General features: G+C 38.2%; 1 protein-coding gene across 1 annotated transcript; it reads left to right on the top strand.

The window, feature by feature from the left end:
- The first annotated feature begins 17,668 nt into the window (after positions 1–17,668).
- LOC101151550 (Gilles de la Tourette syndrome chromosome region, candidate 1) lies at positions 17,669–58,055 on the top strand. Its single transcript, XM_055368056.2, has 4 exons — positions 17,669–17,722; positions 17,928–18,109; positions 45,894–46,013; positions 57,918–58,055. The coding sequence occupies exons 2-4, from the start codon at positions 18,072–18,074 to the stop codon at positions 58,045–58,047; spliced, it is 288 nt and encodes a 95-aa protein (XP_055224031.1). The 5' UTR covers positions 17,669–17,722; positions 17,928–18,071; the 3' UTR covers positions 58,048–58,055.
- Positions 58,056–72,089: the final 14,034 nt, after the last annotated feature.

The raw sequence follows: 72,089 nt of genomic DNA, 5'->3' as shown, positions 1-72,089 counted from the left end.
ATTGACTCTGGTCCATGTGTTTTGCTCTCTGTAATTCAGTAACATTAGAAAGACATCTTTAAATTATAGAAATATTTTTTGGTGTAGAAAACCACATGAAGTACAGCAAAAAAGCTTGATGCTCTTTTGGTCACGTGACTTCATCTCTTCTCCCAGATGGTATGGTGAGCATAGAGATATTAACACTTAAAATTTTAGGGGCCAGGCGCAGTGGCTCACACCTGTAATCCCAATACTTTGGGAGGCCGAGGCAGGTGGATCATGAGGTCAGGAGTTCAAGACCAGCCTGGCCAATATGGTGAAACCCCATCTCTACTAAAAATACAAAAATTAGCCAGGTGTGGTGGTGGGCACCTGTAATCCCAGCTACTTGGGAGGCTGAGGCAGGAGAATCACTTGGACCTGGGAGGTGTAGGTTGCAGTGAGCCGAGATTGCGCCACTGCACTCCAGCCTGGCTGACAGAGCACGACTTCGTCTCAAAAAAAAAAATTAAAATTTTAAGGTGATAATAGGCCACATCTACAGGTCCAGCACTTACCCAAGATGTGGCTGAGTCCCCAAAATTCCTTTCTTTTTTTCTTGCTCTGTTATGCAGCTCTCCAAAACAGTGTTATTCTAGAAGCTGACACTTCTAGACACTTCTAGAAATCAACAATCGATTATTTTAACTAAAAGGTGGCTAGGATTTCTTCAGACTTTCATGATATTTGGGTTATGTGTTTGGTATACACTGAATTATTTTAAAATAAAAGTGTTTTAAGTCTACTACTTAGTGCTAGATGATAGATCAATATGAGAAAAATCTAAATATTTTCTTTGACTATATAAATACCAATCTCAATGCACATATAATCCTCTAATTCTAGTTGGTCGGTCTTAGAGGGGCTTTTGAATAAAAAGCATAGTTAGTTACTTATTATCATTAGTATGAGTTCTTAAAGGAGTTATGGACATCACAATCCAGTTGTATTGTAACTGCTCCTCAATCCAACACACTAACAGATGCAAGTACACAATGTATATGTTAAGAAACAACAGAATATCATTCCATGCCAAAACAAGCTGGGAAGTAATCTTTAAATACACACACACACACACACACACAAAAATGGTGTTAAGGTTTTTAAATGCTTAAAAAATTCTACAACGATAAATGTAAAAGAAAGTATTTAATAGCTCTTATGAAACTGCAAAGTTTAACCAAAACATTCACTTGTCTGTGTATGTGTGTGTGCATGTGTAAACACATAACACATATATACACATATATACTTGTTATATATACACACATACACATATCTATATCTGTATATATATATACGCACACACATATATACACACACATATATATATTCAAGTATATATAACTATATAAGACATTCAAGATTTAGTCATAGTTATTTGGCATTTTGTAGACAAAACAGAAAGAAGGAGGTTTGAGACCTGGTATGGTGAGAACTCTGTCACTCTTTATTGTCCTTCCTTTTTGTCTTAGTTAGCTCAGGCTGCTATAATAAATTATCCTAGACTGGGTGGCTTAAACAACAGACATTTTTTTTCCTCACTGTTCTGAAGGCTGGAAGCCTAAGATTAAGATGCTGGCAGATTACACTCCTGATTAAGGCCCTTCTCCTGAATTATAGAATGCTGCTTCTTACTGTGTCCTCACATGGCAGAGAAACAGGGAAAGAGAATGAGAGAGAGAGAGAGACAGAGAGAGAGAGAGAGAGAGAGAGAGAGACAGAGAGAGAGAGAGAGACAGAGAGTATGTGTTCTTGTTCTTCTTATAAAGCCACCAAACTCATGATCTCATCTAACTCAAATTACCTCCCAATTTTCCCCACCTTCACATGCCATCACGTTGAGGGTTAGGGCTTTTCTGGGGGTGGGAAAGAGACACAATTCAGCCCAGGCACTTCTTATTTCTTCTTTGCCCATTACTCCTTTTATCTTTAAAAAATATTTCACAACAGATGTGAAAATCTTGTTTGACTAGAGGTGCAAACGTGTGTGTCCGATGATGCCCAGTTTAAGTATATTTAGACAGAAAGATATAAGATTCTGTGAGTGAAAAATACCATGCATTAATAGTGATTGTCTAGGGAAAGTGCTTCTCATTTTCAGTGAAAGTTGATTTTGCAATACAAATAGTGTTGTGTGTCCCATTATATGTTATACATTAAATTAGTAGAAATACATGCACGAAATGTATTAAAAACATGCACAAAATGCACATGAATGGTAGCAGTTATGAGCACACTCCAAAGCCAAACAGTCTGGGTTTGAACACTCATTCTGCTACATACTAGCTGGATGACTTTGGCCAAGTAAATTGATTTGTCTGTGCCTCAGTTTCCTCACCTATAAAATAAGAACAACAGTATCCACCCCCTCAGTTTCCTCACCTATAAAATAAGAACAACAGTATCCACCCCATTTGATGGTTGTAAAGATTAAATGTATCAAATTACATATATAAACATGTATAGACACATAGATACAGAACAATGTCTGGCTTTCAGAAAGTACTGTATGTTTATTCTCGATAAAGTACTAAACATGAAGATGAAACCCAACACATGCTTTCAGAGGAGTTCCGATTACAAATAAGACTGAAAAGAAATATAGAACTTACCACCAAGTCACGGAACAATAACCCCAGAAACACAGAGTTTCTAAATTGGTAGTCTCATGTCATTTTATACCGAGGTTAAACTTTTATGACAACCAGAGCATCCCTCAAATCAAACGGGGGATGTATGAGGACTCTTTTGGTTCATTACTGAATCCTAGAATTCAACCAATACCTGTTGAACATAGTTATAAAGAAATAATAAGTTCCAAAGGGGATAATGCATGCATGAGAAATATTCAACATAAATGGTGACAACAAATTAGGCCAGTCAGAGTTTGAAGGAAGCACACCAGATATCTGATCAAAAATAAAAAAGGGAATGTAATCTTCTCATTTGTGAAATCTGGATTCTTAGCATAAAAGAGTATAACTCAAAACCAAAACCAAACCCTGGATAAGTGTATCAAAGAACATGATACTTAAGTGCCTTGAATTCACCTACATAGAACTATCTAGAAGCCAGGTGTCAAAGATATTGTGAGAAGTCCAGGAATAGGTAATAATTAACCACACGCTCCAGCAATGCAGGCAAGAGAGCTGTTACATATATGCCTGCTGCTTGTTTGGCTATTAAAGTCATTTCTTTTAGAAACACCATATGATTCATCCCTGAATAAAATAAAGTCTTCCAAAATTAGGGGAATCCCAGCTTGAAAAGGTATCAGACAAAAAAATCTGACCTGTGTTGGAAGCACTATAGCAAGAGGACTTCGCTCTATTAAGAACCAGCTCTGCCTTTCACTATTGCAAATCACTATCTATGACTAGCAGCCGTATGTCTGGCCTGTTTCGGTTTTTGTCACAGTGTGACTTTAATGCATAAATAGCTACAGTTCCAAAATCTACAGGTGCTTGGCCATACTATTCCAAGTCTCCAGTAGCCTTTTAAAATTCTATTCCCAGAGTAGTTAAATGATGGAAAGTTTAGTCAACATTTATGCAGATATACTTTTGGCTCTTTCAAAGTCTTCTGAATATTCATCTTCTCTAAATGTTAATACTACAAAGTTTTCCAATTTTAACGTATTTTTTAATTTTTCAAACAACATGATGACTGACTGAAAAAAATCTGTTTATTATCTCAAGAAAACTGCTAAAAAGAAATGGAAGTTCAAGTGAGCAGGTTTACTAAGGAATGAATAGGAATTGAGAAATAGAAATAGTGACAGCTGATTTAATATATCAGTTGCATTTAGAATCACTGTGTATATTAATAAAAGGAAGATTACTAATACTTATATAATTTCTACTGAATCTCAATTTCTAATCATAGAGCTAGACAAAATATGTTTTGAAGAGTCTTCACATACGGCCCCAATGTTCCTGAAACACCAGTATAGACAACACCGGCAGATGTGCTAAGGAAGGAAAAATCTAAGCAGGTTTAAAAAGAAAAACTGGAAAGAGCAAGATGACAGTGAAATAATGAAAAAAGAAATAGTGGGCTAATCAATGCAAACAAGGTCTCTCTGGGGACAGGATGAGAAAGGCAGAGAGAGGTACTAGGTTTACAGAGAAGAAAGAACCAACTTCCACATTGAAGCAGAAGACACAAAGGAAAGAAACAGCGGAGATGCAATTCAGTCCATATGTTACGTGGCATAAAGTTGACATTTCCAGACTCTTCTCAAGCCCAAGCCATCTCCTGAGAATGAGGGAAGAGGCAAGAAGTATAGAGGTTCAATGCAAGTCCAGAAAGCTTGAAGTTGCTGATTGCTTTCTAATTAAGATACTATATATGTTCTTTGTTTTAGAGAGGTAAAAGAAAGAGATACTCACTAGCAATCTCTCATTAGTGTTTCTTAGGTGCTTTAAACTGTTGTAACTACCACCAATTCAAATATAACTTCTAGGATTGATGAATTGGTCTGGGCAATTAGAATAGCAGGAAAAGCATATTGAAAGGAATTTATCAATTTCTACCAAGGCAGGTTTTTTTTTTTTTGCGACAGCCTTTGTTAATTTCAGATATCATATCATCCATGATTACCATCATCTATAATAAATCATGTGATTTCTGCATCACAGCTTATTTTTAAAACAAGAAAAGGAAGGTAAAAAATTATTGTCTCTTCATAGTCAATGCAATCTTGTTGAATCAACCCAACTTTTTTTCCTAGGTGAATTTTGGTAGAAAGAAGATGAATTTGGGACAAATGAAGAAGAATGTCAAAGAGAGGGAGGAAGGGAGAGACTCATTATCTCCCAGTGTTTATATAGTGTATTTATTGTTCCTTTCTGTTTTCTGAAAAACGCAGATGCATTTAAATTGATTTGTAAGTCAGACATCTCCATAAACCACAGGAAATTGTATGCTCAAGTCTAACTACCACCAAAATCAGAAGAACTTCTTCAGATGCCAGGAAAACACTGATCTGCTTTCTGTAACTATAGGTTTGATTTGTCCTCTCTACAGTTTCATATGATGCAATTATACAGGATGCACTCTTTCATGTCTAGCTACTTCAGCGTAGGTTTTGCGATTCTCCCATATCGTTATCTGTACTTTGCTCTTTTTATTGCTGAGCAGTGTTCCATTGTATGGATGTGCCACAATTTGTTTATCCATTTGGCATTTCATGAATATTTAGGTGTTTAAAGGTCCAAACAACAAGAAATGGGAGTTCCATTTCCTTCATAGCCTCACCTCCAATTTGGATTGTCAGTTTAAGAATTTTAGCTATTTAAGTGAGTGAATAGTGGCAAACTGTGTTTTTTTGTAAAATTTTCATTTCCCTAATGACCAGATGATAGTAAAATGTAATTACTAGCCACTTATGTGTCTTATTTAATGAACTGTTGAAATCTTTTGCTCATTTTCAATTATGCTGTTTGTCATATTATTGAATTGTATATGTGGACGTGGACATAGATAGATATAGATAAAGATATATAAATGATGTATATACAGTATAGCTATATTTTAGAACCAAGTCCTTTATCAAGTAAGTGTATTCCAAATATGTTCTTACAGTCTGTAACTTGTTTTTCCATTGCCTTAATGATGTCTTCCAAAGAGCATTTTTTCACTGTGAGAAAGACCAATAGTGTTAGTTTACTTTTGCTGTGGTAACAAATGACCAGAAACATAGTGGCTTACAACAGCATAAATGTGTCATGTGACAGTTCTATAGGTTAGACATTTGGCATGGCCTCAGTGCTCTAAAATCAAGGTGTTGGCAGGGCTGTGTTTCTTCCTGAAGGCTCTAGGGACTCTTTCTTCTTCCAGAAGTGGCCAGCATTCCTTGGTTCACGGTCCCCTTCCTCTATCTTCAAAGCCAGCAGCTTGATATCTCGCTGACTGTTCTTTTTCAGTCACATGTCCTCCTGCTTTTAAGGATTTCTATGATTACATTAAGCCCATCTGGATAATCAAAAATAATGTCTCCCATCTCAAAATTCTTAATGTAATCACATCTACAAAAGTTCCTTTTGCCATGTATGGTAACATATTTAGAAGTTCTGGGGATAAAAATGTGTACAACTTGTGGAGGGGAGGAAATTATTTTGCCCAGCATACCAGTGTGCATTCTAAGAAACCTTTACCTAAACCAAGTTTGCAAATACATTTTTTCTAGTAGGTGGTTTGTAGTTTTAGCTCTTATATTTTGATCTATCATGTATTTGAATTCAAATCTTGCCTGTGGTGTGAGGTAAGGGTTGATGTTTTATTTGTCCCATTATAATTAGTTGTTACACCATTGTAAAAATGACTATTTCCTATTTGAATTACCTTGGAACTTTGTCAAAAATCAACTTTGACTACATGTGTCTGGATATATTTCTGGATTTTATATTCTGTTCTATTGATTTGTATGTCTAATCTTACATTGATAATTCTCTTTTGATTATTGTAGCTTTTTAGCAAATCTTGAAATCTCTGGAGCTTTCTCTGGAAGCACAGCATGAATATAATAATATTCTTTTACAATTTAAAAATGAATAACAGAATTGACCTGGTAATAATAATGAATTGCTGCTTGGCACTTTGTCTCGACAGAACTATCAATATCTATGCTGTCAAAATCTCTCCATTTTGACTAAAAGGATTTTAGTTCAACATTTCAAAAATGTACAAAAATGTGCCCACTATGGTCCTGGATGTGGTAGAGTAGAAAAATAAGGCACGTGTGCAGTGTGGTGAAAAGACAGACACACGTGGTAGCACAGTGCGATTGTCTTTGCAGGGTACTTAGGCACCAAGCCCAGCTCACTCACAGGAGCAAGAGTCCCTGTCCACCTGCGGAGCCAGTGGTAGCTCCACAGAGGATGAAGACAAAAGCTGTGGGACTTTAAAGACAAGTACGACTTCCCAGCAGAGAATCATGATGAAAAGAAACATTTGAGACGTGACTTCCAGCACTTACTTTTAGGACTCAGATAAAGTTCTTCATATTCATCCTTACTAAATTTAGAATCATTTGTTTTGGATGAATCCCCAGGCTATCGAGTGTTTTTTAAAGAATTCTCGGTCGAGCGCGGTGGCTCACGCCTGTAATCCCAGCACTTTGGGAGGCCAAGACAGGTGGATCACCTGAAGTCAGGAGTTTGAGGGCAGCCTGGCCAACAGGGTGAAAACCCATCTCTACTGAAAATACAAAAATTCACCGGGTGTGGTGGCGGGCGCCTGTAATCCCAGCTATTCGGGAGGCTGAGGCAGGAGAATCGCTTGAACTCGGGAGGCAGAGGTTGCAGTAAGCTGAGATCATGCCACTGCACTCTAGCCTGGGAGCCTGGGACAGGGCAAGACTCCATCTCAAAAAAAAAAAAGAAAGAAAGAAAGAATTCTTAGTATATTACCCAAGCACATTGGTGTGAGGTCATTTGTGAAGGTGATATGCACTTGTTATATTAGATTGGACAAGCCAACGGCTATCAGGAGACCTGCCTTTGTTAAAATATGACCTCAGGAACCAAGAGGTGTTGGTTGGGTGCTGACTAGATACTGGTAACTGCTCAGGGTGTCATCGAGAAAACAAATACAAGTTTCCAGTTGCTGAGATTGCTAATTACTACCTTCTACAAATAGTTGATAGAGGGAAGAATACTGCAAATAAAATATGACTGCCACATAATAAGAGGGTGAAAGACTGCTATTATGACCTTGTTGCATGCTGTATTCATTTCCTAGAGCTGCCGTATCAAAATACCAAAAATTGAGCAGCTTAAATCAACATACATTTATTTTCTTATTAGTGCCGGTGGTTAGAAGTCCAAAATGAAGGTGCTGGCAGGGTCATGCTCTCTCCGACAGTTCTAGAGAAGCATCTTTCCTTGCCTCGTCTAGCTTCCAGTGTTTGCAGGCAATCCTTGACATTCCTCGGCATGTAGATGCTTCAGTGCAGTCACTTGGCTGACTTCTTCCTATACCTGTACATCGTTTCCCTTCTGTGCACGTCTGTATGTGCCCCCAATTTCCCCTTTCATAAGGACCATCAGTTATATTGGATTACGGCCCACCCTAACTACCTCCTTTTAACTTAATTACCTGTGTAAAGACTCTGTTTCCAAATAAGGTCACATTCTGAGGTACTGGAGGCTATGACATCAACAGATCTTTTCTGAGGCAGACACAATTCAGTCCATAACACATGCCTTACTAAAATATAAACAGAGACACTGTTTACAACCCTTCATTGATCTATATAATAAATAAGCTTAATTTGGAGAGACTACTATTGGGTAACTCCAACACACTTCAGAGTGGTCATATTTTTTTCAATAATTACACAGAAATCCTATGTTTAATAATCTGCTTAAGATCATATTTACAATCCTATATTTGATTATTCATATTCTATTTGCTGATGTAAAAACATCCTACAGTTTCCAAAGATAATCGAGTGCCTGTCAATTCCTCATTGCCACTTCCTGATAACTAATAATTTTTCTAAATTATACCTTCTGTACACCACGACACCTGGTTTTACCTAGTAGTTTTAACCTTTCTCATTTCTGTTCAAATTACTATTTCTAGGTCTCTTGATAAGGATTAGGACTCTTCATTTCTAAAGCCAGTGTTTGGAATTTTCATAGTGGGGATGTTTTTAAAAATCCGTGGTAAAATAGAATAAGTGATATTTTTAAACAAAGTAAAATAGGCTTATTTACTTTCAAACGCTTCAGCCTTTTGTATACAAGCATATATTGAAAATCATGAAGAAAAGGATGTAATAGGCAATGCTGAACATATTTATTTGCCCATGGAATACTTTTATCATATCGCACATGAGAAACACACTTAAGAAATCACAGACCTACAATAAATAAATTATAAAATCTTATTCCTTAAAATCATCTGTGTGTTCAGGTATTCACTTTTCTTGTTGTCCTTTCTGTTTGGTTTCATGACCTTCAACCCAGAAGAAGAAATTAAAATATTTTCTTTATTTTCTGTTAATACCATCTTCTACTTAGTAAAAAAAAATCACCAAAGTTTTCTGTTTCTTTCTTCCAGTTAATCAATTAAATGTTGGTATACTTAAGTAGACATGTATCTATCTACCTAAGTCACTTCCTTTGGGAAACTATCCTTTCTCTCACTCTTCAAAAATACTGCTCGGCTGATTAGGTTTGGTCAGGGCTAACCCTACACAAGAGAGAGCAAAATAAAAGTACTCCACCTCCTTAAGTCAGAATTTCACACATGAAAGTGGGAGAAGGAGAAGAAAAAGAAAGAAAAGGAAAGAGGAAAGAAGAAAGGAAAGGAAAGGGGAAAGAAAAGGAAAGGGGAAAGGAAAGGAAAGAGGAAAATAAAGAGGAAAGGAAAGGAGAAAGGGAAGGAAATGAAAAAGGGGAGGGGAGGGCAAGGAGAGGGGAGGGGAGGGGAGGCAAAGGGGAAAGAGAAGAGGAAGGGGAAGGGACTCTTGGTTTGCCTGAAACTTCAAACTGTAAAAATCACATCAGTGTTTCATTTCCAGAACCATTATGCTCATATCCCTTTTGCTTAGGGAAGTTTGAGTTAACTTTCTGTCTCAGACCACCGAGAAAGTAATAATAAATGCTTTTTCGTTGTTAACAAGTCTTCAATGACTCTCATAGTTCACACTTAGCCAAATGATACCCAATATAATTGAATGTTTCTCCATGTAGAAGCAACCCCAATTTCGCACAGAAATGAATGATAATTAACTTTCTTCTCTAGTCCCATTTGTTTCCTTTAGGAGCAGTACTTGCCATTCCAGCAAGTCTCTTTCTTCAGACAGTGGGTTGCCTAAGAGAAGAGAAGATGCATTGTCTTTTTTGCATTTTTCACAAATCTCAGCCAAGTGTTCAACAAATTTTTTAATTAAATTACTTCTTTGATATCTTAGATAATGTATCATAGAGTTTATTGATTATAATTAATTGCTCCATCTCCAATTAAAATTTGTTCACTGTAACTCAAATAGCATACCCATCTTAAGATGTTTTATATAAATTGTATTCCAAAGTGAATATCATGTTAAAGGATTTCCTCTGCCCTTGCTTCTAGCAGCCTGCTTTCCCTTAATGTGAAATATTAGCCTCTGAAGACTACTTTCCTTTGAGCAGATCATCAAGATTAACAATCATTCTGCACTTCGTATTCTACAAGGAAGGCTTTTTTGCTCAATTTCTTCAAGAAAACATATGCATTCACTACTCTTTCTGATTTATTGGGTTAGCTTATGTTATTTTGTTATTGGTGTTGCTGTTGTTGTTTTTGTTACATTGTTCAGTTTTTGGAGTTAAGCTTTCTGAATAACATTGAGAACATCCCCATAAAGCTTTGATTTTTTTTCTCGAAATACTAGTGAACAGTTTTCCTACAGAAACTATAGGATCGATCAATGGTGAAAATTTTTTAAAAAAAGAAACTCTAGGACCGAGATGACCCTTTGGTGCCTATATATTTCCACTGTATTGTAATATAAAGATCTTATTTCACCCTAAGATTCAATTAACATAAGCTTTAACAAACATTATTATTTAATGTTAAGCTATTAACATTACCATTATTTGATGTTCTATTATATTTAACATTATTTAATGTTCTATTATTCAACATTAAACTTAATAACAGAAACATGTTGTATTATTACAGGAAAAATGAGAAAATTATTGACGATAAATATTGGTCTCAACAATCAATAGAATTTATATACCCTCTTTTTTCTTTGCATTCTGACACAATCCACTGGGTACATGGTTATTAATGAGTTCCTTTTGAAATTATAAGATATTCTACCTATAACAGCAGTTTATCCTTGGTTACAGAGTAGGTCATTAGTTGTTAAGAACCATAACTTCAGATAAGGTTTTACAGTTAAATTTCCTTTAATCACTAACAAATAGCTTCTATTAAAGCCAAACTCTCTGCTGAAATTATCTTACCCAACTGCCCAGGGATTCCCAGGAGCTATGAATTTAGGTCTTTTTCTCATTAATTGAGCAGATCATCATATGGTAAGTAATCCTCAGCTTTGGAATCCAGAGGTTATAACAGACACCTATAAATTCTATGTAAAGTGTTATCTCTTCTTTTTTTCTTCCAGAAATACTTACTGTGCCTCAATGGGAAAATAGAAGAAACACAGTTGTGTGGTAACAATATAATTGTAGCCCAATTCGTTCTGCTCATTTCAATATTGCCTTTATTATTAATGCCTTCTCATTACTTTTCACTTAACAAATGATAAGACTAAAGAAAAGAAATTACTATAGGATATGATCGGGATTTTTTTCATGTACTCATACAAAGGTGATATCAAAAAGGGAGCACTTGTTCAAAAGATGTTAGGGTAGACTTTAGGGAGAGAAAGTGAAATAATTATCAGCAGCTGAGAAAAAAGAAAGATAAGAATTGTTTAATGTTCATAGGATATCCCAAATAGCAATGAAAAATCAGGATGTAAAAACTGGTTTTGCACAGTAAATGTGTTTTATGAAACAGAAGTATTGCTTTGAAATGAAGGTGCAAGGTACATCAGCTCTAAGTGCCTTATCCATCACATACAAAGCTTCCACAGTCAGGCAGCATTAATTCTATGGTTTTGTATTGCAAGTCAGGCCACAGGATACATATTATTTTAAAAGGAAATATTGGAAATGGTTGGAGGTGCTTGCAAACATATACTAGAGATGGAATAATGATGCATAGCACATTTACTGTACACACAGAATTTAGATAAGTGGAAGGAGAAGTCTTGTTCATCTTAAAGGCTCAGCTCACCATTCCTTAGGTAAGGTTTATGCCCTGGTTCAACACATTTACATTATGTAGGAGGAGAGGAAGGTACACCAAACAATTAATATAAAACCTTGAAGAACATGAGCATCCTGTTAATGGCCTATAAACAAGAAAGCCTTCTCTCACCATGGTAACCAGGAAGAGCTGTCAGAGTTTTCACAGTTGAGGCTTCCATTGTTGCTCAAGGGAATCCTGTGGATGCCTTAATTTCCTCTGCTTCTAGACATGTTTTCTAAAGGTTAAGACACTTTTTTGAGGGTCATGTTTAAGGTTCTTTTTCAGAATTAAAAATAAAATCAAATAAAGTGGGCCTAATTGAACACTCTGTGCAATGTATTAGAACTTGCTAAACAAGGTGACTTCTGCAATCTAAAGCTCTGGTGCAAGGTAGGAAAAACTGGCATGGTGCCCTAGAAGGCAAGAACAGGTATGAATATGTGAGTGTACAGGGACTCCAGGAAGCCCATAGTTGAATTTGTTATACACGTGTCATTTTCATTTTCTGGGAGAAAAGATGGCTAAGAATTGAAAGTGCTATATGATTCTAATGGAGGGGCCGTCTCAAAAAAGAATGTGCAAATGTTCAATTTCAGTCCAAATGGACAATGGAGAATCACGGACTGTCCATTAAAGAAAGGTTGGGTCATGGATATGCATGGCATATATATGGTCAGGAGATGACAATGATCACTTCTCACATGATCGACTTATGAACAAACTTTCTCAGAACGAGCTGCTCTTGTTTACACCTGCTGAACTTGCTGTCTACGCTCAATCTCAACTCACCAACTCCTTGCATTTATCTTCTCGGTATTAACCCTTAAGTCTTATATGTGATATCCATGTTCTCTGCTTGGGCAATTAATATTTTCAAGTATCTATCATGGTGACAACTGGGGCCAGTGGTCTTATATCTAAAGGGTCTGTTATTTTATGGTCAATGTTATATGTCAGTCGGACTGGGCTAAGGAATGCCCTGAGAGCTGGTAAAACATGAATTCTGGGTGTGTCCATGAAGATGCTTCTGGGAGAGATTAGCATTTGAATCAGTAGACTAGTAAAGGACTGAATGACACCTACCTACTGGGTACCAAGATGGTGGGCAGCATTCGATCCATTGAAGGCCAGCATAGAAAAATAAGGCAGAAGAAGTGTGAATTCACTCTCTCCTTATGCTGGAACATCTATCCTCCTGCCCTTGAACCTCCGAGCTCTTGGTTTCAGGCCTTCAGACTTCAGGCCTTGAAATTACACCAACAACCCCACACCCTTCCCCCATCCCTTTACACACCAACCTCCCTCCCACCCCCATTCTCAGGTTTTGGTCTCTGTCTGGGAGTGACACCATCAGCTCCCTTCCTTCTCAGCTCTTGGGACTCGGACTGAATTACGCCACAGAATTCCTAGTTCTCATGCAGATGTCATGTTGTGGGAATTCTTGGCATCCATAATTCCGTGAGCCAAGTCCCGTAATTAATTTCCTCTTATAGATCTGTATATCCTATTGGTTCTGTTTCTTTGCAGAACCGTAATGCAAAGCCCCAGGAAATATGCTCCAGAATCAAACAATGACAGATGGTTGCAGAGCCTCAAGGAAGAAGACATGCCAGCCATGCCCAGTTATCTCAGACTCCTCTCTTCAATAATCTTATAATAACTATATTTATAAGCTCAAGATTTGAACATATAGACATACTGTGTCTCAATTCCCATAGGACACGTGAAAAAGATTTTTTGTAATATACTGATTGAGCATCCCTAATCTGAAAATCTGAAATCCAAAATGCTTCAAACTTCAAAGCCTTAGAAATCTGACATGATACCACAAGCAGAAAATTCCACATGTAAGTACTTAACACAATTTTTTATGCACAAAATTAATAAAACTACTGTATAAAATTACCTTTAGACTACGTTTATAAGGTATATATGAAACATAAATGAGTTTTACGCTTAGCCATGGGTACCATCCCTAAGATACCTCATTATATATATGCAAATATTCCAGAATCTGAAATCCAAAACACTTCTGGTCCCAAGCATTTCACATAAGGGATACTCAACCTGTATTGATAAATATATACTAGAGTCAATAGAGTTACATATACACTTGGCAGGGTGTACAGCCTGCCATAAAAATCTTAATCAGTGGGTTGATATAGAAATGTTTTAAAAGAGAAAGAAAAAATGTTTTAGAAATATTTCAGAGTTTCACTCTTGGCTTATTCTGCTTAACACAGAGATACAAAAGATTTTTATCTAGAATTTGGATGTCAGATTTCAGAATAATAGGAAATTGATCAGATGTTGTAATTATCATTCAATATTATCCTTTTAAAAAGGGAGGAATAACAGCTTGAAATATGGAATATTAAGCTACCAAAATAGACATTTGACATTAGTCCATATGGAAAAGGGTCAATATAAATCAACATAGGAATACAATATATAAACAGTAAATGTGAAATAAGGCTCAAATGATGGAAACAAAGCCATAGAATCAAGAAATATTATTCACTCACTAGAATTCAAACGGCCGTTTAAGTACCTATGCACTGTGAACATGATCAAGATTTAACATGTGAATGAGGCCTAGACATCAGGAAACTTTCAGCATGACAAGTCTGGTGGGAGAGACAGACTTGTAAACACAAATGTCAAGAAGTGTGATATGCAGAGCTGACATTCAACAGTGCTGCCCAGCAACATACAGGCTTGCAACATACAGGCTTGCATTAGCTCAGACTAGCAATAGACACCATGTAACGCTGATTAAAACATATTTTTAATATCAGCTGAACTGGGTGATACAGGTTCCATAACACTGTTGTGCTTAAAGATAGGCAGAATTTCTAACAAGAAAGAAACCAGGAAATGACGCTGAAGACTGAAGGAGCATCATGGAGCCTAGAAACATAAAACTTTTGGTAGTTTTCACCAGTCAAGGTCGGTGAAAGAGCTTTGGTGGGAGACAGGCCTGGAAGAGTAGAAAGTGAGCCCAGGGATGGATTTGGGAGCCACTCATGTGGATGTGATAGTTACAGTAACAAAAATGAATACAATCTTCAAGGAAGAGAATGCAAATGAAAAAAACAGTAGAAGACCCTATTAAGTGAAAACTGGATTTATATTTCAAGAGAAGTTAAAAAAAAATCATGAAGCTCGGTAATGTAGAAAAGCTAGGCTTTCATAGAAAACTGAGGGTAAAAATCTCAGAGAGTACAGTTCTGCCCTGTCCTCTACATCTGGGTCCTGGAACACAACCATGTACAGAGGACATCATTGGATCAAGTAGAACAGAGCATAAGTAATCAGAGGATTTTCTTTGTCCTGTTAAAATCTCCAATGCTGTTCATGGTAGAATATATGACCCCATATATTCCACTGAGAAACTTCAAGATTCAGTTTGCTGTCAATGTGTCTCCAGCTAAATTAGGCTAATAAGTTAGCCTAATTTATTCTTTCTGAGGGCTTTTGTGCTTAGTAAAGACAACCTGAAAGCATAGATTTTCACTCTTTGGTGTCAGCAATCTTCTTATCCCAACATCATCCTTGGTAATCTTGATAATGTTGCAGGAGTAAGAAAATGAAGAAAAATCTGTGATAAGATTTATCTCAGAAGCACCCTAAACGATAAATTATGATTTTCATGGGCATTCACAACAGTCGTCTGATAGGAGCTTCATGCTTGGAAAATGAAAAGGTTCGTTTCTGATACATCTCCCTGGGCCGTCTTGCAGCATTCCTTGATCTTCCCTTCAATATGTTACCAGTCACGCAGTAGCACTCTGTCACCTAATTTAATGGTGCACCTGAGAGAAACTGCGTCTGCCTTCCACAGACAGAACATTAGCAATAACAGGAAACCACAAGTCTGTTAGGAGGTCACAGTCAGGCAATTTTATTGTTATTATTGAGGATGGTGATCAGAGGCTCGGGAGTGAACATCACCCTTGACAGAGATTGTTCTGGAACAACCACAATTTCATTTTATGGCTCCTTTTTCAAAAGTGCATATATTTATGAAATCGCTCTTACGAAGTTCAGCACAATCTTGATGGAACACCTCTGCATTGTTGTGTGATACAGTACAGTGGCAGAGGCTGAAAATATCTTTAAATCAAAAATAGTGATACCAGTTGCAATTTTTTAGTTAAAAAAGGAAGAAATGCTTCCCAACAATAATCCCTTATGCCAAACCAACTGTTAGAGCAGAGATTACTATCCTTACCACAGTTACCATATGCTTAGAGAATCTGCTCCAAGCACAAGTAACAGCTGTCACTCCCATATGCGGGGTTAGTGAGAGCCCAGCGGTGCTGTGCTGCTATTTCCATTGCACGTCTGGGTGTGCATGCTCATGCCTGATTCAGGTTCACATAAACTGAAGGTGTGTGCCTCACAGGTGCTGCACTTTGCTGGTGGCATATACTACGAGGCCCAGTCATGTCTGTGTGACAGCCCACAGGTTGAAAATGCAGGCTGTGGCATTTGCAGAGAGCTTATTTTAAATGGATTTGTCCTCGTCTAAAGGTATTGCTCCAGCATTATGTAAAGTCAAAAAGTCCTTCGATTCATGGGCTCAGAACCCCGGGGCTACAGAGACTCACAAAACTTTCATCAAAAACAATTCTCAGTTCTCAATTTATTAAAGAGATCACCTGTGTATAGGTTTTGACAGTTATTTATGGAATTCATGGTGGTTAAGTCTAAAGTTCTATATCTCGTTTCCAGTGGTTCTTTAAGATACCTCTCGACTAGACACTTTTATGGCATATATTGTTGGTAGTGAACAAAGAAGTGTAAAATTATATTACATTAGAGGTATAATCTGACCCAACATCCAACTTGGTTACTTCAAAGATGAAGAAACCAAGTTAATATTTTATTATTTTTGTTTATATCTTTATTAGGCCATTAGATTTTTGTTCTTCAAAACCTCACTGCCTTTTTGTGACTCCCTGTTTCCCTGGAAAATTCAAGGTTTATGTAAGGTTTGTAAAAATAAGTCAGCTTCATTCTCATGGATGTTCTTATTATGATGATCTTTTTGTATCTATTCTATCATCTGAGAAAAAGCACAAATGAAATGTTAGCTCTCCTTTCTCTCGTGCATCAAGTCATTTTAAATTGGAGAAGCTGTGCAACAGGGAGTATCACAGTATAAAATTTACATACATGTTTTTCCACTTTATATTATCTGCTAGGAGGACCTATAAAAGAGGAGGATTCATGGACAAATTTTAGAAGCATAGAGTCTTCCAGATCACTATTTTAAATTAAGGATTTTTTTAATCTCCAATTTACATACAAGTTTAGAGCTAAGCAATGAATACTAAAGGCATTGACCTCACTGGAAATGGACTTCTTAGATGGAAATGTTATAAAATACTCTAGGAATTGCACTATCAGCTTAGTACAAGGTCTGCATTAAAAACCTAAGTAGTTAGAAGCCAGGGGCCATGACCAGAATCTAATCCCAGAACAGTCAAATGAATAGAGTTGGGTCATTTAACTTTGAGAACTACCCTGTCCACTTTAAAACAAATAGAATGATACCAGGTGACTGAAAAGGGTATCTGGGGGGGTGCACAATCATCGATGTAGCTGAAGCCTCAGCAGGGACAGAGAGTCCACATGACTAAGCTGAGTTCAAAGATGGATTCTAAACACTCTTCCTGATTCAGCTGAACAGCCCTGGGTGTGGGCATTGTTTAACTGGAAATTGAGTTGAAAGCACATACGACCTTAAGTTCATGGTGCCCTTTAAGGATTCTCCTGTAATCCAAATTCTGTGATTCTAGAATACTCATTGAGAAAGATGATGTTCACCTACTGCAAGGAGTAGAGATCGCACTCCAAGGCTATGCTGAAGGTGCTTTTCCATTACATAAAAGTTCCCTCAATAGAATGAGCTCTTAGTGTGATAGCTGAATTTAGTGGTAGCCTTGATCTTATTTGTTTTTTATTTTTATGAACAATGCTGTGAACTCCACAATGCAAGTTGTGTAGAGATAGGCCAAACTGTCCTTAGCTCTGGTTCCAATGAAGTTTATTATTTTCATACTATTTCTTTTCAGAGCAATTAAGAGAGCAAAAAAATACAGACAACAAAGCCCCCACATCTTGGCATTTTTAAAGAATAGTTAACAGAGACAAAGATGGAGAAATAGGAGGTCCCCAGCCATCATCCCCCTACAGAAGCAACAATTTTCCAGCCACCCATGGACAAAAGTGCCTTTGTGGGAGCCTTGGGATCCAGGTAGGAGGTTGTGAAACCCTGATGGAGCCCAAGAATAAGAAAGCCCACTTTGAAAGGGCAGGCCCATGCCCTGGTGATAGGCCTGCTGACAGTAGTCCTGGCTATAGATTCAAAAGCAGCCCATGCCCCTGGGGACTTGGCTTCAGCCCCACTTGGGGTTCAGCCACTACACAAAACCAGGCATGCTGGCTGTGGCAGGGTAGGCAACTCCAGGTGCCAGCATGGGTGCTGGATCCCTACAAGGCTGCTGCTGGTCCAGGTGTACCACAAGCAGCTTCCACAGGTGGCACAGGGGAACTGAGTGGCACCTGGAAGCTTGGAGATGCCAGGAATGCAGGCTCTGAGAGTTCCCAGGTCTGGGCTCCCCAGAGGGCCACAGCTCTTCTCTCTTCTCTCCTTCTTGTCATCCACAACATGATGAGCAAGGGGCATGTTTCAGTTTGTATTACAACTCTTTTAGACCTGCCATGTGGTGGCTCCCAAGTTCTTGTCCTGTGTCCAGGAGGAATTAGCTGTGTAGACAAGTGAAGGGTGAGCATGGTGAAGAGGAGCTTTATTGAGTGACAGAACAGCTCAGAGGAGAACAGAATTGGGTAGCTCCTCTCTGCAAGCAGGGTGTCTCGATGAGTGTTCAGCTGTCAGCAGAAAGGAGACCATGGAATGGGTAGCTCCTCTCCACATCCAGTCATCCAATAATCTCCACAAGTCTGGCTGAGTCCAGGGTGTTTATGGGCCTCAGAGCAGGGAAGTGCACACCGATTGGTCCATGGGTTGCCATGGATGGGCCTAGAAAAAGCACCACAAGTTCCCACTCTGGTCTGCGGGACTGGCAGCCCGGGCCCCAGGCTTTAGGCCCTATCCAGCTTGAAGGTGAGGCTTCACTAAGGACTTGCCCTTTCTACTCAGGCACCTGTCTGCCTCCTGCCCCCATTCATGGAGATCAGGCTGTTCATGAAAAGGGGTCCCTGCAGGCCAGCACTGAACTGCCCTCAGTCCCTGCTTAGCCTTCCTCCTGTGCTCCTTGGTGCCCAAAGTCTGGAGGGGGCTGAGACAGCAGGGGGCTGGTGTATCAGCACTGCCCTGAGTGTGTGCACACCCAGCTAAGTTGCAACAGCACCTGGGCTCAGCCCCAAACTTGCTCTGAGATTGGAGAAGGAGTCAGGAGCCAGGAGAGGCCAAGCAGCAGAAGCAGACACCTCTGAGCCTGCAGGGGCAGCGAGGGCCCTTCCAGGACCCTGAGAGTGCAAAGATGCCTGGGTCCACAGCTGACGCTGCACCTGGGAGGGCAGGACTCCTGCCTGCTCCCAGCCCCCAAGTGCACAGGGAGGTCCAAGCCACAGCTGCAACTTGGGCAGCTGCAGATGCACCCAGGAGAGTGGGGCTCCTGCCTGCTCCATGGAGCACACAGCCCCACCATACCTCCCCTACTGCAGTTGGTGTCATGGCAGCAGCTGCTCCCAATGGGCCACCACTGCCACTAACAACGCAACCAAAGGAAACTGGTAAAGCTCCAGTAACTAACCCTAAGAAAATGAAGACCTACAAACTGAGACAAATCAAAATAGCCAGCTTAAAAAAGCTCAATGAACTACAAGATCACAACTAAATAAAGTAAGCAAAGCAATACAAGAACAAAATGTTAACAAATATTATAGCAGCATGATTTCTAGTCCTTTGGGTATATACCCAGTAATGGGATGGCTGGGTCAAATGGTATTTCTAGTTCTAGATCCCTGAGGAATCGCCACACTGTCTTCCACAATGGTTGAGCTAGTTTACAGTCCCACCAACAGTGTAAAAGTGTTCCTATTTCTCCACATCCTCTCCAGCACCTGTTGTTTCCTGACTTTTTAATGATTGCCATTCTAACTGGTGTGAGATGGTATCTCATTGTGGTTTTGATTTTCATTTCTCTGATGGCCAGTGATGGTGAGCACTTTTTCATGTGTTTTTTGGCTGCATAAATGTCTTCTTTTGAGAAGTGTCTGTTCATGTCCTTTGCCCACTTTTTGATGGGGTTGTTTGTTTTTTTCTTGTAAATTTGTTTGAGTTCATTGTAGATTCTGGATATTAGCCCTTTGTCAGATGAGTAGGTTGCGAAAATTTTCTCCCATTTTGTAGGTTGCCTGTTCACTCTGATGGTAGTTTCTTTATTGCAGCACTGTTCACAATAGCAAAGACTTGGAACCAACCCAAATGTCCAACAATGATAGACTGTATTAAGAAAACTGGCACATATACACCATGGAATACTATGCAGCCATAAAAAATGATGAGTTCATGTCCTTTGTAGGGACATGGATGAAATTGTAAATCATCATTCTCAGTAAACTACCGCAAGGACAAAAAACCAAACACCGCATGTTCTCACTCATAGGTGGGAATTGAACAATGAGAACACATGGACACAGGAAGGGGAACATCACACTGTGGAGACTGTTGTGGGGTGGGGGGAGGGGGGAGGGATAGCATTAGGAGCTATACCTAATGCTAAATGGCGAGTTAATGGGTGCAGCATACCAGCATGGCACATGTATACATATGTAACTAACCTGCACGTTGTGCACATGTACCCTAAAACTTAAAGTATAATAATAATAAAATAAAAAATATATATTAACAAAATATTTCCTAATAAAGAAATAGAAACCACAAACTAAAACTGAGCAGATATCCTGGAACTGAAAAAATCAATGGAAAAATACTGAAAGCTTCTCCTCTAAGATTTGGTGTGAAACAAGGATATCCCCTTTTGCCACTTCTATTAACGAGAGCAAATAAATAAGAAAATAATTTAAAAGTATTTAGTATTAGTAATTTAAAGTTATTTACTATTATTAGTAGTCCCAGCTACTCAGGAGGCTGAGGTGAAAGGATCACTTGAGCCCAGGAGTTTGAGTCTGAAATGAGCTATAATTGTGCCACTGAATTTCAGCCTGGGCAACAGAGCAAGACCTCATCTTTTAACAATAAGGAGGAAGGGAAGGGAAGGGAAGGGAAGGGGAGGGAAGGGGAGGGGAGGAGACGAGAGGGGAGGAGAGGGGAGGGGAGGAGAGGAGAAGGGAGGGGAGGGGAGGGGAAGGGGAAGGGAGGAGAAGGGGAAGGGAGGGGAAAGGGAAGGGAGGGGAAAGGGAAGGGAGGGGAGGGAAGGGGAGGGGAAAGGGAAAGGAGGGGAGGGAAGGGGAGGGGAAGGAAGGGAAGGGGAATGAAGGGGAGGGGAAAGGGAAAGGAGGGGAGGGAAGGGGAGGGGAAGGAAGAGGAGGGGAAGGGAGGGGAGGGAAGGAGGGAGGGAGATTTTAACAGGCAACTAGTTGGAAAGAAAAAGTAAAATTATCTCTACAGATGAGATGATATGATCATGTATAGAGAAAATTCTGAAGTCTGTAAAGACAACAAAAAATTATTGTCTTAATAAATTCAGTAAAGTTGCAGAATACAAAATCAACATACAAAAAATCAGTGGAACCTTTATGAACAGATAAAAAATTATCTGATAAGAAAAATTTTAAAATAACTCCATCTACAATAGCAACAAAATACTTAGGAATAAATTTAACCATGCAGTTAAAAGACTTGTACACTGGAAAACAGAAAATATTGATGAAGAAAATTACAGAAGAGACAATGAAATGGAAAAGTATCCCATGTTCGTGGACTGAAAGAATTAATATTATTAAAATTAATATTATTAATATTATTAAAAAGTCCATACTAACCAAAGAACTCTACAGATTTAATGAAATCCCTAGCAAAATTCCAACTGAATTTTCCTCAGAAATAAAAAAATCTATTCAAAGGTGTATGTAGAACCACAAAAGACACCCGAATAGTCAAAGAAATCCTGATAAAGAAGGACAAGGCTGAAGACATCATACTACCTTACTTCAAAATATATTATGAAGCTATAATAATCAAGACAGTATGGTATTGGCATAAAAGCAGACACATAAACAAATGGAACATAATAGAGAGCCCATAAATAAATCCATGCATTTACAACTAACTGATTTTTCAAAAGGGTGCCAAGAACACACAACGGGGAAGAACAGTCTTTTCAATAAATGCTTCTAGGAAAACTGAATATTCACACACGGAACAATGAAATTGGACCCTTTTCTCATACCATATACAAAATTGTACTGAAAATGAACTAAAGACTTAAACACAAGACCTAAAACTGTAAAACTACTAGAAGAAAACAAAGGGAAAAATCTCGATGACCGTATTTTTTAAGATATGATTAAAAGCACAGGCCACAAAAGCAAAAATAAACAAGAGTGATTGCATCAAACTAAAATTCTTCTGCAAAGCAAATGAAAAGTCAATGGAGTAAAAAGGCAACCTACAGAATAAGAATATTTCCTAATTATTGTGTGTCTATCTATGTATATAATGTGTATATAATAATGTATATATGTATATACACATACACATATGTATATACACATACATATACATATGTATTATATATCTGTATATCTGATAAGAGGCAAATATCCAAAATATATAAGAAACTTAAACAACTCTATAGCAAAAAAATAACCTGACTTAAAAATGGGCAAAAGGCCTGAATGCATATTTCTCAAAAGAAGACATAAAACAAATTAACATATGTATGAAAAGGTGCTGAACATCACTAAGTGTCAGAAAAATACAAATCAAAACCACAATAAGATATTACCTCACACTATTAGAATGGCTATTATCAAAAACACAAGACGTACCAAGTGTTGTGAAGATGTGGAGAAATGGGGAACCCTTATATACTACTGGTGGGGATGTAAATTGACACAGCCATTAATGAAAAAAAATAGTAATTCTTCAAAAAATAAAAAAGTAGAACTGCCATTTGACCCATCAATCCCACTTCTGAGTATATATCGAAAGGAAATAAAATCAGTTTATTGGAGAAACAGCTGCACTTTCATGTTCTTTGAAGCATTATTTACAATAGCCAAGATACAGAACCAACCTGTTTTCATCAAAGATGAATGGATAAAGATAATGTGGGAGATATATATATTTATAAAATAAGATGATATTATTCAGCCTTTATAAAAAGAAATTCCTGCCATTTGCAACAACATGGATGAACCTGGAGAGCATTATGCTAAGTGAAATAAGCCAGACATAGAAAGACAAATAATACATGACCTCACTCATATCTGGACTCTAACATAGTCAAACTCAAACAGAGAGTAAAATGGTGGTTGTCAGAGTTGGGGAAGGAGGAGTAGGGGAAAATGGGGAGATGTTGGTCTAAAGGTATAAAATTTCAGCTCTTCAAGATAACTGAGCTCTGAGATCTAACGGACAACATGGTGAGCATAGTTAATGCTACTGTATTGTACACTTGAAATTTGATAAGAGGGTAAATCTCAGGTGTTCTCACCACAAAAAGCAGGTAGCTATGTGAGGCGATAGATATATTAATTAGCTTGACTGTGGTAATCATTTCAAAATGAAGATGTATATTAAAACATAAAATTGTATACCTTAAATATGTACAATTTGTGTCAGTTATATCTCAATAGAGCTACAGATAGTAGTTAATAGAACAGTGATGCTTGACTGCATTCCAACTTGGAGGTAAAAAGCTTAGTATGTGTCAAAATTCTGTCAATGAATTTATTCACTGTCTCAGATCTGTAGTAGATGGGTAATTGCAGAACTGAAGAAGTGCAAATGAATGCCAGGCCCTATGCCAAGTATTTTATCAACATGATTTTACTTAACTCTTAAAACACATCTTTAAGCAAAGCTGTAAAAGAGCAACAATTTTTTCCCATCACAAACATGGTAAAAGGCAGCGTTTAAAATTCTAACTCACATTTGTCTCACTTAAAACTCTATCATCTTCTGAATATACGACTATTTTGAAATATATATTCTTAAATATTATAAAACATTGAAATATAGAGAGGTGACTAATTTAGATATCTGCTCACTATACTGGGACCACTCAACTCCATTAAGAAGGGAAGATCACACAAATCTGTCACTGTACCGAAAAGGATGAAAATCTTCCTTTGTTAAACTGGAAGTGTTGGTACTTTGGCTACAATTAAATCCACAGAACCACCCTGTTCAAATAGCAGTCAACTCTTCTATGAGTTGTCAAATATTCCCATGCATCAAGTAAGGCCCATTCTTCATATTAAACAAAATGCTGAACTAAGTAGATTAGCAGGAGTTTTATTGTTTTCACTTATTCTTTATTCATTTTGTTTCATTACATGTGAAAAAATTCTCTGCTGCAGTTTAGAAAAAAACTTTTGAAGTCAAATAACACACTATCTCAAGTGAGCCAAGAAGGTTAACGATCTATACTTTCAAAGCACTAGCTCAGTCAAAGTTCAAAATAATCCTTTGAAGACAGCAGAACTAGTTATCATTTTACCATTTTGCAGATGAGGAAACTGAGGCCTAAAAATTTTAGTTGCTTGCCCAAAGTCAGAAGGCGAGTGAGTGTAGCCAATGTTGCTTTGAGGGAGGAGAAAGTCTCCTTGCTTTGACAATCTGTGAGTCAGGATCAGTTTGACTCTGCTATAATTAAAATCAGTCCAGTGAAAATTTGTGTTAGATGGGTTAATAGTGATAATTATTTAATATATCACACTGATAGCTAGTCAATTCCCTAAACATTAGTTGGTGTATTGTCAGGTGCTATATGCTAACTTTCATCTTACCATTTTAAAAAATTCTAAAAACACCTAACAGATTCATCAAGAAACCAGATATAGATGGTTTCAGTGTAACTACTCTCAGTTGATTCTTAAGTTTTAAAACAATTGTAGATAGAGGTAAATTTGGGGTTAAACAATAAACTCTGTTGCTCAGATTTCATTAATTTGGTATATTTTTCTTTCAAGATTGAATTTAACTCATACGGCTAATTATCAAAAAAAATAAAATAAAGTATATTTGTTTATAAGTATAGGTTATTGCAAGTCTCATTTGGCTATAAAAATTACTATTTGCCAAAAATTAAGCTTGTAACTACTCTCAGTTAATTCTTAATTTCTTCTATCCAAGAAGAAAATTGAAATGATTGAATCAGATACATCACCATCTATCTTGGCAGCACATACAAAAATTATCAGACCACATCCGTTATTCTACCAGTTCTGGTTTTGTGTTGCTTTTGCTTTCTGATAACTGACTCCTTGCTTATGAAATGTTAGAGAAAGTTCTCATTAAACTTCAAAAGAAACTTTTCAGAAATAAATAAATCTGTCCAATTCACTGGGATCTTGGGAAACAGATTCCTTTACAGGCCTAGGCTGTTACACTGTGCACTAAATTTGAGAATTCGGAACAGCTATCAGAATGCATTTTGTGTAGCTATGATGCCTGTGGAGTCTAGACAGAGAGAGGCCGAGCCATACCTTCAATTGCTCCCACTTTCTCTCGGATGGATCAGCGTTCATGCAGGAAGGACACAGCATAGTCACAGGTAACTCAGAAGAGTTTTATAAAAGGAGAATTTACAACGCAGAGAGAACTAACAAACATTGGTGAAGCAAGAGTGGAAAGTCTACCATCAGGAAGACGCCTGATAGGTAAAGGAGGGAACATCATCGCTGGATCCCTGAGGGAGAGCTGTGGCCAGGAGCCCAGGTACTGGCCCCCATACTGCGTGGCATAAGACATCTGACTTGCTTGCTCCCAACTCCTGCTGACACCTCCCACTGGCCATGCCCTATCAGAAGCCAGAGGGTAGCAGCATCCCTTGCAGCCAATAAGGGTTAGACTCCTGGGGGACAGTGCAAGGCAGAGAAGGGTAGAGGGTAAGTAGGTGTAGAGGGGCCACTGGAAAATATCCAGGACCACCCCCCACCAAGAGCACCCAGCAGTCAGAAAGGTCTCCAGACAGGTTTGGGAAAGGTGTGAGGAGAAGGACAAAAACACAGCCAGTGATGACCACGTGAACATAGTGGGAAGAACAGGTTATAATTTCCTAGCTTTGCATTAAGATGATGAGTTATAGAATTCATAGAAATTATCATTCTTATTTTACAGATGAGATAACCGAGGTGCAGAAAAGTTAAATAAATTGTCAAAATTCATACAACCAGTAAGTGGCAAAATTGAGATTTAAATTAATGCTTTCTGATATCAAATCATATGCTTTTCAAGTAGAGAATCCACACCCCTAGCAATATGTGAGGAGCCATTTGATTTCCCACTGGTCTGAGAGGTAGCCCTAGTAAGAAAAATCAGATGTTGTTCAACCCTGCTTGCATTTAGATTAGAAGTAACTGGAGGTCCTTGAGACTTGAGTAACCAAGAAATGCATTAAATAACATGAAGAACAAGACTAGTCATGGAAAGTTTGCTTTTTCTTTGCCTTTCTTTGAAAGAAAATTTGCTACCAAGGCATTTTTTTTCTCTTTGCCAGAGGCATTTCTAGCACTTGAGAGAACAGACTGTCATTTATACAATCCTGAAGTGGTTAATATTTATGATCAGTTGCCTGCTACCCTCTTCCCCAGGACAACTTGAGCTAATTTTTAGACTATAATTCACAATATGCTTTCTAAAAATAAGAAAAATAATATGTGTCACCAATCTGTTTTTTATTTGGCCTCAATAAACTCCTCCCCACTAATATCTTTCAATTGTCCAACTATTCTTCAAAGAAAAGACCATTTCTTTTATCTTTCTAATCTTAAGGAAAACATTCATATTAACTGGATTTATCATTTTGTGATCAGACCATATAATCTGAATTAGGAAACTATTTTGGCAAAAAATGAAAATAATTGTTTTTTGTTGTAATTTTGATGGAAATATCGCTGTGGAAATTCCTTTCTATCTAACATACAAGGAAGATCACCTACCGAGACTCCAGTACTTACATGTCATTTGCCTGAGAGTGCACACATTAAATACTTCATTGGTCACATTAAATATCTCAATCTTAAATTTTGGGTTGATTCTATTAAGTCTTTCTATAGTCATGAAGGAGCAACATGGATATATAATACTACTTATCTCTACGATAGACTTATGTTAAAATACTGACTCTGCAATGGTCATTGGCTAGGTACTGTTGGGAGGTGAGGACAGAGAAGACATAAGGAATAAAACAATGAAATGCACGTACATGAACTCACACACATATGAATTCACATATGTGAACACATATAGAGCACACAGGCGAACACACATGCATATGAACACTTATGGCCCACGCACAAATCATCTTGGAACTAAAGTTCTTCACCATCTGGTGGGGTGAGTGAATCTCTCTTACAGGCCAGCAGACAAGTCACATACACGATCATTAGAACAACACATGCACTATTATGTTATTTCTGTAACTCACACAAAAGATAACATGTCCATTTTATGTGGGGCCATGTATATGCATATAGAAATAAAAGTGGCTGGTGGGATATTCCCACACTGAGAACAGTGGTTAATCCGAAGAGTGGTTAATCTAAAAGATAACACTGTCCATTTTATATGGGGCCAGGAAATGTGTACAGAAATAAAAGTGGCCTGGTGGGATATTCCCACACTGAGAACAAGGGTTAATCCAAAGAGCGTGGAATGGAAGAATGGAGAGTAGCGATGAGAGATTTGACCCTTATTTATGCTACTTCACCTTTTATAAGAAGAATATATTTTCTTAATTTTGGTGTATTTTAAAAAACCTTTACAATAAGCCAAGTATTCTAATAGTGGTGTATACATAGTAATGTTAGCACAGATGAAGGAAAGAGTAAATGTTTATGCATCCTTGGAAGCCATCTTAGAGGAGGTGCTATTTGAATTCAGTCTTAAAGATAAATAAGAATTTTCTTATAAGAAATATGAGGGTGGGGGCATATCCAAAGAAACGCAATAACGTATTGAAAGACAAAGAAATGGGACAAAACATGGTGTATTCACATTTTGGTGTGGCTCACAAGGAGAATGTGTATGCAGGGGAAATGAACTGGTGAAGAAGAGTTACTGTATTTGAAAGAGGCTTGTCTGTCAGATGAGACTTTAGAATCACTTTTAACCCATGACCCCTTAGATAAACAGAACTATCTCCTGCCTTCTTTTAATGTTAATTGAAATTGCACAAATAATGTGAACATTGCAAACTAAAAATGAAACAAAGGAATAGTAGCTTTAGAATCACACACACACACACAATCATATTATCTGCTTTTGCTGGCTACACATTTTCTATTCTATGCATCATAAAAGAAAGAGAGAACAGAGAGCTGACATGCAATATTGAACCATTCCTACTGCTTTATTTCCACAGGGACAATGAACACAGAGCAACTTCCCAATTACATACAAATTAAAATAACAAGACAATACCCAAAGCCCACCAGAGCACACCGTTTACCTCATAATCAAATCCTAAAAATGATTTTCTAGAAGTTAACTGTATCAAATGAATGAATAATTAATTTTTAAAAATTAAACTTCTCTGGGATAGTGACAAAAACTGGGCATCTCTGAGGAGAGTTTTGCACAAGCTTCCTTCTCGGCCAGAGCACGCGAGGTCATGGATTCATTCCCTGGATTTCACTTTCCCCACCTGAGCTGTGCTTTTGTCCCTTTGAACCACTGTAAAGCCGGGTGCTCTTTCAGATCTTCACTGAGGGATGAGACATTTGGTGTTGTGATTTTGTTAGCTGGGGCTGGAGCTTATATATGGATGCTGTAGGGCTTTTTTCCCATCAGTTTCAGTTTCAGCATATTTGAAGCTCGAATATATTTGCCAAGTTTGCTAAGTTCTTTTGAAAATTATCATTTTTGGAGGTTTGAAGCATTTGGTAATTTTCCCTGGTGTTCTGAAACCAGAGCAACTTCAGGTCGCAAATCGGGGCAAGGATATTTCTATTTGACAAGGTTGCAGCGTGTTTTCCATGAGCTAATTTCAATAATGTATAAGCAGTCTATTCCAGGTCCCCTGAGCCAAGCTTTGTGGTTCACCAAATTAAATATATATGTGTGTGTGTGCATGTCTGTGTGTGTGTGTGTGTGTATAATTTATATATATATGTATATGTATATGTGTATATATATATATATAAAACATTAGATCTTTACGAAAGAAAAAGAAGTAGTGCATAGAATGGATGAGCCTGAAGCAAGGATCCTGGAATAGTTCTGCCACCTAGTTCCCTCACAGTCTAATCCACACTCTGTCCTCACGAGCCTGGGTGAACATTTCTTCTGGAGGAATCCGTGTTAATAGCTCCTCCTAGAACAGGGCTCAGCTGTGCGGATGTCGTCTTATCAACCACAAGCAAACATGGGGGTAGGGAGCTGTGTGTCAGCGAATCTTGCTCGTGGGAAAATTGTTCTATCAGTCACAGTAGTATGTAGCAGGGCTACATTTTTTTAAAATAGTGCCTGCCCTTCTTGACTGTCTAAAAAAGCAGAACCAAATTCTCACTGAACCAGTAAACCAGCCAAGGAAAAGTGTGTCAATCACATTGATGATTTATTTCTAAGACTCTTGCTGAGTACAAACATTCTAAGTACCATTGGTTAAACTATTATCTTACTTAGAGGGAATAGCTAAATAAATCAGAATATTCTTCTTAAGGACTTGTCTTTTGATTTATAATACATTGGGACAAAATATATTCATCATCTCCATTCTAAAATGAGTAAGTTATTGGTTTCATATTTTTCCCTGCCTAGAATACGGAAAGCATCTTCAGAAGAAATTCCCAAACACAGTGGAAAAAGAGCTTCACTTTAAAAATGTTCAGGTCCAGTGGGACGATATTCATAATCTGAAGTTTTAAAATTCTGACATTCAAATAGCATCGTTGTGGAAAATAAGCAAATTCTATTTGTCATTCAGGATCCTCACATTGCAATTTGAACAACCTACTAATCAACAGTTTTTAATTAACTGCATTACTCACAGTGGACTCTCACCCTGGATCACTAAACAGGGTTTTCAAAGCTAAAATTTGGTAACAAATGATCTAATACATTCCTGAAAGAAGAACTTGTTTCCTTCGACTTTCCACCAGAAATCCCTATTACAAAGCTAGCATAGCTGGCATTTTACCAGCTCATGCTCCAATCAGCTTTTTTCTAAATTAATTCATTACATCAAAGAATTTTATTCAGCTGCAAAGCTATCATCAGCTTTATTGTAATCTTCAAGACTTGAGAAAAAATCAGATATTTTTCTACAGATTTTTTTTAACCACATATGCTATACATACACTAGTAGTTGGGAAAAAAATCCTTTGCTATAAAATTCATCACAATAAGTAACATAAGAGTAATAATGTCATTCCTGGCATATCCTACATTTTGATACGCTAAATTATTAATTCAGTGGCGGACATTGTGATGATTGATTTTATGTGTCAACTTGGCTCAGCCTTGGTACCCAAACAGTTGGTCAAAAATTATCCAAGGCCAAGCATGGCAGCTCACACCTGTAATCCCTGCACTTTGGGAGGCTGAGGTGGGAGGACTGCTTGAGTACAGGATTCAAGACCAGCCTATGCAACATGGCAAGACCCAATCTCTACAAAAAAAAAAACTTTAAAATTAGCTGGGCATAGTGGTCCATGCCTGTGATCCCAGCTACTCAAGAGGCTGAGGCAGGAGGATTGCCTGAACCCAGGAGTTTGAGACATTTAACCACTAGAAATAGAACCAATAGCGTGTGTGTGTGTGTGTGTGTGTTTGTGTCTTTGTGTGTGTGTGTGTCTGTGTGTCTATGTGTGCGTGTGTGTCTGTGTTTGTCGGTGTGCATGTGTATGTCTATATATAAATTTTGATCTTTTTCAAGAAATTGGCTTGCAATTTTGGAGGCTGGCAAGTCTGAAATATGCAGAGTAGGCTGGCAGCTGGAAGCCCAGGAAGAGTTGATAGCACAGTTTGAGCCTGAAGGCCATCTGCTGTCAGAATTCCCTCTTTTCTTTGAGGGAGGTTAGTCTTTGTTCTATTCAGGCCTTTAACTGATTATATGAGGCCTATCTACTTATAAAGAGTAATCTGCTTTACTCAAAGTCTACTGGTTTACTGTTAGCATCATCTAAAACATACCTTACAAAAATATCTAGGATTTTTTTTTCTTTGAGACAGGGTCTCTGTTGCCCAGGCTGAAGTGCAGTAATGTGATCGCGGCTCACTGCGGTCTAAAACTCTCTGACTAACACAACTATATATCCAGATAAATTCATATTCTGGAATTTCTTCTCAATTTTCACTGCAGGTAAAATTTGGAAGCCATTATAATAAATATTTTTATGAGGTTTCCTCAGAAATATGGCATTTAAAAATTATTTGTAATTAGAAGTGTAAGTTCTCAAATTATACCTTTAAATGGGGTTTGCACAAGTATGACTTGAATAGTGTTCAAGTAGTCAAGAGGGTGATGCAATATTATTGTGTAGAATTTTTAGACTAAAATATTCCCAAAACCACAATCCTTTTCTTTTCAATAATGTGAATCAATACTGGATATAAGCTTTGAAAGTTTTTGAACTGTATATTTCCATTATCAGCCACCTAAAAGAAAAAGAGGAAAATAGGAATAATGACCCATCACTCTTACAGAAGAGAAATCATGCTAGCTGTTGCCAGTGATAGGTAGAAGTCTTCCAAACATGCACTCTTTTCTGATCCATGGAAAAGAAATTTTGTATTTACTTTTCATAAATACCTAAAACCACAGTCTATTAATAACCAGCAATTGGTAATGCCCAAAATTAAATATAAATTATTTTATGTTGACAATCTTCTGGTATTTAGCTAGCAAAGCCAAGGATGAAAACTAACTCCTGGGGAAGATGGACTAAAATACAATATGCTTCTCAGGGTTCAAAGATGCTTTACATGTACCCAATTAGAATAGAAATAGTAAATTTCAATAGAAATAATTTTTTAAAAACTTGATTAATGGTGGTTATGTGCATAGGAATATTTATAATTTGCTAAAAAGAAGTCATTTGATTGGCAGTCATAGAGTTGATTCAATGGTTCAAGGCCATCAAACCTAGGCTCCTTCAACCTTCTGTTTTAGGGTGTTGGCTTTGTCCTCAGGCTTGAATCCTCACTGTCACAAGATAGCTGCCATACCTCCAGCCATCATTCCCAACACAGGAAGCAAAGGGGCAGTCAAAAGAATAGATTTTCTCATTACAGAATTACAATATTTCTCTCAAGAAGAAATATTTTTCTAGAGAAGCCCAGAGGACTTCATAGATCACTGCCCAGAACTGGGTCATATGGCCCCCTAGGACAATCACTGTCAAAGGGAACTAGAATTACTAGCATTCTCTGAGACTCACCATGATTTATCTACCAAATTCAAGCACTTTGCCACATGAACAAAACTGGAATTTTGTTAGCAAGAAAGAATTGTAGCATAGGCCGGGTGTGGTGGCTCATGACTATAATCCCAGCACTTTGGGAGGCTGAGGCAGGCGGATCACGAGGTCAGGAGATCGAGACCATCCTGGCTAACATGGTGAAACCCCGCCTCCACTAAAAATACAAAAAAAAAAAAATTAGCCGGGCGTGGTGGCGGGCGCCTGTAATCCCAGCTACTTGGGAGGCTGAGACAGGAGAATGGTGAACCCGGGAGGCGGAGCTTGCAGTAAGCCGAGATCGCGCCACTGCACTCCAGCCTGGGCAACAGAGCAAGACTCCACCTCAAAAAAAAAAACTTGTAGCATAAACATTGGGTGGGCAGCCAATGGGCCCACAGTAACTGCCTGCCTTAAATCAGTCAACTTGTAGATGCATAAGATCTTTATCCATAATTAACAAACATGACACACTCTTTGTAATAGTAGGGTTTACATCAAATATTTTCTCATTCTACACTCAGCATATTTCCACTTGCCATGAATATGTTGCCAAGCATTACTTCTTTTGTTTTGATTTAGCATTTAGTGTTTTATTTAATTTGTATAATGAAATTGTGTAAGATTTTACTTGTATAAAATATAAATTAATCCAATTGAGTAAAATTTCTCAAACCACTCTATACCTTTATTCAGACATGCGTTTTCCTTGCCAGCTAAAGAATCATTAGCTCAGAATGCACCCGAATATGATGCCATCTGAGGGTTTTGAGTGGGAAATGGCAAAAGGTGAGCTACAGACATGGAGGAAGAACCAGAGTTAGAAAGATAACTCCACCAAGGGACAGATAATGCAGGCCAAGGCAGCTGCAATAAAAATAGGGGGAAGGCCAGGTGTGGTGGCTCACACCTGTAATCCCATCACGTTGGGAGGCCGAGGCAGGCAGATCACCTGAGGTCAAAAGGTCAAGACCATCCTGGCCAACATAGTGAAACCCCGACTCTACTAAAAATACAGAAACCAGCCGGGCATGGTGGCACGTGCCTGTAGTCCCACCTACTCATGAGGCTGAGGCAGGAGAATCGCTTGAACCCGGGAGACGGAGGTTGGAGTGAGCTGAGATCATGCTACTGCACTTCAGCCTGGGCAACAGAGTGATACTCCACCAAAACATATCACTAAATATTTTTTGTGATCACTAAAAAATAAAAAATAATAGGGGGAGAAAGCCCAGAAAGATATTCAGAAGCTCAAGCGACATAAATTTTTGACCAGATAGGGAGCAATTACTGCACTATACAAAGCCTGGGCTTTGGGTGAGGTACACCTGAGTCTGAGTCGTGATCTTTCTGCTCACTAACTGAGGTTTTGAACAAGTGATTTTTCTTTCCTAAACCTGAGTTTCATCCAATATGAAATAGGAATAAATGAGAATGCTCAGTAGTTGTAAATACTAAATGACACAATATATAACATGTCTATCCCCTGTTGAGTATTGAATAAGTAAAATAGAAGCTGAATATGATGGTGATCATGATGCTTGTTTCTAGGATAGAAGACAAGTAGATGATATTCAATGAGAATATGAAATATAGTGGAAGATGAGGCTGAGAAGGAACTGTATCAAGTTCAGTTTTAGCCTGCATTGTATTTTATTTGTGTTTATTACATCCTCGTAAAATGTAGAACACAATGTTGGACACAGAGGATTCTCTGTCCAGTGCACCTCCCTGACTCTCAGAACTGCCACCCCTCCCAGCTGACATGGGTCACTTTCAAGTTCGCCCAAGTTACAACAAGAGTACTTGGGCACCCTAACCCTCAGTTTCTTCATCTGAAATGGAGAAAATATTACCCAACTGACAATATAAATAGTAAATGTATATAAAACACATAACTACCAGCTGCATAGACAATCAATTAAAAAAAATTCTTCCCTTTCTTTCATCTGAAATTCATACCCCAACATTTCCAGTGATTTTGAAGGAGTTCCAGTTGACCTAATTTACAGACCAGTAACAGTTCTAATTCCAGAAATTTAAGAATTCTAATTCCAGCTATTTACATAGGGCCTATGCAAACCAAGGTCCATATGGATTGTAATACAACTAATGCCACTTTGTTAACACAATTAATGCTTTTTCTACTACTTATTAAAATTGATATCATGGCTTTTAGCTATCCCTTACATTACATAATTTGTGGATCAGTTTTCTCACCAGGCTTGCAAAAGCAGTTTACTGTGATCAAGTTCACTCACTGTAAATATCCACCAAATTTGCTAGAAGAGGAAGTCTGCAATAACTTATCTTGCTGATAAACCAATGGGCAGGTCTCATATCTTCTTATCCATGTTTTTCCCTACCTAGTGCCTCACTTATAATAAACATTCAACAAATGCTTTGCAAATAAATGAGGCAGATAACTTTTAGAAGAAACTTCACCCCAAAAAAATTCAATTCACATGTGGAGCAATATTTCAAAGACCTAAATGCAATCTAAGATAAAGGGAATGAATACTACTATATCATTTCCAGCAAAAAGATTCACTATTATAAGACTATCCAAATGTAATTAACTAATTTAAAAAATACATGCATATTTCAAATTTTCCATTTTTTTAACCAGTAATACAAGATGGTAAATCATAACCATTGATCATTCCCAGGTAACATTTTGACTTGCTAAAACAGCAGTCCTTCATATTTTCAAAGGATAAAAATCCATTGGTGAAAGGAAATTCTTCTATACCACAAAATTTTGAAGAAAAGAATATTGAGGCTGTAAAAAAATTATATAGAATATTTCCATATCCCTTTATTCAAAATTGATATAATTAATGTTAATAGCAATAGCTAAATAAAGAAAAACAATTTAAAAAATGCTGTGGATATTCTGGGTATAGGAGTGGCATTAAAACAGTTGAAAATAATAATGAAGCATAAATGATAATAGATATTGATAATTAACATGCAAAAAAGAATATATCACTGTCTGTCCACATGAGCCTTCATTGCTGAAAGCACTGAAAGCAAGAGCCAAAGCTACCTATTGAAGAGGCTAAAAAACAATTGTCAAGTCAGGAATAACCTCCCATGTCCTACTGATGTTTAAGATTCTAAATACTAAGTAATATATTAATAATGTACTGTCTTGGTTCATCTAGTTTAGCAAATTTACTCTCTAGAATATGAAATTCTATTGATTATATCAGCACCAAAAATATATAAAAGTGATTGAGAATGAGGCTTTAAGATAACCTCCTAATAATATGTATCTGATGAGGATATGCCACATCCCACTTTCCAACCCACATATCTATAAAGACAAAATCTGAATCACATGGAAAAGCAAGCTATTAGTAAACAATTTGCAAGAGTCTGAGAAAATTTATAACTATAGAGTAGATAACACTTCAGTTTTAAACATAATCAGTGACTTATACTCAACTTGTTCTCAGAAATGTCATCTTACAAGTTGGTATAACTAACCCAGTTCAGAAATATAGAATATACAACTTACAGGAAAATGGTTAGGCATATTCAAATTTTTGCACCCAACCATGCTCTACCCTCTTAGCCACACTATGGGTACTATTTTCTGAGGCAGTCAAAATTGACTGCCACCCATTTTTCAAAATCTGTTCTATGACTGCAAGCTGTCAAAGACAGCAATGCAGAAAGGGTAGGAGATTGAGTCCTGCATATGGACTCTTCCATAAATCAATGTGATGATGGACAATATAATCTCTTATCTTGCTGAAAATTAATGAGCAAGACCCATGTCATATTCATATTGTGCCCTATTTAGTGTCTCACTCATAATAAACACAACAAATACTTTACAAATGAAGAAGATGACTTCTATAAATCAGTGTGATCAAGGGCAGAGACACTAGCCCTGGTGATTGGAATTTCCCTGGAAGAACTACAACATGACTCCAATTATTTGAAAAATGAAATAGCTCACTAATATACAGGGAAGACTGAATATTAGAAGGCCCACATTAGACAAATGCATTCTAGACCTAATTTGGGCCAGACATGTGCTCATTAGGGTATAACTCAACTTCAGATCTGGGGAAGGGGGTTGCAAGGCGGGGAAGGGCAGGGAATTCTTTTACTCACATGTCCAATCCATACAGTACTCTCAGTCATTTGAAAACATAAAATCCAGGAAGGCAAGGCCAGCTTGCCTCTCCTTACCATCTGTTCACTCTCTCAGCTTCAGGGAACTTCAGGGAGCAGTTATACCAGGTACATCACAAATGTTTGACCTCAACCACAAATGTTTGACCTCTGTGAATGCCACCAGCATCCAATAAATAGCTCAATATAGAGACCTAGGAATTATCTAAGACTCCTCCACTGCCCCAGGTTACATATCCAACCTTTATCGATCTTATCCATTTTACTTCCCAAATAGCTCTCATTTTTCTCCATTTCCATTATTCCCACAGTAGTCCAAGCTAATGTCATTTCTCCAGTAATATGCCATCACTTGCTAACTGATCAAGCAATATCCACACTGCAAACCTCCTTCATATGATCTATTCTCCCCTGCATAACCAGAGTGGCCCTTTCAAAATTCAAATCCAGTGTCACTACCCTGATATGGTTTGGCTCTGTGTCCCCACCCAAATCTCATCTCGAATTGTAACCCCCATGTGTGGAGGAAGGGACCTGTAATCCCCAAATCTCAAGGGAAGGAGGTGACTGGATCATGTAAACAGTTTCCCCCATGCTGTTCTCATGACAGTGAGTGAGTTCTCATGAGATCTGATGGTCTATAAGTGTTTGACTGTTCCTCCTTCATAGGCTCTCTCTTGCCTGCCACCAGGTAAGACATCCCTCCTTCCCCTTCTGACACGATTGTAAGTTTCCTGAGGCCTCACCAGCCATGCGGAACTGTGAGTCACCTAAATCTCTTTTCTGTACAAATGACCCAGTCTCAGGCAGTTCTTTACAGCAGTGTGAAAATGGACTAATATGCTACCCCATCTCCATCCCAATGCCATCCTCCCTAAAGCCCTACAATAGATTGCTGTTACTCTTAGAATCAAGACCAGACTGCTTCTGGGGTCTATACCACCTTCTGTGGTTTTGTCCCCAGCTAGTTTACATCACATGCCCCTCCTCTTCCTTTCTCCATCACATTTCACATTTGCCATTTACTTTTTTTTTTTTCATTTCAACCTTCCTTTGCTTTTACCCTATCATGCTCCCTCACCCCACAAAGCTTTTGTACATTCTGCATCTCCTTCCTGGAACATTCTACCTCCCTCTGCATCTAGGTCTCTGCCTGAGCTCAGGTTCCCTAAAAATCCTGGTCTGAGGCAATGACTAAAAAGGCTCCTATTTTGTTTAAGGACGTGCAAACTCATGGCAAGAAGGTGAGGAAAACAGCTACGGAGGGAAGGATGAGAAGCAATGCAAAGTGACATATACCATCCTGGCCACAGCTTCCCAAGTTGGGTCCTTTGCTGGGTGCATTCATGTGGCCATGAGGGACATCTCAGAGAGGCTGCAGAAGTAAGCAAGATCTCTTTCCTGAAACAGTTTGTTCATCAGAAAAAGGGAGAAGAGGAAATGAATCTTCCTAGCTCTTTCAAGGTCTTTTTTCCTCTTTACTCAATTCCCTCAACAGGGGGTTAATTCACTCAGTTTCAGATTGTGACTTCCAGCCTCATTATTTGGGAAGCCAGGCTGCAAACCATAGTGCATTATTTTATCCAAACCTTGAAGTAATGGGGAAAACATTAAAAAAAAAAAAAAAAAAAAAACAGAGACTCGGGTGCACAGCTGGTTAGATTGGCTGTAGGTGGCAGCCAAGGGGAGAGCCTGGCCTTCTGAGGTGCAGACTGGTCACGTTTAGGCAGGAGCATGGGTCAGCCAAGGCTGTGGCCTAATTAGAGGATACAGTGGAGCATTAAGTCAATGGCGATGCACTCTTAGAATGTGGCTACGCCCCTTGTAACCACTATGGTATTTACAACCATTCTAAGGACACAGAAAACTTGTTCATAGTATTAAGAAAAAACGGCATATAAAACTGTGTATAAAGTATGTTTCAATTATAATCTTTAATTCTGTTAGAATTCTTTTTTCCCAAGAGTATGCATTAACTTTACAGTTTTCTTAAAAAAAAAAAAAAAATGGAAGAAAACAGTTTCTCAAGAAGAATGGTCAACAGATTCCACAGTATTGACTCAGGAAAGTGCAAGCATTGCGGGGACCAGGAACACCCAGGCTGGCAAGAAGCCAAAACAGGAGGGAGCGGGGAGGGGCCCAGCCCTGAAGCAATGTTAGGAGGCTCTGACCACTTTCCGAAGAACGTTGTATCTCCAAGGCCTTCTCTTCTCTATCTGTAAATTTCAAACAAGATCCCGGTATGTGATGTTCGCCTTCCTGTGTCCATGTGTTCTCATTGTTCAATTCCCACCTAAGAGTGAGAACATGCGGTGTTTGATTTTTTGTCCTTGCAATAGTTTGCTGAGAATGATGGTTTCCAGCTTCATCCATGTCCCTAAAAAGGACATGAACTCATCATTTTTTATGGCTGCATAGTATTCCATGGTGTATATGTGCCACATTTTCTTAATCCAGTCTATCATTGTTGGACATTTGGGTTGGTTCCAAGTCTTTGCTATTGTGAATAGTGCCGCAATGTTGTGGGGTGGGGGGAGGGGGGAGGGATAGCATTAGGAGATATACCTAATGTTAAATGATGAGTTAATGGGTGCAGCACACCCACATGGCACATGAATACATATGTAACAAACCTGCACGTTGTGCACATGTACCCTAAAACTTAAAGTATAATTAAAAAAAAGTTCAAACAAGATCTTCATTTGGGTATAATGAAGAGAAAGTGAGGACATGCATCTGAAAGCTGACTCAGAAACTCTGACGCTCTTCCTACATTTCCTAACTGCTGCCAATGGAGAAATGTCCTATGTCACTTTTCCTCACAGAGACTATGGCCTTTTACGAACTTATCTTTTTTTCTGAAACTTCTCTCTAACTTTATTTGACATTGCAATACTAAATAATAGATGTGAAGCTTTTCACATCTGTACTGGAAAAAATATGTTACAAAATAAAGTTGTATAATGCCTCCAGCTATCATTATAACTGAACAGCAGAGAATATTTCAAAATATTTTGAAAAAAGATTGTTATGAAAAATTCGCACTTCAGGCCGGGTGCAGTGGCTCACACCTGTAATCCCAGTACTTTGGGAGGCCAAGGCGGGCAGATCACGAGGTCAGGAGATCGAGACCATCCTGGATAACACAGTGAAATCCCGTCTCTACTAAAAACAATACAAAAAATTAGCTGGGTGTGGTGGCGGGCGCCTGTAGTCCCAGCTACTCAGGAGGCTTGAGGCAGGAGAATGGCGTGAACCCGCGAGGAGCTTGCAGTGAGCCGAGATCTCGCCACTGCACTCCAGCCTGGGCGACAGAGCGAGACTCTGTCTCAAAAACAAATAAATTAAAAAAAAAAAAAAAGAAAAATTCGCACTTCAACAAGTGGTTTTTCTTTTACTGTTGGGATGTTTCTGCACTTTCCAAATTTTCTACAACCAGCATAAATTTCTCATATTTCAAGAAGTATCTATTCTTCTAATATCCATAATGAAATGATCTATCAATTTAAGATATATTTTTAAATGATGATGGGCAATACTAATAGCATGAGGTGGCTCGGGCATTCTCATAATTATTAGAAAGAATATCCAGTCTATTTGGGAAACAATTACATCAACTTGGGAAACAACTGGAAAAGTGCATATCACTTTTAAATGATTACATTCATTGCTGCAGGAAATTTTTTTATTTTTTGAAACTGACTCTCACTCTGTCGCCCAGGCTGGGGTGCAGTGGCACAATCTCAGCTCACTGCAACCTCCACATCCTGGGTTCAAGCCATTCTCATGCTTCAGCCTCCCAAGTAGCTGGGACTACAGGCATGTGCCACCACATCCAGCTGACTTTTGTATTTTTTAGTAGAGACAGGGTTTTCCCGTGTTAGCCAGGGCTGGTCTCGAACTCCTGGCCTCAAGTAATCTGCCCACCTTGGCCTCCAAAAGTGCTGGGATTACAGGCGTGATGCCTGTATCCCAGGCTGGCCTGGTGCAGTAATATACCCCCAAAATTCTCCCCCTAGACTAATTTTAAATGTTGGTAAAATTTCATGCACAGAGAAATGTGGATTACCATACCTTATATGATCTTGAAAAACAAAAAATATATAAAACGTCCCCAAATTGTATAATATAAATGATTACATGAATATATCCTTATTGTGACCATCATAAAGACATTAGAAATTAAATTTATAGAAACACTTTAACTTTTAATCATGAAAACGTTTAAATATATGCAAAATACAGAGAACAGTATAATAAATTCCATCATTTCCATCACCCAGATTCAACAATTATCAGCACAGTACCATACTTACTTCATTCATACTCCTACTTACTTTGCCCCTCTCGAGTACATATTTTGAAGCAAAATCCTGACATATTATTACATCTATAAATTCCTCAGCATGTGTGCTTCCAAGATAAAAACTTTCAGAATATGACATTATGACACACAAACATTAATAATTCTTAACATAAAATATCTAGTCAACATTACAAATAATTTGTATTTTTCTCTATGACAGAGGAATTTTCATTCTTCTAACGACATGGGAAATGCATAGAAGGGGAACTGCAGGTGCAAATCTGTATATACAACATTATTCAAACACGCACAAACAAGTGTGGAAAGAGATTACACACGGGATTTCTACAATTGAATATCTGTCCCTTCAGCTGTCCACGAGCCCCCTTGTCTTCTCACATTTCTGATCTGTCACATGTCCTACCAGGAGTCCTACCCCTGTGAGTTTATATGTTAGTAGGTGAACATGAGTGGGCACTCGGGGTGAACCAAGCCCATCTTCCAGCATGTGCCTTCCAGATGAGTTTTGCTGTTCTCAAAATCATTGTACGTGTACTTTATGGAAAGATATATATGTAGATTTGGGGATTTCCAAAATCTTTGTAAAATTTTCTTCTCAAATGTCATAGACCTAGTGCAGCAAAATGTTTAATAAAGTTAATCTCCTGTTAAAGAGATAATGCTTTCCAATTTACATACTGAATGCTTATTTTTCCTTCTATTTAAAAAATTAGAGGCAACATATTATTGCCACACTAAATTGTGAATCAAATTAGCCAATGCTTGCCAGTCACCTACTATCATACCTGCAGCACAGAGAACATACTAGAAATGGAGGTAATTATGAGGCCATGTTTTATGTTTATCCCTGAAGATTAAAAAAAGAATATATGGCACTAGTTTTCCATCTAAGAGAAACAGATTGAGTAAATTTTATTTATCTTCCCTACTTTACCACATATCTGAGCATTACTTTTTACACATATCAAACTATATGATCTAATGATAAGCCACATATAACCTGTTTTTTTAACAAAGCCTTTGTACTCCTTGCCTGTATTGTTTTGAGCTTAACCCTCTTAAATTCTCCATGTTTCTCAACTACTACAGGGTATTATTTCACCATTCCATATAACATCCAAGAAGGAAATCGCTGATATTATACGTATTTTCAAAATTGAATTAAAGGCAAGTATAAGTAAAGAAAATTAGTAATGAGTGACTAGAAACCTTTTTAAGCCGCAATCCAGGTTTCTACAACATGAACCTAAATGATAGATGTGTTGTCTGCAATAATTATTTTAGACGAGGATATTCTAAAGACCTATATTTACATATATCTAGCTATAATATGCACTATTAGTGAATGTAACATGAAAGACAACTTAGATTTTGAGTTTGAATTTTTAAAAAATCTACTATTATAACATAATGAAGAAATCAAAGGTCGTGTCCCAGCCTTTGCTCTCCCCGTAAGACAGAGCACTTCCCATGAGCCAGACTTCCCTTCAGCGCCTTGTGACTCAATAGTGACTGTGAAGGACATCGCCATCTATTCAATATACTATATTTGGATCATGAAGCAAGTAGTGTATGCTGTCGAATATAATTCAGAAAATGCTAGTGGTTTGTAAATATTACTTTTTAAAATAGTACAAAATAAGTATATTCTTAACAGTGCTTGTCAAGAGGAAAAAGAAATTACCAGCCTGCTGTCTTTAGAAAGCATATGTGTCATAAATAATTTAATAGAAGACAGCTCTAAAGAGGGAGGTTTCACAATGACTGTCAATAGGTGATGTGCTTATATGCACAAATGTGGTGTGTGTGTGTATACGTGTGCGAGCATGCGTGTGTGTTGTAGCAGGAGAGGAAAAGGGGTATTTAGCAGAATCATCTGGAGCCATTTCAAAATATACCTTCCTTCTTTCAATTAGGACTTCATCTAACAAAGGTTTATCAAGTGTCCATCAGGTACAGACAGCTTTCAGTATGTGCAACACCCCTATCCTTTAATATCACCCCTTCAACAAGACACATATTCGTGGATGTGTTGGCTCTGTCTCTGGAGGTGAGAGATAGTGTGTGCTCTGCTTAATCTGTTTACCTCTACAAAAGTCTTCCTTATCTTTAATTAAAGACTCTTCCATACAATATCCAAGGAGGCAATCTATTATCACATCTATTTTCGAGCTAGAAAACAAAAAAGACACCAAAAATTTGAGAAATTTCTCCAAGACTACACAGCTAGCCATTAGTAATGGTAAGATTTGGGCTCCAAAGAGCAGATGAGAATGCATGCCATGGACAGGCAGATGACCCTGGGGGAGAGAGAAAAAGGAAGCCATCAGGACTGAGCCAAGCATGGCCAGTTCCTCCTTCTCACCAGTCAGGGAAGGGACATGCCTCCTTCTCCTGGAGGAATGTCCAGGATGAGGGAAAGAGGAAAGCGGAAGTCCCAAATACAAGTCCCTCCATAGGAAACATGAGCCCATCTTTTAAGATTCTCCCTAAGAGCAAATACTTGTTCTGAGGGGAAACAAGTGCCTGGATGAGCACTAGAGCAGTGTGAGAAGCAAGGTTCAGTTTGTGGATTCTTCTTGAAAGATGGAAAGCATATTTTCTCTAGCCTCCCTGTTTAATCATGCCTTATTATGCCAAGTTTACATGATACTTAAGATAGAGAAAACTTTAGAAACCCAAATGAACACACTTAGCACAGCCTATCTAAGGAAGAAAATTCAGTGTGTCCACATGGCTGAGCTCCCAACTCCTACCTATCGATTGTATACAGTGTACATATAATCTCTCCATTTCTCTTCTCATGCCAGTGCATAGCAAAACACTCTGGCTCTCTCCCATGGGACTCTCACAGCCATGTCAAGTTCATCCTCCTTCTCTCAAGACTGCTTTTAAAATCCCAGTGTGTGTGTGTTTGTGTGCATGTGTATATTCTACTCTGCACGCATCATTACCTCCTTCTTGTTTTCTTATTCCTAATTTCCTCTTTAATTATTTTTTTCTTTTTCTTTTTCTTTTTTTTTTTTTTTGTTTTTTATGAGAGGGAGTCTCACTGTGTCACCCAGGCTGGAGCGCAGTGGTGCAATCTCAGCTCACTGCAACCTCCACCTCCTGGGTTCAAGTGATTCTTCTGCCTCAGTCTCCCAAGTATCTGGGATTACAGATGCACCCCACCACACCCGGCTAATTTTTGTATTTTTAGTAGAGATGGGGTTTCGCCATGTTGGCCAGGCTGATCTCCAACTCCTGACCTCAAGCGATTCACCTGCCTCAGCCTCCCAAAGTGCTGGGATTACAGGTGTGAGCCACCATGCCCGGCCTCCTCTTTAATTATTATCAGCATTTCCTACACCAAATTTCACACTACATATCTGTTTTCTTCTCCTTAAAAAACGTTCAAATAGGCCTATTCAGAGATTCAAAGAAAACTGAAATCTTCCACAATAGTTAATAAAATGGTTGTTATGACATATAAAAAGCATGGAGATTATCCATTGATTTTGCATAATATTCATGGCAGTTAGCTCAAGAATTCTGGAATTGGCTTCTCAATTGCTTTCAGGCTAATACTGAAGTCTAAAAAGAAGAAAAAAACCTTAATAAATAGGAAAATTAATAGAAAATTAATAGATTAATAAAATTAAATAATAAATTAAAATTAAAATTTTATTTATTTAAAAAATAATAAAATAAAATTTAAAAATTAAAACCATAATAAAAAGTTGTCCTCCAACTAAGAAAAAGCTCCAGGAGTCCCAGTGACCCCAAACACTCACTCCCATTAAGGTAATCTTCATAAAATGCACTGAATGAGTGACTTAAATGAAAAATAGTAATAATTCCACAATTACAAAATAAGGGAGATTGTATGCAAATTTTTGTAGGCTTTTTTCCCCCATATTCCAGAGCTAAATTGAGCCTCTGTCTAAACCCTCTTGTTTTTCTCCTCCCCTGAGACAATGTACAACATCACAGCATGAATTCAGCAGGGTGCAGGACATCACATACAGAGATCATTGCTTCTGAAGGGTTTTCACGTGCACAAAGACAGGCTTCAGGTGGTGCAGTAAAATTCAGAAATGCACCGGAGTTTCATGCATCCTGATTCAACCATCCCATCTGTATATATAACAAAAAAGGGATCCTCGCAAAGCATAAATTGATTCATTTCTATGCTGATTCTTATTTTATCAATGGCCTGTGGGCATATGCAAATATTTTTAGCTAGGTCAGTATTTTTAGCTAGGTGTGCATACACACCACACATGGCAGACAAAAATTGCCACCTACCAGCCTTCTTTAAATAAACAAATTCAAACAAGTCAAAACCAAAGACGGTCAAGGAAAATAAATGTGTTGTTATAATTAGGTGATGCTTTCATAATTCCATTTGGATATTTTCCACAAACTGCAAGTAGGTTAAATCCCCAAGTAAAATCTACCTTCCTCCCAAATGTATGATTCACAGGTGTAGCTGCAGCCTAAGGGAGAGGGCATCTTGCTGATGCAGCCAGTCCCCAGGAGGTCTGCATTCCACCCTGTGCCAGGTCTCCCTCCATAGCATTCCAAGAAATCCCCAGCCGACCTCAGAAAGAATCACATAGTATACTTTCTGAGAAAATAATAAGCCAAACAATTAAATTAGTTGACAGCAAATTTCTCTTCATTTCATTGCAATCTGAATGTGAATTTTCAAGTTGTCTAATAGATTAAGGTGCTCATGTTTGCATCCCTATGTTATCTCCATTGATTTTACTCTTGTCATTAGTATAATGCTTGCAGGACTGAGCCAAAACATCTGGAAAAAAGCACAAGATTAAGTATGGATCTCCTCTAAACTTTTGTTTACATCTCACAATTTTTTTTAAAAAAAGCACATTCATCAACACAAAATTTTGTAACTAAATATTACACAATAAATTAAATAGCAAACTTGGACTACTTTCAATTAGAACTATATTAATGCAACTCAGTTCACAGTCCCCATTTTACTTTGTCACATCAGAAAAACTCATCAAAATGGAGACCTGCAAATAAGAGGAGGAAGAGGGAGGACAGAGAGCACAGAAATCTTCCAAGTGGCTTCAGTGACAGAAGGGGAGGAGTCACCACCTGCCATTTGCATGTAAGTGTTTTTGTTCCTCTGGTTTATTGCTCCTATTTATGCATGTGTGTGCAGGTATGTATTAGCTATACCAGAATTTAATTTTCTATATATAATCAACACATCCCACAAAAGGTTTGAAATAGGTGCCATTCACATTAAAGAATGTATATAAGTCACTCCTAAAAGCTGAGAACTTTCTAAACACACAAAAAAGGGTACCTAGTTGCAGAAGTTGCCCAGAATGTGGTCACCAATGATTGGACAGTAAGAATCAAAGTAACTCAGGAAAGAGGGTTTATTTCTAGCCACAGAGGTCCAGAAGGCATAACAGAGAAAACGGGACTGAGAGGACCCTGACGTGATGTTAAGATAGGTGAAGAAACGTGTAGAAAGAAGACAAATGACAAATAGTTGAAACACAGGAAAAAAAAAAGTACATGATTCAAACATTTCAATGTGGTCACCATTATCTTCACTACTTCTACTACTATTTATATTATTTATGTACTTTAAGGACCTGTATTGGAACACATTCAAGGCAAAAACTTAAAGCAACAAATGAAAACATTAGTGTGATTGGAACAAATGTTTTGTGAAAGGAGTACTAATCAAAAATAAGGCTAAAAATAAAAACTGGACCCAAACTTTGGAGACTTGGAAATCCAAAATAATAATGTGTTTAGATTTTTTAACCTATAGGTAACAGGAGTCATTAAAGGGTTTTATGCTGTAACCTATGTAAAAGAGATGTTTCTGAAGTATTCAATTGGTAGTGATGTTAGGAGGAATAAAACTGAGAAAAGGAGACAACTTCAACCAAATAAAGGAGGTGTGTTCATTGCAATGCAAGACAAATAAAATTTTTATGAAATTCTCTACTTCAGTTTTGAAAAAGACAAATGGATGTTGACAAATCAAGGCATAAAACAAAGTCGGAGGCATCAGGGTCAGAAATATGTCTGTGGTATTTCTTTTAGTCAAACAGTTCAGAGGCAGGGCCCTGTTCAATAATTAAACATTTGTTCTCATTGCACTCTATTGTGTCACTCCAGAATATCCAGGAAGCAAAAAAAGATGATTGTAGGTCACTCGATTTCAATTGGAAGAAATTTTGACCAATGAAGTAAGCACACAAGTAATTTCTCCCAAAATATTGCAGAGTAGCTGGAGTCAGTGCTGTGAGTGCAGCCGAGAGCAGTGAGGGGCACACTCTGTGGTGGCAGGCGCTTTGTCCTGCATGCTGCTGCACATCAGGATTCCAAATCACACACTTGGGAGGGAGCTGACACCTTATCCTGAGACGACAACACCAGCATGTCCAAGGTTTCTCTTGCATGGCTGTGACCCAGAAGGGAAAACTGGTCAGGCACAAAGCTGAGATTTCTGCTAGGGTCGGTCAGACCAGGAAACACTGTTTTATTCCATGCTGCTCAGGGCCTCAAAGAGCCTCAAGCTTACCCAGCTCTACCAAACACCTCCCATTCTCCAAAATGATCTGGCAACACTCCCACTAATATCCCTGCCATGGCATCCTCCCCACTTCCATCTGACTATATCCCTTCAGGTATTAGAAAGGAAACAACCTATTTATTTTTAATTAATTATGAAAAATACTTAATTAGTTATTTATACCATCATCTCAGTACATGAAGGACTTGAGCCAGATTTCAGAGATATGTATAAGAAAATGAGATAATAAATAAGTCAAAAATTTGAAGAAAAAAGATGAAGGAAGGAAAATAAGATGATAGAAATAAAAGTCATAAAAAGATGATATTATAATATAAAGTACATGTTGAAAATCCACTGAGTAGGGCTCATTGGAAGAGACTGGATATTAAAGATTTAGAAACAAGTAAATATGAGATTGGTTGATAAGTCTATGGACCTGTATTCACTGCAGGTCACTGGAAGAACTGAACTGAAAGTAAAACATAAGTCAGTAAAATGCCCAGAATAGAAAGAGATACGTAGTTAAGATAAATGAGAAAAACTAAGCAAAGCCTGCTATCATGATTGTTGAGAAAGAGGAACCATGATGCCCTGCATTCCCGTGGGGACAGGGACCCAGCAGAAACAGCTCTGCCACAATTCACAAAGCAGGTGGGATGGAGTGGAATTTGAAATTTTACCAAGATGTCTATGGCTACCTTGTCCAGGACACAGGCTGGGGAATTTAAGTCTAAAATTTTGCAAATTTCTCTCTGAGCCTCTTGGCAACCAAAACAAAGTAAACAGGAAAATCATGAAACTGTAGCAGCATTTCACAAACTGGTATCTGCTTAATGCTGTTCTGTCAGATCATAATTGAAATGCCCACATACCACACACATGATGTAAGAAATATTGGCAAATTCAGGATTTAAATAAAGTTAATGTTTGTTTCTTCTTAACTGTTAAATCACACACAGCCGTTAATGTGATGATTACCATATAAAGGGGCCAGAAACTTTTTCCATGTGCCACTTACCAGTCTGCTTAGAAAAAGACTGCAGAACACAGTCTGGGGAGTAATGATTTAAAAAAATTAATGATGGAAAACCCTCAAAAAACTGTGTATAGAAGAAATATACCTCAACAAAATAAAAGTTATATATGACAGATCCACAGCTAGTATCATACTGGATGGGGGAAAACTGAAAACTTTTTCTCTAGTATCTGGAACATGACAAGGATGCCCACTTTCACCACTGTTATTCAACATAATACTAGAAATCCTAGCTAGAGTAATCAGACAAGAGAAAGAAATAAAGTGCATCCAAACCGGAAAGGAAGAAGTCAAATTATCCTTACTTGCAGATGATACAACCTTGTATTTGGAAAAACCTAAAGACTCCACCAAAAACCTATTAGAATTTATTCACAAATTCAGTAAAGTTGCAATATACAAAGTCAACATACAAAAATCAGTAACACTTCTCTGTGCCAACAGTGAACAATATGAAAAAGAAATCAAGAAAGTAATCCCATTTATGATAGCTACAAATAAAATAAAATACCTAGGCATAAATTTAACCAAATAGGTGAAAGATCTCTGCAATGAAAACTATAAAACATTAATGCAAGAAATTGAAAAGGACACACAAATATATAGAAAGATATTCCATGTTTATGGATTGGAAGAATCAATATTGTTAAAATATCCATATTATCCCTACCCCAAAAATCTACAGATTAAATGCAATTCCTATCAAAATACCAATGATATTCTTCACAGAAATAGGAAAACTATCTTAAAATTTATATGGAACCCCAGAAGACCCAGAATAGCCAAAGCCAACCTGAGCAAAAAGAACAACACTGGAGAAATCACATTACCTGACTTCAAATTATACTACAGAGTTATGATAACCAAAATAGCATGGTACTGGTATAAAAACAGACACATATATCAATGGAACAAAATAGAGATCCTAGCAGGAAATCCATACCTTTACAATGAACTCATTTTTGACAGCGGTGCCAAGAATATACATTGGGGAAAGAGTCTCTCCAATAAATAGTGCTAGGAAAATTGGATATTCATATGCCGAAGAATGAAACTAGATCCCTATCTCTATCTATATACAAAAATCAAATCAAAATCCATTAAATACTTAAATCTAAGACCTCAAACTATGAAACTACTACAAGAAAACATTGGGGAAACTCTCCAGGATAGGTCTGGACAAACATTTCTTGAGTAATACCCCACAAGCATAAGCAACCAAAGCAAAAATGAACAAATAGGATCACATCAAGTTAAAAAGCTTCTACAGTAGCAAATGAAATAATCAACAAAGTGAAGAGACAACCCGAAGTATAGGAGAAAAATATTTGCAAACTATTCATCTGACAAGGAATTAATAACCAGAATACATGAGGAGCTCAAATAACCCAACAGGAAAAAATTCAATAATCCAATTTAAAAATGGACCAAATATCTGAATACACATTTCTCAAAAGACATACAAATGGAAAACAGGTATATGAAAAGGGACTGAACATCATTGATCACCAGAGAAATGCAAATCAAAACTACAATGGGGTATCATCTCAACCCAGTTAAAATGGCTTTTATACAAAACACAGTAAATAACCAATGCTGGCGAGGGTGTAGAGAAAAGGGAACCCTTGTAGACTGCTGATGGTAATATAAATTAGTACAAGTACCTCAAAAAACTAATAATAGAACTACTATATGGGCCAGCAATTCCACTGCTAGGTGTATACCCAAAAGAAAGGAAATCAGTATATCTAAAAGATATCTGCCCTCCCATGTTTACTGCAGCACTATTCCCAATAGCCAATATTTGGAATCAACCTAAGTATCCATCAGTGAATGAATGGATCAAGAAAATGTGGTACATATACACAATGGAGTACGATTCAGCCATTAAAAAAAAATGAGATCCTGTCATTTGCAACCACATGGATGTAACTGGAGGTCATTATGTTAAATGAAATATGTTGGGCACAGAAAGACAAACTGCATGTTCTCACTCATTTGTGGGAGCTAAAAATTAAAACAATTGAACTCGTGGAGATAGAAAGTAGAATAATGGTTAACAGAGGCTGGGAAGCGTGATGGGGATGGGAGCAGGAAAGTGGGGATGGTTAATGGGTACAAAAGTATGATAGAATGATTAAAATCTAGTATTAGATAGCACAACAGGGTCTATAGTCAATAATAATTTTTTGTACATTTTTAAATAAATGTGAATAATTGGGATGTTTGTAACACAAAGACATGATACATGCTTTCGGTGATATATACCCCATTTGCCTTGATATGAATATTATATATTGGATGCCTGTATTAAAATATCTCATGTAGGCCAAGCATGGTGACTAACTTCTGTAATCCTAGCACTTTGGGAGGCCGAGGCAGGAGGATCACTTGAGGCTAGGAGTTTGAGACCAGTCTGGGCAACATGGCAAGACCCCCATCTCTATAATTTTTTTTTCATTTACCAGGCATAGTGTCTGTAGTCCCAGCTACTTGAGAGGCTGAGGCAGAAGGATTCCTTGAGCCTGACAGGTCACTATCCTGCTGTGAGCCAGGATAGCACCACTGCACTTCAGCTGGGTGACAGAGTGAGACCTTGTCAATAAATATAAATAATGTTTATATATATTATATATAATGTATCCCATAAATATGTACACCTACTATGTACCCATAAAAATTAAAAATTAAAATTAAAAAAGATGAACGGCCAAAAGAAAAAAAATATTCAGGAAAAATTTAGTTTTCCTTAGGAATCAAGAATTAGGAAACACAGCATTCTTTTATAAAAAGAATTGCACAACACATTTTCCATAGGGAATATGTTCCAAGTCCCTCAGTGAATGACTAAAACTTTGGATAACACTGAACTCTTTACACACCATTTTTTTTCAATACAATAAACAAGACAGCTACTAAGTGACTAACAGTGGGAGGTAATATGTAGATATTACATTGAGGATACACTGAACAAAAGGATGACTCATGTCCCAGGTGGGATGGAGCAGGACAGCATATTTCACCACACTACCCAAAATCAACAGGGAATTTAAAAATGTATGAATTGTTTATTTCTGGAATTTTCTACTTAATATTGTTGGACCTCAGTTGGCCTCAGGAAGCTGAAACCACAAAATGTGAAAGTGCAGATGAGAAGGGAGGACTACATTCATGCTGGGAATCCCCATGAAGGTCTCACTGTGTATATGGAACACAAAATCCACAACCTCGGCCCTACAAAAAAATGTCCTAATAGCATTTCTCTGACAACATCCCTTGACATGGTCACATGCATAACACTGAAGAAAATATGTACATGTCGTTAAAAAAAAAAACAAGATGGGTGCAGTGGCTCATGCCTGTAATCTCAGCACATTGGGGAGGCTGAGGAGGGTGGATCACCAGAGGTCAGGAGTTCGAGACCAGCTTGGCCAACATGGTGAAATCCCATCTCTACTAAAAATACAAAAATTAGCTAGGCATGGTGGTGGGCACCTGTAATCCCAGCTACTGGGGAGGCCGAGGCATGAGAATTGCTTGAACTCGGGAGGCAGAAGTTGCAGTGAGCCAAGATGGTGCTACCACACTCCAGCTGGGGGGTAGAGCGAGACTCTTGTCTCCAAAAAACAAACAAACAAACAAACAGGCCAAAACTATTGTCTGATTCTCTAAATATGTGGTTTTCTAGTAGTCTAACTTGATCCCAGAGTTCTAAAATTTAGAAAAATAAGAAGAATAGATTATCACATGCACTTCAAGTAATCTTGAAGAGATGTTCTAACCTGATATCTAAGCTAAGATATCCTACAGCTAAGAGTTAAAGCTCTTTGGAAAGCGTTTGCAGATAATCTACAGCACTAACTAAAGACAGATTGATTTATTTTGTGCACAAACAAAAAGACTAGGATTTTAATCCCTTAATAAAAGTTATGGATTTATGCTTTAATAGAAAGCTCTGAAACTTGTCCATCAGGTAGGTAAAGGAAAGGTTGGCAGAAAAGGTCAAGTATCTCAACAGCAATATCAGATCCACTAAAACCAAAAGTCTCAAAGTTTTGCATTATAGAGCTTATAAATAAGTATTTTATACTAGAGAATTTTTAAAGCAGGTATTATAAAATGCCCATTTAAACCATTTAAAACTTCTTTCCAGATTGCAGTCAAAGGACATCTAATTTTAGTGAAGATAACTTCTTGGTGTACCTCCAAGATAAATTGAATACAAAATGTAATCCCAAGTAACTAAATGAGTTAACCTGCTACATAGGATTTTAGTGATAAGCCAATTATATTTAGAGAATGCCTGCCAAAAAATAATGACTAGATTTTCAGAAAAATTGATCTTGAGCCGTTCTTACTGATGCAACTTTGAGAGCAGGGCCACATGCCTACTGAGGAAAGGCCAGTTTTTGAGAGTCACACCTTGTTGTCAGCACCAGAAGAGTCTCCCTTTTCAGTCTCATGTCAATAAAGCATCCAGCATTCAGAACAGTGTCATGTCATTGAGAAATAAGATAAAAATAGAACCCTAATATGGTTCTATTTGCCCTTTTTAAAATTGTTCTTATCAAAGAGAGTGTTCTTACTCAGCTAGACATGTGTGGGGGCTTCTATCTGAGCCTAAAGAGCTGACCAGGGCCCAGAGTGGCAGCTGTTATGAGCTCTTATACCCAAGTTCATTCTTCCCTGGTGCAGAGTCAAAGACTTACCTACCGTCTGCAAGGAACAGACCTATCTTTCTTACATTATCCTCATACTTTGTGCATTGTCTAGTATCAATATTGCTGTCCCTACTTAACAGGAAGCCCATGCTAAGCTGGAGCCAATGGCTAGAATCAGTCCACATGAGCTTCCTGCCTACCTTGGCAGAGATGATCGTGAAACTATGCCCCTGCCTCCCAGCATCACATGAGATGCTTCTTCTGACTGAGCATAACCAATTTCCCCATTCTGCTGCAACTGTCAGAGTCTTTAGGCCTCATTCTGTGATTCAGGGCCCCTGCTATTATTATACCAGGAATCAAAGAGTGACAAGAAAAATAATCAAAAATATATTTTGTTTTTTAACAAAATAAGAATAAAATTATGTAGCAAAAGACAACACACAATGATGTTAGCACTCAGAAATGGGTTTTTTGCAAGTTGATACGCCGAAATATGTCCTGAGGCTTGTCTTGGATAAGATCTACATACTGGTCTCTGGCCAAGTTGCTGTGAATCATTGCAGGAGACATTGAAATCTAGGTTCTAATCTTCCTATACTCCTCTGTAAAAGCAGCCTATCACACAGTGCTCTTGGGTTCTTTGAGCTTCTGAAACAAGTGAAAAGGAGACACTGTTGTACTGATACTCTCTAGGGAGTGAATTGCCACCCCCAACATGCTATCTTCCTTCTTATTCATCAATGCCTTCTGTACGAAATAAGCCAATGATAAACCCACATACGTTGAGCTCCTGTCAAATTCAAAGTGCTCTGCCAAGGAGGAAGGATAAGCCATTCGTCCCACACTCAGCAAGCTAAAAGGCAAAGTTGGGGTAATACATTTTATATATATATACACACACATATATATATACACACACATATTATTATGTATATTATATATAATTATATATTATATATTTAAAATATATTATAAACATATTTTATAATATATGAAAAATATTTTTAATATATAAATATATAATTATATATTTTATAATGTATATATTATATATTATGTACTATATATATTATTACCCCATATATATGATATATAAACATATAGGTTTTGGATTCAGCCTTGGGCTTAAATCTAGGCTTCATCACTTGCTGCCTTGGTCACTTTGCTTAACCTTAAAGTATGGAAGGTGATCAGCAGAGTGTTTGGCCCAAAGTAATTCCTTAAGAAACTGTAATTATTATCTATAATATATCCAGAAAGTGAGGGGACTTTGAGGATCATTGTTGGCCTAATATACATCAGTAACTATTGTAGACACATATTTTATACATTGACTCCTTGGTAAGTCTACTTAGGCTGTACGGAGGTGTGTGTGTGTGTGTGTAGTCATCCCTTGGAATGTGGCAAAATTCCCATAACTTGTAAATATTATAGCAGGACTGGGTTCAAACCCTGACTCTATCTGGCCCAAAGCCAGATACGACCACAGAACACTGGTGCTACAGTCTGAAGCTACGCCGTCCAATATGGGAGCCACTAGCCAATATGGCTATTTAATTTAAATTCAAATTAGTTAAATTAAAAATCAAGTTCCTCAGTTGCACTGGCCACACGTCCAAGGCTCAAAAGCCACACGTGGCTTATGGCCACAGTGTTGGATAATAGAGACAGTAGAACATTGCTATCAGCACCGAAAATTCTACTGAGAAGCACCAATCTAGATAAAAAGATGAACACAATAAACATTTTTCACTGGCCAGAAAAATGATGGTATCTGTTAAGTTAAAGCAATGATAGAATGAAGGAAGTGATCATTCTGTATCCCTGAGTGGGCTGTGATAGTCATAGTTAAATAAAACTCTAACCTTCACCTTTAGGTCTCTATTATGCAGGAGTTAGGAAGCAACTAAGCTCCTAGAAGTTGCTATTATCTGTCTGGTTAATATGCTTTCATCAAGCTCAGAGAAGCGTTCTGTTAATGTAAGTTTGTCTCCGTTTCTTCAGTAAACTGTTACCAGTGAAATAAAATTGTGTGGAACAGTCAAACGAGGTGTTAGGAATGTCACTGTGCACACATGCGAGTATCAACTCCTTTGCAAGTTTGTTCAAGCTGTTAGCTCTTTTCTTTGGTGCTCAGTTAGATACTTGTTTGTGCTTTTTCTACTTAAAACAATAGTAGAAATGACCAAGTGTTTGAATTAGCCTCCTTTTCAAGAGTTCAGTTTAGCCAGGTTTTTAAAAAACTAATTATAGAATAGAACTTTCATTTCATTTTTATTCATTTGCTTAATCAATAAATATTTGGAAAAAAAGAAATATTTGCTTATCACCTGCTCTGTATCTATCTGCTGCTGGGCTGGATGCTAAGGATGCAAAAATTAACCAAAATAAACTGGGCCCCTAATGCCACGGCATTTAGAGTTTTTGGTCTTCTCTCACCATAAAATATTTAGATTTTACTACAAAAGATAAAAAAATGTATAGGAAATAATTTGACTTACATAACTTAGCAAATAATGACACATCCCAAGTATGACAAATTAATCACCACTGGAATATAAATTCTTGTTCACCATTCTCTTTCCTCTTCCTTACTATGCCTCTGTCTTATACTACAAGCCCTGTAAATATTACACTTATTCTCAGAGAAAATTCGGATATAAGGTTATTAATTTTTTTTTCACAGATGGAAAGAAAGAAGTACAAAAAAAACCCCCACAATTATTGTTTCAAGTTTATACACTATGTAGAGATCCTAGAAATAGAAATCCTGCCTGGCAAAGAAAACCAGAACTAGACAGAGGTTAAGGTTAAAGTTGTGAACACAGATTCTATTCAGGAACAATTGCAAAGGAGAAAGAAAACCAGGCTCAATTCAAATATAGCATGGACAAGTGGAGATTTATAGCCAAGGAGGAGGGTGAGGTCAGTGGATGGAAAATTACTGAGAGGAAACATCAGATGTAATGGGAATTCTGGCTAAACTGACTTCATAGGATTCTTGGTGAAGGTGGGCCAGGATGATCACATACCACAGGTTATGCGGATGAAGAATTTGATTGTAAAACCACATTCAGATCTTTGAAAGTCTGCTTTCTATGTCACTACATTTAAATTATAAATGCAAGTGAGTTGTTACCAATGCAGCATCCTAAAGCTGAGTTAAGTAGCCACGAAGATTCTATGAGTAAAAATCCTTTCATTTTATCAAATTTGGCCAAGAAGGATTCTTTAAAAGGTGAGCCTACAAAAGCCGATGTGATTGAACATTGTTTCATGGTCTATGCAGTCAATTTGTGTTTTCCTTATGGCCTGAAGACAAGTGGCCATGAGCAGTGAACATTTTTGACTGGAGTCTAAGAACCCGTATTGTTTCTAAATGCAATCTATTGGAAAATTCCACTGGGAAAGAAAATCACAAGTCAACCTAAACCAGTAAGATAATATTAAAAGAACAGAGAATGGACAATAACAATAACTTCATTTTTATGTAACACTTATCTCTATCATGAAAAAGCAAATTGTCTTAGTATTGTCTGAAAAACTTGGAAGACTAAGAACATGCTAAGCAAGAATTAGTCCTGTTAAGAACATTCAGAACAGAAGCTGCCAATCTTAATAGCAACTGTTCTTTTCAAAAACTGTATATTCAACTTTCTGTGTATTTTGACTTTGGTTAGAAGAGGTAAGAAAATAAGAAGATGACTACCTATTTAAATATGAAATAAAATAATGCAACAATTGTGCATTTCTTTCTTTCCCAGGACCTCACACAATCACTTCAAATGCTGCCATCAAAAAGGAGAACATTTTGGTATAGGAAGCAGATTGATTTGTAAAGATCAGGATGTGGTTTGCAAGAGATATAGGTTCTACATTCATTTTTCTATGTGAAAAATACAATAGTTATGTTGCATTGACTACAGAAGGCAAGACAACTAAAAGAGACCCACCAGATTTCTCTTCATGGCTCTACTTTTACCCTCAATTTTTCCTTTTCTAAATATGAAACTTAAATTTTTGTCTTCTTCCTTTAAACACTCTTGGTCATACATCAGCGGTTTCCAAGTCAATACTTTGCCTCCTTAATTTCAAATTCATCAAGCTTTAAATTGATTTTGAAAACTTTTTTCCATTAAATAAATGTTTTAAACTCTTTCTGGCCAATTAACTTTGTTTGCTCCCAAATAGTACTTACTAGGGTAGCCCTTCTTATTCATCTAATCATCCTGTCATCATAAAATTCTAGTATTATTTTCTAACAGTTGAGTACAATGCATTTTCCTTCCCCCAAAGAATTCACAATTGACCTTAAGAGGCAAATAATACACACATATTATGGTAAATAAAAATACAAATCAGTAAATTACACATTCACCAAAGACTTTTTAAGAATGGTGTTTACTGGACAGCCGAAGTAATCAAAAAAGTCTATTTTTAGAAAAAGTGCACTTAATTGGGTTCTAAACAAAGGAAAGACTAGAGAGGCAAGACAGTCTATACAAAATAAAAAGAGAAATGATAACTGTTAGGAACAAAAGCAGAAATGACATGCACATCTTATATTTCAGAAGGCAGTGACAAGCCAATTTGTCTATAGGGAAAGGTTTTCAAAACTTTCTTAATCACTGAGTTTTACTGACCTTCTTTCTAGAATGTTCAGGACTGGCAATAACTTCCCCTCAGTGATGTAAGTACATTCATGTAAAAAAAAAGTATTAGACCCAGAGAAAATGTTCATTGTTTCTAAACAATATTTCTGTATTTCAGGATCTTCAAAATCCAGGTAAGAAACACAGTGAAGAACTCATCTACTGCAAGCTTGGCCCCATCCATCGGTACCAATGAAGAGAGACAAATCAGGATAGAAAGACATCACTACCGTCTCTATGGTCAGTGATATTATGGACTAATGAATAAAAATAACTGCTTTACACAGGATTCTACAATGTTCTACAGTGATTTCATATACTCCTTTCATTCTTGCAATGACCCAAATTTAAGTGTTGTGTTTAAACCGAAGTTAGGCACACGTTAATATCTCTACTTTACTAATGAAAAAAACCCGAGGTTAAGTAATTTATCCTTGCTCGTCTTCCTGTCAATGACAGAGGCACACTTTTTATTTTTATTTTTTATTTATTTTATTTTTTTTATTATACTTTAAGTTCTAGGGTACATGTGCATGACGTGCAGGTTTGTTGCATATATGTATACATGTTGCTGTGCTGCACCCATTAACTCATCATTTAACATTAGGTATATCTCCTAATGCTATCCCTCCCCATTACCCCCACCCCACAACAGGCCCCAGTGTGTGAAGTTCCCCTTACTGTATCCAAGTGTTCTCATTGTTCAATTCCCACCTATGAGTGAGAACATGCGGTGTTTGGTTTTTCGTCCTTGCGATAGTTTGCTCAGAATAATGGTTGCCAGCTTCATCCATGTCCCTACAAAGGACATGAACTCATCCTTTTTTATGGCTGCATAGTATTCTATGGTGTAGATGTGCCACATTTGCTTGATCCAGTCTATCATTGACAGACATTTGGGTTGCTTCCAAGTCTTTGCTATCGTGAATAGTGCCGCAATAAACATACGTGTGCATGTGTCTTTATAGCAGCATGATTTATAATCCTTTGGGTATATACCCAGTAATGGGATGGCTGGGTGAAATGATATTTCTAGTTCTAGATCCTTGAGGAATCGCCACACTGTCTTCCACAATGGCTGAACTAGTTTACAGTCCCACCAACAGTGTTAAAGTGTTCCTATTTCTCTACATCCTCTCCAGCACCTGTTGTTTCCTGACTTTTTAATGATCGCCATTCTAACTGGTGTAAGATGATATCTCATTGTGGTTTTGATTTGCATTTCTCTGATGGCCAGTGATGATGAGCATTTTTTCATGTGTCTGTTGGCTGCATAAATGTCTTCTTTTGAGAAGTGTCTGTTCATATCCTTCGCCCACTTTTTGATGGGGTTATTTTTTTCTTGTAAATTTGTTTGAGTTCTGTGTAGATTCTGGATATTAGCCCTTTGTCAGATGAGTAGATTGCAAAAATTTTCTCCCATTCTGTAGGTTGCCTGTTCACTCTGATGGTAGTTTCTTTTGCTGTGCAGAAGCCCTTTAGTTTAATTAGATCCCATTTGTCAATTTTGGCTTTTGTTGCCATTGCTTTTGGTGTTTTAGACATGAAGTCCTTGCCCGTGCCTATATCCTGAATGGTATTGCCCAGGTTTTCTTCTAGGGTTTTTATGGTTTTAGGTCTAACGTGTAAGTCTTTAATCCATTTTGAGTTAATTTTTGTATAAGGTATAAGGAAGGGATCCGGTTTCAGCTGTCTACATATGGCTAGCAAGTTTTCCCAGCACCATTTATTAAATAGGGGATTCTTTCTCCATTTCTTGTTTTTGTCAGGTTTGTCAAAGATAAGATGGGTGTAGATGTGTGGTATTATTTCTGAGGGCTCTGTTCTGTTCCATTGGTCTACATCTCTGTTTTGGTACCAGTACTATGTGTTTTGGTTACTGTAGCCTTGTAGTATAGTTTGAAGTCAGGTAGTGTGATGCCTCCAGCTTTGTTCTTTTGGCTTAGGATTGTCTTGGCAATGCGGGCTCTTTTTTGGTTCCATATGAACTTTAAAGTAGTTTTTTCCAATTCTGTGAACAAAGTCTTTGGTGTCTTGATGGGGATGGCGTTGAATCTATAAATTACCTTGGGCAGTATGGCCATTTTCACGATATTGATTCTTCCTATCCATGAGCATGGAATGTTCTTCCATTTGTTTGTGTCCTCTTTTATTTTGTTGAGCAGTGGTTTGTAGTTCTCCTTGAAGACGTCCTTCACATCCCTTGTAAGTTGGATTCCTAGGTATTTTATTCTCTTTGAAGCAATTGTGAATGGGAGTTCACTCATGATTTGGCTCTCTGTTTGTCTGTTATTGGTGTATAAGAATGCTTGTGATTTTTGCACATTGATTTTTTTATCCTGAGACTTTGCTGAAGTTGCCCACTGAGCTACACCTACAGAGTGCATGCTGAAAACAATGCAGTGAAAATCAGGGTGTTTCCCCCTGGAAAAATCTATACAATTTAAGAGTGAGAAAGAGAGAGGGAGTGGTAGACTCCTAATTAAATTAAAGTTTGAAAGGTTTCTTAACTTTCTTAAAGACTAATAGCATAGCAGAGACTGATTTTCAAAGGGGATCATTAATTTTCCTTAATTTTAAACTAAATCTCAAAGTATATTTTATTCATATTCAGAAAAGGATAAATGGAAGATCAAAAAGCAATAATGCAGACCTCACCAGTGCCCAGCCCCTGAGGGAACCATTGCACTGCATTTTTTATGTCAGCCGACCTTTCCTTTTTAGTATTCATGAAAACTTAGCAAATAATCCATTGAATTGATTTCAGGGACATATATCCATTGCTTCCTGCCTGAAACGTGAAGCTCAAGCATGGTTATCTGACACAGGAGTGCCCTTTCATTCTGTCTTCTGTAGGAACAACTGTACAGAACAAGTAAATGAGCGACCCAATGAAATCTCCCATCCCACAGTCTGCTCTTGCCTTACTATTCAATTCATCTCTCTTCATCCGCACAGGGCTCTTGTTCTCCTTCAAAGCAAGCTCCGGGGCTATGGAGGAAAATTCAGGTGCAATGTACAGAAACCACTTCACTTGTTAGCCAAGAGGATATTTAAGGTGCTGAGCAATGAAAAGTTAATACGATGTACTATTCAGTCTCCATAAATCACCTCTAAGTTTAACATCCTAAAGGTCCTATCAGACACCATGCCCTGTGTTTATGCTGTTTACCCGTATATCATTCATGAGTTTCATGATGACTTGCTGAGAAAAACAATACATTACAGTGCAAGATTGAATCGCAGCTATTTATTTTCACTTTATAAGACAGATGGCTAAGAGATAACTTGTTCAAAGGAAGGCAAAAGACAATCAAATGTCATGGGCTCAAGATAAGCCAGCTGGCACTATCAACCACACCAGGCAGGCTACCAATTTATAATTCAACTGTTGGGATGTTTATCATTGAAATGTTCAACTTCCTGGAGCAAACATTGACTATTTTGCCAGTAATAGGAGCCAAAATGCTATTATATTCAACTTAGCGGTCACAAAAAGATAAAAGGCTAAGCAACTCATCTTACACAAACCCACATTTGTCCACAAGGGGCTTCATAATGAGGTAGCCACTTGCAAGTAAAAGTGATGTGCTCTGATTTGGAATACTAGGACTTAGTTTATTCCCACAGCCAAGAGGCCTGGATTTTCTTTAACTAAAATCATTATTTTAGCTTAAGGTGTCATTCTCTACAATGCGTTTTCTAAAATGTGTGACTTAGTATTATTCATGCTGAACCAATTTAAAAGGTATTGACTTGCTATCACTCAGCAAAGCAGGAACTGGACAGGTGTTTTTAGAAGGCAGCTTGTTTACAAATTTTCAGAGTTCAGAATGCTAAAGGGGAGAGCACTGGGTGACAATTGTTACTACTGGGTCCTTGTGCAGTCAAAGGGGATCAGGAGAATATATAGTTCTTCTTGGAGCAAGGAGACACTGTAAGTAAACGATTTTAAAAAATTAGAGAGCTGAGCACAGTGACTCACACCTGTAATCCTGGCAACTCAGGGGGCTGAATCCGGAGGATCACTTGAGGCCAGGAGGTCAACACTAACCTGAACGACATAGAGAGACCCCATCTCTATTTAAAAAATTTTAAAATTAACCAGGCATGGTAGTACGCGCCTGTAGTCTCAGGTACTTGTGAGGCTGAGGTGGGAGAATTGCTTGAGCCCAAGGAGAAAATTAGAAAGGTTCTCACTTTTGGCCTACTTTTGATTTGTGTCCCAATCTGTAATAATTATAAAATTCAAATTTCCACCGAATTGATGAACTGCAAGATTAAAAGAGAACCACTACACACAGTGAAAAGACTAACCCCAGGTGGGAAACAAGAAGACCAAAGGAAAACAGCATGTCAAATGGTTTAGAAACCAAGTTCAGGAAATTCAATATTCACTGTTAATTTTCCCATGAGTCCATATATTGTTTTCTTTTTTGTCTCTAGCCAGCTGTGCTTTTTAATAGGACAAATATTTGCTATTCAGATGTATTCCAATTATTTATTTAAAAAGAAAAGTTCTATAGGATTATCGAGTCTGTCCCTTCAAGAAAATTTTTCTCCACTTTTTATTGCCTGGTGTAGCATCCACAATGTGATTTTGATAAATTCTTCATCGTCATTAACAATAATCATGTTAACAAGGAAAGATGTAGATTGTTTGTAACTTTAGTTCAAGGAGAGATAATGAGAGCTAAATAAACTTGATACGAATTGGAAATTGGACGAAATGGATAAGGCCACAGGGTAAGCAGTTTCCAGAGTCGTGGCCATAGAATGAATGACTCAGACCTGAGTGCTCAGTCACAACAAGGTGCAGCACAGCCTGCCTCCTCTGAAGATGAGTTTATTAACTTCCAACAAGGCCTCCAGCTGCTCATTAGCTGTGAATACTCTGGAGAGGAACACAAGGAGCTGCTTCTTTTATTATTCCCTTAAAGAAGCTAAAATATGGTTTTCAATGTGATGCGGACTGGAAACACTGATTTATTCAAATGATCTTGTTAATGTAAGCTACTTTTGCTTCTGGTACAAAGTACTTTGAGCTTTGTGTGTGTGTTTTAATGGCAAAACTCTCCATTGGTGTGCTTGGGCCTCTTCTACCTGCAAGCATAATCAATGAAGAAAGGTACTGGGAGACTTTTCTGTATACAAAATTGAACTAGTGCCGCCATATTTATTTCTCATCAGTCTTTTTTAATGGGATTATCGACATGTGTGTAAAAGTGACTTTCCTAGCTTGATTCATTTTTGCCTCTTTTTTACATGAGAAAACCATCAAACCCCTGATGAAAACAGTGCAATGATACTACACTGATTATAACAAGCTTACTTACTTCATTATTCATTGTGTTCTCTAGATGAATCATATGTTTTCCATATACGGAAAAGACAGGTTAAATCATAAGTGCCCCTTAGTGCTTACCTGGAGAGAAGCAGAAAGCAACTTTCCTACCACAATGCCCTGGGAAATAAGGGAATGTCCAACTTTTCACCAAATCAAATGGTGTTTTTTTCTATCCTCATCCTTCTTAATATTTTTGGCACATCAAACTGTTTACTCCCCTCTCCTTGCCAGAGAGCTTCCCTTAGCTGATATGTAACACACCAACTTAGTCTTCCTGCCTCAAAAACAAAATTCTTTCTCCACATTTACACACTGACCTTATACCATGTCCCAGTCTCTGAGCATGTTCCCCCCAACCCAATCATCAATCTAACACTCTTCTCTGACACTTTAAGAAAATCCATCCTTGATTTAGTCTCAGTCATCACCTCTGTGTATTTGAAAATCAAATCCTTCTTGACAACTCATCCTTCATCCAATTCTAGGACTGTATCCTTATCATTCTACCACACAGATTTTCTAGAAAAGAAGAATGAGGTTGTCATTCTTAACAGAACAACATATCCAAATGACTAGCTTCCCAAACGTGTTGTTTTTCTATGGCCCTCCAGGAAAAAATTACAACCAGAAAATTAGTCAAAATAGAAGCAACAAAATATCAGTTCACAAGGGATTAGACTATATTTTTCTTAGCATTCACTGTATTTGTTTCTAAATCAAAATCACTAGGGTTCATAGGTGGCAGAGATATTCCAGTTTCTATGAAATTTTGCATGTGAACTATATGCCCTGACATTCCATATCTCCTCTTCCTGACCTTGAAATCAAGAATTCAGTCTCAAAATATGGTCTTTTACAAAGAACACTGAGCACAGAGGTTGCCTTAACAAGAAAGCATTCTAATTCTGTCATAAATTAAAGGCAGCACTTCAGAGAATAAAGCATAAACTGCTGCCACTCCATTCCTGAGAGAGATCAAATGATCCTTTCTATAAAACCTGTCTTTCTATTACCAGGAACTAGGAGTTCAACAAATAACCAATGAGGAATTTAAAAGTTTCATGTGTGGATGTCCTGAAACGGATCCTGGGTGGGTCTGAACGTATGTTTGTCTTCACAGAGTCTTCTTACTTCTCCAGTCTTAATTTGAGAAAGTCTCCCAATAGGCACTTTTGTCATAAATATTCCCTTCTAATTTACATTCAAATCAGTAACCATTTACTGAGTAGGTGCTAGAGACCTGAAAATAAATATACCAGAACCTCTGCAGGCCGTGATTCTAAAGGAAGTGTGCCAAGCCCAGCTCCACCATTCAGCAGCTATGTCACCTTGGGCAAGTAATTCACCTCTCTGCCCACATTTCCTCTTCCGTTACACGTGGAGAATAATAGTACCTATGCCATAGGCAAGACTGTTCTGGTGATTAATTGAAACAACTCATATAATGAGAGTAATAATATTATCTTCCTCTTGAGGCTTTGAGGGAATTAAATAGCTGGAAACATGTAAAACAGAGACAGCAGTTTCGGACACACTGTGCATATAACATTTACACCCAGTAAATGGCAGTCCTCATTGTCATTGTTATTGCCTGGTATCATATAGTTAGTTAAGGAGTTTCAACAAGATTCAGTGCCAGGAACACAGAGCGAGTCATTCTGAGAAGTGCTGTGGCACTGATCACCAGTGCCCAAACTCTCCCAATAGGAGTTTCAGGGAAATGACAAAGAGGAACTACCCCTTGAATGGACCCTGATCCAATGAGCCGAATGTCCCAGGCAAACAGTAGAGAGGCAGTGGAGGGCAGAGGCATCCCAGACAAGGAGGCAAGGAAGAGTATGCGGCACTTGCAGGGAGGAATGGCTCGTTCATACTGTTAGAGGGCAGGGAACGCAGACAGCTTAGAAATCCCCATAGGGACAGACCTGCACCCCAGTATCAGCCACACCAAGGAGTGGGCCTTTTTTCTGGAGGTAACAGGACACAAGTGAGTAATACGACCAAGTCCTTTTTCCCCCATCTGGAGCACTGGAGGTGTCAGAGCTGAAGGTGAAGAGATTAGTGAGGAAGCTGGGCAGTAGCCATGGCAGAGCATGAAGACAGCCTGACCTGGGCAGTGACTCAGCAGAGGAAGGCACAAAGATGCAGAGACCATCAGCGGAACAGATGGACACTGGCATGATGGGCCTGAGTCAGAAGACGAAGTGTAAATACCCGATGCTCTCATTCTGTGACCTGGGACATGAAGGTAGTCTCTTTAACAGCTCTCGTCTTGTAAAAGGGAGTGCTGATGTGTACACCATGAGATTGTCGTAAGCCATAAAACACATGATGTGAGTGGCAATGATCTGAAATCTGCAAAGGTCTGTATGGATGTGCAATGTACGTTACCTCCAAAGTACATGATTTCCCTGGAATGATTTGGGATGACTTCTAAAGCTATGAATTATTTTTCTCAGGGGGACCTCTTTCTTGGAAGGATCTTCTCATTTTTTTTACAAAAGAAAAAATATATATCTTTGGTCTTTAGAACTGTCCACGCTGGCTTGCTAGGTCCCTTCTGTGTCTGATGTCATTATGCCTATGTGTGCATAAATGCATGCTATTCCTCCTGCAGGCTTCCTTGTGATCTTGATCATTAACCAGCTTCTATTAAAACCAGTCAGCACAGAAAGACCAGGGAGGACTGAATGGGTTCTTAATGCTATATAAGGTCTGAGTGTAGACAACTCTTCTACATTTTCTGGACAGCTAACATGTAACACTCAAAAGGGAGTAAAAGCTACTTAGGAATATTTCCTGTTCCTTCAGTCATTGTGGCCATGGCAATGCACGTTCAAATGATTTAAAATGTGACCATTTGGAAAATGATCTCTCACAGCTTGTTGTAGTTGTACATATATATTTCTGTCGTATATATCTATATATTATATAGATATATTTGATATGGGTATACAGAGATATCATATATTTGATATATGTATATCTTTGAATTATTGTTCCTCTGTATTCTTTATGTCATTATAATTCCATCAAAAATGCTCCAAGAAATTATTCTGGGGTTAAAACACAAATAATGGACATTTTCAGGTATGACAGCAAATAGAGATATGCTCATACCTTTTATTTGTTCACTTGTCAATATAAATCTGTCTGTACCAGTTTTTACTGGTATCTTAGCTCACTTCTACATATCAGTTCTCTGCTTAGTAAGGCTGAAGCCAGAAAGCCATAAGTATTTCTCCGGTGTCCTCGTGATGTGGCCTCCTGTTGGATAGGAGGCAGCAGCAGGAAAACAGAAGGCTAGCAAATGAGAAATATCTTTGTCCTTTCTCCCTCCCTCCCTCTTTCCTTCTCTCTGCCTGCCTGTGCCTCTGGCGGGGTCTCTGGAAGTTGCTGTGTTGCTGGCACTCCTCTGAGGCCCCTGCTCCACGGTGCCAGCACTGGCTAAGGTGTCCTTGTGGTCAGGGGCCCCTTCCTACAAGTTTCAGCACCCATTCAGGACCCCCTGCAGCATGCAGCATGTGTGCGTTCGACTCTGATAACAACAGCTCCTCCCTTTTCCTCCCTGAGATCTGTGGGCAATAACAGCTTCCTGCTGTTACCAAGCTCTTGCTGCCCACTTTCTGTTTTTTCATCTCCTCCAATATTTTTTAAGCTATTCTCTTGATTAAGCAACCTCCTTGTAGAATATCTAGGTTTTTATTTCCTTTAAAAGACCCTGACTTATATAGCAGTCAGTACCGGTAGTGATCCCAGGAAACAATCACTCAAAACTGAATTCCAGTATTGATCTGCTGACCTGTTCAAGCTTGCATAGAATGACCTCCTTATTTGCAGCAGAAAATAGGTATCTAGTAAACTGAGACTTGAAGTGGCATTATAATGACTTAATCACCTCTTGTAGCTTGAGGTCAAAATTCTGCTAAAGACAAGGCTTTGGGAAAGCAAGTGGCCACTTCATTTAACTGTAACTTTTAGTACTGATGATTCAAAGGGCTACAGTGTGGGGCAGTTACTTCTAAATGCACTGGAGATACAGGGAAAGAAAAGGATACACTCAGAGCTTAAACTCTCAGTTCAAGGTATGGTCAGAAAATCAAAGAATGTCTACAGTAGTGAAGATGTAAGGGTTTTTATTTGTTTGTTTGTTTAAGGTAGCTCTAAAACAAACAAATAAAAACCTCACATCTTATAGTCATAATGCATTTAGGGCTGAGGATTATGCTAAAAACTAAATAGTAAATTGTAATACAGATTTGAGAGGTGGGCACGTAGTAGGCCATAGAGCCAGAAGGGCAATGCGAATGTTTCAGCTGTAGGGGCCAAGGGAAAACCTCCCCTTCACCTAACAGGGTGCAGAAGCTTATATACCATCTCGAAATTACAGAGTGAATGGGGGCTTTGATCATGGCAAAACAAGTTATGGGAGAAAGAGAAGAGGAAGTCTGGCTAGCAAGGTGGCCTTGTTACATAACTGAAACCTCACAGATAGCAGCCCTCAGAGACAAAGGATAGTAAATCTTTCTGACCTTTAAAAGTAGCAGACTCAGTTAATCTTTCCTAGATCTGGACAAGGGGAGACCTGGCTGCATCAGTGCAGAGTCTCTACAGATGCCACTCTCCCCACGAAAGACAGCTTCGCAGAGCCACTTCTGTTTGCTGGCTCAATGAATAACAATCTCAAAGGATGTCAAAGAAGTACATTTGGTGGTAACATATTTGATTTCTTTCACAACTCACAGGGATCATTGGTGGTACTCAATAGACTCAGGAAAGAGAGAGATGAGCTGCCTACTGGATTGTTACCTGGCCTGTGTAATTGGATAGTCTCCAGTCTGGTGAGCAGAAACTAACTCGAGTGAGGACAACAGAGGGTCACAGTCTCTTACGCAGTATCAGAACAAGACCATCTCACAGAGGCAGAGTGCTTTTATTGGAGGGGAAGCTGACTTCTTTTGAGTTTGAATCCTGCTACATTGTCACTGGTGTCCATTATCAATCCTTTGTCTAAGCTTCCTCAAAAGGACCTGTGTCATATTCTTGAGCAGCTATACACTGGGTAGACAGAATGGCCCAGATTTTAGAATTTACTAAACACTTGCTCTGCACTGACACTAATCTCTAGGCAAAGTCATGGTGGTTTATTGTCAGAGGGGAAACTTACACAGTTTAGATAATAATGGAGTTTTAGCCCAAGTCTTTCTCATAATAGGTCCACAGACCCACCCTGCTGGAATGTGTACAGTTGCTGAAGGTATAATGGGTTATACACACTTAGCAGCAGCTGGAATCCTCACCTTGGTTGCATGACCTAAGCTAAGAAGGACCAAGTGGATGGCCCTGAGATATCACCACATTGCTACCAAATAGTAAAACCAAAGCAACATTATGCTCTTGGGGAAACTTATGAATTTAGTCATACCATAAAAATACCATAAAAGACTTGAAAGAGGCAGTACGGATCATTAATTTTACATCTCCATTTAATCCACTCCTTTGGTCCAGACAGAAGTTAGATCATCGTATAAAGAATAGACCGGGCGCAGTGGCTCATACCTGTAATCCCAGCACTTTGGGAGGCCGAGGCAGGCAGATCACAAGGTCAGGAGTTCGAGGCCAGCCTGACCAACATGGTGAAACCTCGTCTGTACTAAACATACAAAAAAAATTAGCTGGGCATGGTGGTACATGCCTGTAATCCAAACTACTCAGGAGGCTGAAGCAGGAGCATCACTTGAACCTGGGAGGCAGAAATTGCAATGAGCCGAGAGCGTGCCATTGCACTCCAGCCTGGGCGACAGAGTGAGACTCCATCTCAAAAATAAATAAATAAATAAAAAGATCTTTTTATCTTTGCATCTTGCTAGGAAGATGATTTTTTTATTGGCGTAAGATGGAAATTTGCTTATGAATAGAAGGCTGTGTACGGATTCCTAGTGCCAAAAAGGTAGGTTGTTTCAATATGTACCTGTTGGCTTTCAAACCCATATGCCCTCTTATATAATTGGCTCTACGACACTAGCACTAGAAGTCTGAAAACTACGTTTCCCAGAGACTCCCTTGCCTGTTGGCTTGCTGTGAATTTTGTCATTTCTGGGAACTAGTAGAATATCCAAAGACTGAAGGGAAGAAGGAAGAAGCCTCTGTTTATGCTCATTCTCCCCACCTCCCTCCTTCCAACAGTGTCGCTGAAGTGTTTGCATCTCTCTGCAATCCTAGTGTGTGCAGCAGTCTCTCCACAGTAATCACCGGCCACACAGCCCCTTTACCATGAATCCAGCATTGGCCCAGGACACTCCCACCTTATAGGTTCCGACACTAGCCAGTCAGTTTCAGCATCTCACGTGGCACAGGCAATACAACAAGCGTGCTTCTGAATTCTGGTAAAACCACTTTCTTCCCTTTTGCCCTCTGAACTGATATTTATTTCTGGGTTACACTGAGTGCCCTGTTTTAATCTTTGGTTTATCCAACACTTTTGAGACTTCCCCATCTTAAGCCTCCTGCATTTGAAGTGCATAACATGATGTTCATTTTTCTGATTGGACTCTGGCAGAAAAATCCATTTAAAAAATGTCTTTATGGAAATTACGCATACACATCCTTTCCCAATCCATCTCTGCTTTCCCTGAACTTCCTGCTGCCCTATGCTAGGCTGCTTAATGAACTCTTGGAGTACCTTTCTCCTCAACACTATAGTTGTACTGTATGTCAATTGGGCATTATATGATCAGAGAAACACGCTGGACTTAGGCCACACTGTCTTTATGATATAGGACATCCTCTATGTATCTTTCACTACCAAGGAGCTCCTTTCTCAGTCATTGCAGTTAATATGACCTCCTTGAGGACAAGGGCTTCATTTGCATGTTTGTCTGTGTTTCCTCACCACATTTTTTTTTTTTTTGAGATGGAGTCTCGCTTTGTCCCCAGGCTGGAGTGCAGTGGTGCAATCTCGGCTCACTGCAAGCTCCACCTCCCGGGTTCACACCATTCTCCTGCCTCAGCCTCCCGAGTAGCTGAGACTACAGGTGCCCGCCACCACGCCCAGCTAATTTTTTTTGTATTTTTAGTAAAGATGGAGTTTCACCGTGTTTGCCAGGATGGTCTCGATCTCCTGACCTCGTGATCCACCCGCCTCGGCCTCCCAAAGTGCTGGGATTACAGGCGTGAGTCACTGCACCCTGCTCTTCACCACATTTTTTAATGTTCAGTTAATAGTATTGAGTAAATTGATCGATAAAGTTTCTGTATATAAATGCAGTGTTGCCAAATTCAGAAAATCCTCATGTTAAACAACTCAATTTTTTATCTGTTAATAGCATCAACAAGGATTAGTGTTGGAGCCTTTCTCTTCAGACCAATACTATGTGTCCAGGTCGCCAGAAGAGTGTTCTGGGGAAAGCTGCCCCCACACAAGGCTGCAAGCTCCGAGTCAGAGCCTGGACTTCCTGTGACTTGAACACACAGTATTTCTGCTATCATTGTACACACTACTCATAATTTTGATACATGTATTTAATATGTCAATTAGTGTTCTCATGTTTTACCACAAAGACCAGGTTTACATAATCAGAAAGCACAAAAAGGCAGGATCATGTTAGTAGTGTCTAAAAGATTTTATGAAACTTCCCTCTGCAACACAATTGGTATTTCACTTTAAGAAGCTAATAAATATTTTAGAATGGCATTTCATTTGTTTTACAATGACATTTGGTATTACAATGAAGGAGGTAGAAAAAGAATGTAAAAAGGTTCCCTCCACTACTCACTGGATTCCTTATATTTAGAGACCAAACTGCTTTACAGCGCTCATGAGTCACCGTAAATCATTAGCAATGGCAGTACGACCTTAACCAGTGGTAGAGGTGAAGTCCATTGAATCCTAAATACACAAATCTACAGTTGACACTAAACAGCTTTCAAATTTATTTATTTAGCATATTGTATTGAATCATATCTCAACACTATTCATTATCATTCCAGTGGGAGAAATGCCACTTCACATATGCATAAGAAATTGATGATATAGAAAAATTATTTTTAGTGAAATCATATTTTTAAGAGTCACTTGCCCTAAGTCCTTGAATGCACAGGATATGCAACCTGAGGTCATTTCCAGTATAACACAAGCCTCACAGAGCCCAAGCAAGGGAAAAGGGAGATCAGCAGAATTCCAAAGCAGAAGCTGTACAGAATCTCTGAGGCAGTGGTTCTCAGCTCTGCCTGTTCATTAGTATCACCTGGGTGGATGTGCTGCCTTACATCTGTCATTTAAGTCATTAATATGTATCAGGAGTAAAGTCAGAGCAGTACAAGGGTCAAGGGTGAGTGCAGGGCTAAGGAAAGCAGGTGAGGTTAGTCACTTCTCTCTCCTCCTCTTCTCCCACTAAACCTTCAGGGCTAGAGAATCACAATCTAAGAACTGACTGGCTTTGTTTGTTGTGCTTGGGGTCTCCACCCTGAAGTTCATTAACCCCCTGCCCCCAAAGCTCTTTGGCGCTGACATAAACAGGGGCTTGGTCACAAAACAAAGTAACATGACAAGAGCACAACCACCACAAAAGAAAAGCATCATACTGAAAATGCACATTGCAACAGGCAACAATATTACAATAGGTAAACTGTGAACTTTAAATTAACATAATATACAAATTAGACAGATGTGAAAGGATATTATTAATATGAAGGGATAAAAATGATGAAAGAGAACCAAGCAGAAATATTATGTATGAGAAATGTAATGACTGAAGTAAGAGACACAAAAGATCAATGTCTTGGGGCTCCACACAAGACTTGTTTTGGCTAGTATGATGTCTTCAGACACAATACAGGGCTCAAAATATGCTTGTATGGTGGAGCTTATGCTCTTGCTCTTTTACTATCAACATGAGAAGAATATGTCCTCGGGTAGGCCACTAGCCCCAGGAAGAAAATGAG

The sequence above is a fragment of the Gorilla gorilla genome, chromosome 17, assembly GCF_029281585.2.
Source record: "Gorilla gorilla gorilla isolate KB3781 chromosome 17, NHGRI_mGorGor1-v2.1_pri, whole genome shotgun sequence".
Lineage (NCBI taxonomy): Eukaryota > Metazoa > Chordata > Mammalia > Primates > Hominidae > Gorilla > Gorilla gorilla.
Note: the sequence above shows the minus strand (reverse complement) of the source record. Positions and strands in the feature narration are given on the sequence as shown.

Excerpts from the sequence above, each read along its gene's own strand:
- LOC101151550 (XM_055368056.2), top strand. The coding sequence starts at position 18,072 with ATGGACAAAAGTGCCTTTGTGGGAGCCTTGGGATCCAG. Across the intron at positions 18,110-45,893 it reads GTGGGAGCCTTGGGATCCAG|AAAAACTCATCAAAATGGAG; the intron begins GTAGGAGGTTGT and ends TTGTCACATCAG. Across the intron at positions 46,014-57,917 it reads TCACCACCTGCCATTTGCAT|GATCTTCAAAATCCAGGTAA; the intron begins GTAAGTGTTTTT and ends TCTGTATTTCAG.